This window comes from Camellia sinensis, chromosome 12 (genome assembly GCF_055761805.1).
Source record: "Camellia sinensis isolate YWXY chromosome 12, ASM5576180v1, whole genome shotgun sequence".
Taxonomy (NCBI): domain Eukaryota; kingdom Viridiplantae; phylum Streptophyta; class Magnoliopsida; order Ericales; family Theaceae; genus Camellia; species Camellia sinensis.
The window spans coordinates 135,576,811-135,648,899 of NC_138972.1; the positions used below are offsets into that span (position 1 = coordinate 135,576,811).

Sequence of the window (72,089 nt, forward strand, 5' to 3'; positions counted from 1 at the left end):
GAATCTGTTCTCTCAAGGTCGGCTGAACTATCAATTGACTACAATAAGTCCTATTACCAGGTGTAACAACCTCAAGCCTCAAACGTCTCATGTCTTCCACCAAACAACTCTCAATAGACAAAGCAGCTACTTCTCCAACTGCGACCTTCTTACTCAAGGCATCTGCAACCACATTTGCCTTCCTCGGATGATATAAAATATTCACATCATAATCTTTTAGTAACTCAAGCCATCTTCTTTGCCTCAAATTTAGTTCCTTCTGTGTGAAAATATACTTCAAACTCTTATGATCAGTGTAAATCTCACATGACTCTTCACACAAATAATGCCGCCAGATCTTAAGAGCAAAAATCACTACTGCTAAATCTAAGTCGTGCGTAGGATAGTTTCTCTCATGTGCTTTCAACTGTCGTGACGCATAAGCAATCACCTTCCCATGCTGCATGAGCACACATCCTAAACCCTGTCGTGAAGCATCACTATAAATCACAAAACCACCTCCATCTGTAGGTAAGGCAAGGAATGGAGCTGATGTCAATCTCTGTTTAAACTCTTGGAAACTACGCTCACAATCATCATTCCACTCAAACTTTACCCCTTTCCTAGTGAGATTTATAAATGGCAAAGCAATATAGTAGAATCCTTCCACAAACTGTCTATAATATCCAGCAAGCCCTAGAAAGCTATGTACCTCTGTCACGGAAGTAGGTCACAGCCAATCAATAATTGTTGTCACCTTTGTGCTATCCATAGATACCTCATCTTTACTCACTACATGACCCAAAAAGGATACACTGCACAACCAGAATTCACACTTCTTAAATTTTGTATACAGTCTCTTCTCCCTAAGAATCTAAAATACTACCCTCAAATACTGCTCATGCTCCTCTTTACTCCTCGAATAAATTAGGATGTCATCAATAAACACTACCACAAATTTATCCAATTGGGGTTTAAATACTCTATTCATTAAATCCATGAATGTAGCTGTTGCATTTGTAAGACCAAAAGGCATCACCAAGAACTCATTATGCTCAGAACAGATTCTAAAAGCTGTCTTAGGAACATCCTTATTCTTTACTTTCAACTAGTGATAGCCTGACCTCAAGTCCATCTTAGAGAACACCTAAGCTCCCTGCAATTGGTCAAATAGGTCATCAATACATGGCAAAGGATACATATTCTTCACTGTGACTTTGTTCGGTTCTCTATAATCAATACACAATCTCATAGACCCATCATTCTTCTTCACAAACAACACAGGTGCTCCCCAAGGTGAGACACTAGGCCTAATAAAACTTTTGTCTAGCAACTCCTGTAACTGAGTTTGTAACTCCCTCAACTCCAACGGTGCCATTCTATAGGGTGCTTTAGAGATAGGTGCTGTATTAGGGATCAAGTCAATAGAAAATTCGACCTCACGGTCTGGAGGAAGACCAGGTAGATCCTCCGGAAAAACATCAACAAATTCCCTTACTACAGGCAACTCCTCTAACCTCTTCTCTGGTTGTTCGGTACTCACCACACAAGCTAAATAACCATGACACCCTTTTCTCAACATTCAGTTAGCCCAAAGGGATGAAATAAAACAAATAGAGACCCTTTCTTATCTCCCTGGAAAAAAAAACTCGTGTTACCTTGGCATAGCAAAAACTAACCTCTTTCTAAACCAATCAACAGAGGTGTGATGCTTCGTCAACAAATCCATACTCAAAATCACGTCAAAATCCTTCATCTCTAAAGAAATCAAATCTACTAGAAAAATCCAACCATCCAAGTTTACCACAGAAGATCTACAGATATCTCCCAATACAACTGTTTCTCCTAATGGAGTAGACACGGTAATACAAACATCAAAGGCTCACAAAGAATAGACAATCTGTGTAAATATCAAAGTGCCAACTCTTAACCTTCAAAATGAAATCAAGAAGGATTCAACACAAGCTTAAACAAAACTAACTTAACCAAACACTACTAAGGACTATAGGGACTCGGAGCTCGTCTAAATGATAAAATGCAAGATATGTAACTCAATAAACCTATTGCTCTGATACCACAATTGTTACACCCCAAATCCGGGCATGACCGACCGTGGCCAACAGGGACTTAGCCCAAGGCACACGTAAGCCTAAACATGAATCCAAAACCATAAAGAATAAATGTGATGATAGCCCAGAAATAAATAAATCAAAACTCAATCCAGTGGCATGCCACAATTGAAAAACAAGTCATAACCAACTTCCTAAAAATATATATATACTAAATGGGATACAAACCGCCCACAAAATAAAATAATTCTAGATAAAACCCAACCACAATGTATGCACAAAACTCGACAAAACAACCTAAAACAAATTAAATAAATGCCCTAGAGGTCCATGCAATTGAGTCCCCGCTACATCATGAGTCCACTCTAAGTCCTTCTAACACCTGGAAATGGTAAACAACTAAGCCAGCTGATAGCTCAGTGAGTTGCAACATGGAAAGTAAATACAGTTTTGAAACAGGGTTCAATTCCAAAATAAGATATATATCATAGAAACTAGATTGGCATACAGTTTGGTAAATACAATCTGTTTAAAAAAGAAGGTTCCACAATTCAACACTTAAAATACTCATGTCTCGCAAGAACATGAAAAACGACATTTTTCACTTAAAACAGATTATAACATGAACACCAATAATTTTCTGGGTACCAAGAAAATCAAATAATATGCCACACAGTTCTCAAGACTATAAGCCCCGTTGGATCCAATACTGAACTAAGAGTCATCCTCAGGGTGGCACCTGGGCTTTTTCTCAAAGACGATCCGATTGAAGGTCACCTAGTTATTTTTAAAGGTTTTTTCCTTACAATCGTTAAGCACTAGAGTCATCATGGCCCAACCCGGATATGTTCCTTAGTGGCCAGAGTCACCACACACAGTGGAATAATTTCTCTGGACTAAAAACACACATGGTCCCAATAATCAATACACATCAGTTTCGCAAAACATGGTAGTTCATCATTATAAACATGAGACCAAAACAAATAGTTTAGAGTATGCCAAGTCCACACATATTTCAGAAATAATTTGATTCCATTGATAATATAATAATTTATCAAAACAGTTTAGTCTTGAAACAACAATTTAATTTTTCAACAGTTCAGGGTAGGGGAACATTTATAAAAATATGTAGCATGAAACTACTCACATGGAAACGAAATAATATAATCCTCGAATAGAGTATGAAAGTCCAACTAGTGCCCTGAACCAATATGAAAACTACACGTCACTACTAATTTAAAAATACTAAAGAATACGAACTAAGTAACCCCAAACTAAAGCACACTAACACGGCTCAACCCAACTCACCGTTACTCTTAAATATTACCTAATTTCATGTTCTTCAAGGTCCAAAATCACCCAAGACATAGGTTCCGATCGAAACTTAACTAAAAATAACTTTAAGATTAAACAGTGTTTTAAACAAGTTTCCCAATCTATTTGCTAACTTTGAAAATTACAAAACCCACTCCACTCTATTCGAAAAATTCTAAAACCCTCCAAATATCAACTAATATATCCTAAGTTTCAAACCCAATTGGTTTCACTTGATTTTCTTATCAACATAATTATCTACAATTTATTATATCCAAACAGGTTGTTTTCTGCATCACTTTAAAGAAATTGACGGTTCTCTTAATATACATGAGCAATCAATTCAAGGCCAAAAACGTACGAAACTAGACTCGTAACCGGTTCTAATGACACTAATTTGATAATTTTTGGATTTATACCCAAAGAGAACAACACTCCCGAATTTACTGTTTCGGACTGGTTTCCTGGACAGAATTGAATACCTCAATTTATATGGATTTTGACTCTCAAAAATTATGAAAAAATTCAGATATGCAATTCAATATGTAACTGATCTACTGTAAAAATGTCAGTTCAAAATTCATCCGTTTGATATGGTTTCTTGATTTTTAAAGTTCGTGATTATGCGCAGAATTTTTTAACTAAGAATAATACCCATTCTTTATACATGAATTTAACTCCTCAAATTTCTCAACAGTATATATATATACAAAATATATAAACCTACAACCTCCATGAATGAATAAAATAATAATGGAATAAGGATAAAAAACAAAACCAAAAGGAAGAAGAAAGATGAAGACCCACCACACCCAAAAATTCCTCCTTGTTTGCAACCCTTCTTTTCTCTTCTTCTTTTCTCTCAACCTTTCTCTCTCTCTCTCTCCCGTGGTGGCTCCTGCTGCTGTTATGAATAATATGAGGCAACCTAGGGTTACATATGTATCTACACAAAAAGGCCCTAAAATATTATCTTTATATTACTTTATTTTCTAACACATTAATTAAATAAAATATAACTATTATTATAACAAAATATACTCACTAACTTGCCCTCAATATTTTTTTATAAATAAATAAATAAATCTTGTCTCTAAATTAAATGCTTTCACCATAAATTTATTTTAGGTTTTAAAAGACCTTCAAATATTTAATTTGCACTTTAAGATTCACCACTAAAATATTTGAGATTATAATTTATTATTATTTAATTATTTACTTAATTTTTATATTCGGGAGGATTATCTTGCCAACTGGCCACTCTGGCATTGAATTGAATCCAATCAGGGGGATTACGGCGGGTGCCAAGTCTTTATCATCTAGTTTCAATTGTTTGAAGGTTTCGTAATACATTATCTCACATGAGCTCCCTTGGTCAATCAAAATTCGTTTGACGTCGAAATCCTTGATGCGGAGAGTGACAACTAGTGCATCGTTGTGAGGGCAATATATCCTTGCCAAGTCTCTGTCTGAAAAAGATATGACATTCGTGGCCTTTGTTCTCCCCTTTTTGATGGCAGGTTGTGCACTTAATACCTCCCTTAAGCGCTCTGCCTTCTTGATCATTCCCCTGAGCTCACATACTCGCTCAGGTTCGAATACCCTATGTATTACGTTGATCACGCCTTGAGGTGGGGTGTCGATTGGCATTCCGCTTGGGTTGTCGTGGTTCTAGGGGGCTGGCTGTGTCCCTCATTCTATGTACTTGTCTAGGTGCCCAGCTGCCACTAACTCCTCCAAGTGCTGTCTCAACGGCGTGCAATTTTCAGTGCGGTGCCCCTTTTCATCATGGAAGGTACACCAGGACCTTTCGTCATAATCCTTCTGTGCTTCTCCCAACTTAGCTGGCCATCTGACGAAAGGTTCATCGCGTATCTCACTGAGAATCCGGTAGATCAATTTTTAGAACATCGTTGTGATGGCAGTGCAGACTCTTAACCATCTTTTGTCTGAGTCCTCTTTGTTAGCCCGTCTGCCTCGCCCATTTCTACTGGGGCGTTCTACCGTATTGACTTTTGCCACAGTCTTTTTGTTTTGTATGGCTGCTGTGCCAGATTTTGTTTTAGCACGGGCGCCATCCTCCTCCACCCGAATATGCTAGTGCACTCGCTCCATCAAGGCCTCCATTATGATGGGCGGCGCCATAGTTATTGAATCCCTCAACTTGTTTCCGACTGGTAGCCCCCTCTTGTACTGCGCGATGGCAAGATTGGTGGGCAATTTCCTATCTGGTTGAAGGTCTCCCAGTAACGACTATTGTAGGATCTCAGCGTCTCCTTATCACCCATGTCAATGGAGAGTAGCTGATCGATCTCCATTGGCGTTTTGGTGTTCGTTCTGAACCTAGTCACGAACGCCTCGGCCAATTGCGCCCAGGAGGCGATGCTGCCTTCTGGTAGCCTTTCAAACTAGGTTAAGCCTAGGTCGCCAAGGCTAAATGGAATAAAATGCACATCAAAGCCTCGTTCCGCTGGTATACTGCCATAACTTGGCAAAAGTGGCTTAAGTGCATGTAGGGATCTGTCTTTCCTTCGTAAGTCGAAAACTTAGGCTGGAGGAAGCTGGAAGGTTATGACGCGTTTTCAATTGCCGGAACGAACGACGAGCTATGTAACCTTACTAATGCTTTGTCCGTTGGTTCGTAGGCAAGGCGCAGTATTTGCATTCCTATCTCGACGCTTCCGTGCGTTCGAGGAGCCAACCGCTGAATGGCTGAAACTCTGCACGGGTCGCGTGCTCTAACATCCACTTTCCACTGTGCCCTTTCTTCAAGCACAGTTCGCAAATCAGACGATCTGGGCAACTCCGTCAGCCTGGATGACGTCTGGTGTGTGCGCGAGGGCCGATAGGTGCTTCCTTCAGTATATGACGTCTCAGTTCTCGTTCTCTCAGACCTGGAGTAACACGTTCTGGACGTCCTTGTTTGAGTGTCGCCTGTTCTAAGGCTCCTACTCTCTACTTGTGATGGCGTGGTGTGTCTACCACGACTTTTCGAGTGGCGAGGGGGTGGACTGCCTTTGCCGCCCTCTCCTATCACCACCTCTTTTCCTTTTATCTGGCGCTTCATCAACTCCATGTCCGCCGCCATCCTTTGTATCAACTCATCCTGTTCCTTCACGCGATCCTCTAGAACCTGAGGGTCAATCCTCCGCCTCTACCTTTCGGGGCTTTGAGAGTGATGGAGGCTGTTACCCTGCATTTCCCTTGCATCCCTCTAGGGGTTCTGTCGTTGGGGCTCTAAATCCGCCATGGGTGAGATAGAAGGCAAACCTTTGTGCCTCTTATCTCCCTCTGGGGTTTGTCCGTCGATAGCGGACTGTGGTAAGTCTTCATTGTGCGCCATTAATCTCAACTAAAGAGGAAAACTTGATCAAGAGGTTTTGTTCTTTGTGGACTTCCCACAGATGGTGCCAATTGTACGAGCACGAAATAATTCCTCTCATATGATCCTGTTGATCAAGTTTGTGCTCCTCGAAACGTCGTCGCTTTGCCACCTGAAAACACAAACGTGAGCTAACCAGCGGGTGTGTGCCGGAAACCCCTCTGATGCCTAAGTCAGCACAATAGACAATAAACACAAAAGCTCTGTGAATTCAGGAATCAAAGTTGTGTTACCTCTCCATAGGTGATGTTATGAGCTTTTATAGGTTTCGCATGGCACAATCCTAGTAGGACTCCTATTCCCCCATATAGAGTCCTCATAGGAGTCACACTTTTGAAAGATAATACTTATCCTTCAACACCCCCCTCACTGCTTAAACCAAGTGAGATAGTTTTACCTTGGTAGTACGACAGAACGACCGAGCTATCATAGCCACGCTAAATTGGCTGAAATGACCGAGCTTTACCTAGCTCGGTTCTTCCCTGCATTGTGTGTACATCGGCTTCTCCTATTGAGACCGTGCTAACCATAATGAGTTTGGACCGAGCTAATTCGTAGTAAGGTCATGAGAAAAGCTCAAAGTACCTTGGCTCAGAAGGGTATGGTCGAGCTAACTGCTATCACTCTGACAGTGGTGACTGACCTAACTACAAGGCTCTTTTGGACCGGACTAACCTACAAGGCCCATTTACCCAGCCCTTCTTACTGTGGCCCATAGAACGGTCCATTACCCAACTCGACCCAATTTATTTATAAATTACCCTCTCAACATATATCAAGGATCTTTTTAAAATATATTAAGCACTTATTACAATATATTAAGCACTGACATATATCAATAATCTTTTTTTTTTTTTTTTAGAACGTGAGAAACAATATATTATATCAAGGATCCTTGATTAGCAAAATTTTAGGAAAAAACATGAGAAATAATGGATTTGGGTTGCCTGGTGTGCACTGCTGCTGTGCGGCTTTATGAACTTATTTCGAGATCTGTCTTAACAATTCAAATCATTTTCATTTTAGATTACATCAAGTAGAATATATTTGTAAAAAATTAAACCCTTCCATCCACTTATATTTGTATTCATTTTAATATTTTAAATCACAATTATTATTTATTTTTTAAGATAGAAATGTAGGTGGATGAAAGGATTAAGGATATCCGATTAATTTAATTTTTTACAGGCATGTTTTACTCGATGCATTTTAAAATGTGAACGGTTCGAATTATCAAAATGGGTCCCGAAATAAGCCCATAAAACTGCATAGCTGTTACACCCTAAATTCAGAAACAAAATATTAATAAAACAATATATTATATTAAGGATCCTTGATCAGCAAAATTTTAAAACTTTCCTAAAACAAGGCATGTATTACTTTACATAAATACATATCAAATTATTACATAAATACATATCAAATCATATCAAATTATTACCTTCCCAGTTCAAAAAAAAAAAACAAAAAAACAAAAACAAATTATTACCTAAAAAAATACGGTGTTACCTAAAAAAATAAATACATATAAAATCTCTTTCCAACAGCTTCACTTTCCTCCATCAACTTTCTCCAAACAACTCTCTCTTGCATGGTCAACATGAACACCACCAAGAAAACCACCCAAGGCCGCCAGAAGATCGAAATCAAGAAGATTGAGAGCGTAAGCAAGCGCCAAGTCACCTTCTCGAAACGCCGTGCCGGCCTCTTCAAGAAGGCCAGCGAGCTCTGCATCCTCAGCGGCGCTGAGATCGCCATTGTCGTCAAATCTCCCGGAAAGCGCACCTTCGCTTTCGGCCACCCCAGCGTCGACGCCGTCATTGATCGATACCTCACCGGAACCTCCGCCACCGCCGAGCAGAACAACTGCCCTTCGGTGCTCGATTTCAACGAGAAATACGCCCAAGTTTCGAAGGAATTGGAGGCGGAGAAGAGGCGGAGCGCGGTGATTGAGGAGACAAAGAAGGTGGCGAATGATGGCGGATTTTGGTGGGATGAGGCGGTTGATGATCTAGGATTAGAGGAGCTGGAGCAGTACGTGGCGGCGTTGGAGGAGTTGAAGAAGAATGTGAGTATGAAAGCTGATGAGTTGATGATAATGAAAGCGAATTCTTCAATGATGTTTGGTATGAATGAAAGTGCGAATCATGGTGGACTGGGTTTGATGAGTGATTGTGCTACTTCTATGGTTCCTCATGGGTTTGATTGTGCGAATTCTTCAATGATGTTTGGTATGAATGAAAGTGCGAATCATGGTGGACTGCGTTTGATGAGTGATTGTGCTACTTCTATGATTCCTCATGGGTTTGATTTTGGACGTGGCCAGTTCTGAGTTGGTGTTTGGTTAGTGAGAAAACGATTTTCTTAGTCATGGCGAATTTGGGTTTTACTTCCATATTTAGAATGTTATTGGATTGGAAAATCAAGTTAAATTAACAAATACAAGGTTGATTTGCATTGTTTTTTTGGGGAAGCTTGGAACAAATTACTTCAATATTTGTGGTAATTGTCATTGTGTTTCCTTAATGGAATCAATATCTTGTAATGCAAGGTTCTGTTGATCTTGAATTTATGGAAAAGAACATAACTTGCATCTTGGGTTCAATTCTCTCTAGGAGAGATGAATTAAGGGAGTTCAAGCATTTAGATGCTAAGGTAGGGAGATTTTCTCCTATAGGTGCTAATCTAACAACTAACATTTACCGATCAAAAAAAAAAAAAAAAAAAAAAAAAACTTGCATCTTGTGTCAATTTAGTTATTATAATTATCAATTTACTGTGAATTTGAAAATTTCAATTATGTTAATGTAATTCAATTAATAATGTTGTTTAAAGTTAAACAGCTACTTTCAAAAGCATTATTATAAATTAAATTAAAATTAAAGAATATAAATTCAATTGTAATGTAAGGTTTCCATTGCATGGTTTAAATCTTTTTTTATATGTGAGGTGCCTACCCAAATTTTTGAAGGTCAATAAGAGTCTCTTGATTGACATTTTCCATGTTTGGTTAAATAAATTGTCACATAATGTTTTTGTTATGCAAATTATCATACATGTCCTAAAAAATATAAGGTGTTTGGGATTTGCTTATTTTGTAATTTTTCTAAACTTATTTATGTCTTTAATGAATTTTTTAAATTAAAAAAAATTGAAAAAACATTTGACTTATAGATTTAGCTTGGCCAAACGAACATAAAAATGATAAAAAAAAGTTCAAAACATAAGCAAAAAATAGTAATTTTTTTTGTTTTTGGCTTATTTCTTCTTTTTTTTTTTTTGGATTTTTAAATTTTTTTTAACTTTTTAGATTCATCTACATAAAATAGATCAAAAAAGTAAATTTTTTTGACATAATTTAAATAAAAAAAAAGTCACTAGAGAGAAGAAAAAAAGTTTTGAAAGAAAAAAAAAATTGACAAAAAAATTACATTTTTTAGCCAATAGGCAAACTTTCCAATCACAAAGCAATTTCATCCATGCCCATTCAAATGACAAGAGAGTTGTTATTAGCACCTACCTAAATCATTTGGACCCTCTATTTCTTTGAGCTCCCACCCTAAATTCTAAATTTCAATTAGATTTCTTTTAACAATCCACTTAATATCAAATTTACTCTTATTCATAATATTATCACATCCAATACACACCCACCTAATTTTGCACACCCTCTCTCATTCTTCTTTTTGTGATCGTCCATCTCCCGTTGAAACATCATTGAAATTCCTGTCGACTCTCAACGAAAGAAGGGAACAATTAAATGGTGTCCAAAAAATACTGTCGAAAAACTCGTCGAAAATTCTTGTCCACCATTGCAGAAAACTTATCGAAAATTCCTCTCAGGTAAATACTAACTCCCTATCTTATTAACAGTATTGCCTCTCTTCTTCCTATTACATTTTTATTTTTTGGTTTATTTTGGTGTAAAATGGGATTTTAGATGAAAAAACCCTTACAAAAACACAATCTAGTGTTGAAGATACAAACATCAAATCGTTCGGCACACCAGTGCCAAAAATAAAGGTCATGTTTGGTTCAACTGTACCGACTATCCGCATTATTGTTCGAAACCTATATATTTAACTAAATGTTTGTGTTAAGTACTGTTATCGAACATAATATTAACAGTCGACAAACTAGTACGGAACAACTTGAATAAAACAACAACGATTGAAGATGACTGAGAATGTTAATGCAAGACAGATAAACTTACCAATGGAATGTCAGCCTCATCAGAATTGTTGTCATCGTCTTCCATTGCTCTGTAATGTTGTAGACACCCCATTTTGACCGCTCGCAAGACTTAGGTATTTGGTTCGATACACTCGATGATGAAAGTTGAATTGTGTGCTTTAAATTCACAGCGATTCAGATTCAGTCAGGCTTTCGAAATAACCTCAAGTCGTTACCATTTACCTTGTTTGAATCTCCAAGTCTCATTTTTGGACCTTTTGCCACCCTGAGCTAAGTTTGAACTAAAAAAAGCAAGAGAGCGCATAAATGCCTAGCCGTGCCTCAGTGAAGGCCGGCCGTGGCTATGAATGGTTGGTCGAGCCTTAGTGGCGAGAAACACTGTACTAGGCGAGAGCCCGCTAGCTAGCTATTTTTGAAGATATTTATCACCTTTTGAGCTTAAATTATATAAAAACGAGGTCTAGCCTCTGTTTTGGAGGTTGACAAAAATTCTAGAAAGCTTATATATACCTTGAGAGCTCCTCATTTCTCATTCTTCCATAACAAGCAACCTTTGAGTTAACCTACCTCCCTTGTGTTATCTCCATACGCTATACACAACTTTGTCTCACCATCTTAGAGACATAGTTGATCTTTGAGAAACCTAATTCAAGCTTGAGGGTGTGTTGATACTTAGTTTGGATCATAAGCAAAAGCTAACTTCTTTGAGAGGTATAAGCTTATTCTTCCCTCTTTCTTTCAACTCTTTCATTTGCTATCTAGTTCTTAACATTTTGTGTTGTTTTGATCCTATTTTAAGTGTTTAAGTTTGGGTTTGAAGAGCTATCAAAAGAGTAGAGAGAGTTTGCTCTTTCTACATCTTTACCTATAGCTTAAACCCTTACTTTTTCACTCTTTTCCTTCGTTTTCTACACTGATTTTCAAAGTTAAAAAATGGCTAAAATCATGTCTTTGGAGTTTCAAAAATGGAGGGATTAGCCATCCGTCCTTGTTCTTGTTTACTACCCTTGTTTCCTCTTTTGTTGATTAGCTTCTTTTAAGTTCCTTTTATGGGCTTTGAACCTTTTTTTTTTTTTTTTTTTTTTTTTTTTTTTTTTTTTTTGGTGTGAGCTTTAAGCCTCTATTTTTCATTTATTAAGGGTTGTTTTAGGGTTGTCTTAGCCTTTTAAATTGGTTCAAGTTTTGGTTAGTTCTCTTGTTGTCTCATGAATTGACATACATAACTTGTTACATGTTCTTTCAAGCTTTCTTTCACTTACTTTTCATATTAAGAGTCTCACTCTAGCAAATCATCTAACCATCTAACCATCTAACCATCTAACCATCTATCTCTTTCATTCTTGAGAATGATTTTGACCGATTAAGGTTACTCAAAACATGTAAGAGAGATTTCTACTTAATGGCTTAATCTTTTGAGAGATTCATTGTCAACGGTATAGTCTCTCTCTCTCTCTCTCACATGTTTTAGAAAAACCTCTCGTTTGACATTACTTTTTATTTAGCGGACTTTAACATCACCATGGACAAATGAACTAATGAATGTCAATGACTAAACAAATTGGTTTAAAATTGGATCAACGCACATAAAGAAAATGGCTTAAATTGCTTAAACTTGGCCGGATGATATGCCAAATTTATCGATTCAAGAGTGATCATGTGCTAATTCATGGTATTTTGATGATTCTTGAAGTGCCTCTACCACCCTCTTTGAGTTTACTCCATGATAAGAGGGAGGGGTGGTCATATTCATTGCATGTCATTGAATTTTGTCCAAAATTGTATCCGAAATCATCAAGCAATCAATTTGCTTATTGATGGCTTTGGAATCAATTTCAACCTTTTCTCGAGGCTTTCCCATAACAAAGAAGGAAGAAAGGGACAAACAGAGCTTGAACAACTCTATCTACCCTGTTTTCACTTCAGAACACAAAATAGAGTTTTGCAAAAAAACTGAGACATAGCCGGCCTTCTCTATGCCCAGTCGGGCTTCATTGAGGGCTGGCCGACCTCAAAGTTTGGTCAGCAGTGTATTTTTTTACAAAAGAACAGAGGGAAGCGGCTGAAGTGAAACAGGGCAGGCTTGGAGCAAACAGGGCTATTCTCAAACATTGTGTATGTGCATGTATGCAATTCTTGTACATCCTTGCTTGTATTATGATTTGTAATTAATTTAATGTTGTTCATTGTAATTAATCTCGTTAATTATTACGTGCTGTAATTATTCATTATTGTCTATTTGTAATTGTTTTGGTTATCCATTGTAATAGCATAGATAGCCTAATTAGCTAGTTAATTAGCTTAGCCTATTTTATTCATTCATTCGGTTTCGTAATAGTTAGTTTAATTCGGACTTTCGGACATTGTTTCGCACTATCCTGCTTAAGGGATCAAACGTTGTAATAATGTGTTTTTTTTTTTTTTTTTTTTCTATTTTCACGTCTTTCTCCCTTTTGTTTAATTGCTTACGATGGTTAGTATAGGGCATCGCATTTCATTAGCATTTTAATGTTTTGCATCCATTCGTTTTGCATGCATCCAAGGTTCGACTCATCGTGCTAACCTAATATCAATGTCCAAAATATATTTCTTAAATACGTGCCTTATCGCATATCTTGAATAAAATCATATGCCATGCTTATAGCCGAGCCTATAAAATACATAATGTGTGTGTTGCATTAGCCATAGTCACATAAGTTAGGAACATGCATGTTTTCTAATTATTTTGCTTTGTTTTGGCTTGGAGTATTAGATGAACTTTTATTACTTTAGTATCTTGCATCGAGTGTTTGTGTTGTCATGTCCAAAGCATGAATTCTATGAGGCTAATTGCTTAAATAATTAAATGCTTGAATGCTTGTAGATGAAGGTTAGTTGTTTGAATTTGGATAGTTTGATTAATGTCTATTTTAAAGCCTACCTTTTCAAGTGACATATTCACAAACTCCTTTTCTTTCAAAAAACAAACATTGAGATCAAGTTTTCCAATTCCTACAAACTAGTCTATACCTTGTGTGTGCGTCACATAGTAAGAATAATCTAATAATCAGAATAAGAGCATATAATGTAAATAAGAAACACATCATGATTAGTAGAGGCCGATCTTTAATCGGGCGAGAGAGGTGCTCAATTCATGGCCTTCCCCTCTCATATCTAAGTTCCCGAGTCGAGATACTTTGGTGATGACAGACTAATGACCTTTGGCATGAGTCTCGAGTTTCTTAAATTTCCTAAAAATATATAGGTGGCGACTCTGTAATCTGACAAAGCAATCCATTTTTGGCATTTGATTCAAACATTGATTTTCCAAAAAGAATTGCCGAATTTGGTCTCTTTTTTTGTTTTCATCATTTCACATTGCATTTGTGAAATCAGATTCAGAACCACAAGTGGGGTCCGAACTGTAGAGCTATTCACCTTCCGAAAGGAGCGCGGAAAATAGAGCTACAAATGTGAAATAACTAATGAAGAGTAATACGTTAGACTTTCTGGTTCAAAATTTTTGGTTCAAGAGGGTTTATGATGGTGATGAAGATGAGACATTTAGGGTTTAAAATAGTTATGAAGAGTTACAAGTTTACGGTTATGCTGGTTGGTTGTGAAAGGTAACATGTTTTGAGTTTAGAAAGGTAACAGATTAAAACCTTCAACATTATCAACTTGCCTACACTTTGTGCGAAGTTGAAATCGTATTCTCTAAGACATCAATCAATATTTCACACAAACATAGTTCTAAAGGATGAAACAAACCAGGAAAATCAAAATTTCACAACTAAACAAAACTACTATTCTGCTGCAGCATCTTCACTGTTGCTTCCTTCAGTTATAATTTCAGGCACAAGGATCAAGGTCATTGCGAACATCCTTCTCCAAGGAAATGGAAGAATCAGAAGAATCAATAGGATCATGCTGATCTTCATTTGCATTCTCAGTTTCGGCTGGTTCGTCTGAGCTTTCATCTGTTCCATTATCGGTGTCTGACTTCTCATTCAGTGTTGTATCGGTATTTTCCTCTGTGTTTTCAGTATTACTGGAAATCATTGAATTAGAGTCAGACTGATTGTTATTGGAAGCTGCGTAAGAATTGCTTTCTTGTCCCAGAGCAACATCTCCTACTGTAGCATTTTGAGCGTCAGTTAAATGCGGTTTGGTTTCTATTCCACCCTGCATGGATAAATTATTAGTTTCTAAATTCCCTTTTGTCGAGTCATTGCCTAGTTCGGGTTGATTGTTGGACTCTGTTGTCAATGTAGAATTCAAAACAGAGTTGTCCCCACCTCCTCACGCTCAACCTCCACCTCAGATTTCTCTTGATCATGCTCGTCTATCTCATCATCCCCACCTTCTCTCCCTTCATCTTCTTTCTCTTCGGTGGTGTTGTCTTCTGGTTCTTCCTCTTCATGCTGCTTGTCTTCTTCTCCTCCTCCTCCTCCAGTTTCTTCCTCTTCTGCTTCTACTTCATCACGCTTCTCATTTTTCATAGTAGTTTCATCCAATCGAGGAAGGAGACCTTTTCGTCCGAGTTTCAAAATTTCATCATCAACATGCGTTTTAACTGAGATCTTTGCATCACTTTCATCAAATGATGATCTTCTTATCATGGAAACGCTTAACTTGGTACACCAACCAAAAGCAAACAGCAAGCAGCACACAAATTTGCAGAACCTGCTTAGTCTTGACGCCTTTGGACCTGTGGTCTCTACTAGGAGATTGCCTGACCATGGTGGTTTTCCAGGAGTTGTCCAATCTTTATCTTTCTTGAAGCCACGAGCAAAAGCTCAAAGCAATCAAATCAACAGTCTGAAACAACGCTGTTCACCGTCTTAAGTTTCGACAATGTTGAACAAGTTGATTGTACTGCTACCGTGCATGGAAGTCAAATAGGTACAAATGAACTATAAGAGATTCAGATTAAAGGGGAGAAACAATCATAATAAAATCATGAAACCTGATTTTAAGCATTTGTAAAGTTAAATAAAATAAATTCACACAATGGTCAAGTCTACTGCAGTTCACCTCCTCTCAAATCCGATGCAGTTCAATTGAAGTTTGAAATCAAGAACTCCAAGCCCAAAAGCTGAAACTCTCAGTGATGGAAAGAAACCCACCCAAAGGACTCCTTTTCACAGTTAGATATTTCTAAATTTTCACTCTACTCAGCCTACACACAAGAAGGACGAATGCAATTGATTCAAGGTGTGTACAATATGTCCCACCATTTTCATCTAAGATTTGATGTTTTTCCTCTGCATCAGAATATTTGCTTGAAAATGTCAAATTCTAGGTGTGTACAGTGTGTGTGTGATGTTGGTTACAACTTGAAAAAAATTATAAATAGAAGTATGATCAACTCAAAGTGAGTCTAAGGTGGTTAGGTGGAATTTACAAGATAATGTTGGTTATGAGATAAAGCGATGATTTGGTTACAATTTGCAGATGACATTGGTTATGAACAAATAATTATAATCATCGGCTAAATTTAATTTTTAAATCAATGAAAATGCCGAATCGCTCTGTCGACTCAAATTCTCAACATTATTTTTGGTCGATATAAAATTATAGTCATGTTTGATTCACAAGACTAATCGTGGGGTATTAATAATATTATCAAATTAGTGTGGTATTCACCATCCAATTGAATTAATATGAAAAATTATCCATTAGATTAATAATCTTACCCCCACCCCATTATTAATAATCCTACAAATTTGTTGGATTAATTATCTATTGAATTAATAATCATAAACCAAATGTTAAAACAAATATAGGATAATTAGACTCACGAATTAATAATTACAATCTCATATTCTAATCCATTCAATCAAACATGCCTATGAGTTCTACGCTATACTCTACTCTACGTTCAAAAGTATTACTTAAAAATAAATTTGATTGTTTGTAAAAATCAGATATCTAATGTATAATACTTGTTGGACAAACCTTTTGCATATTACAGACAACTTCCAATATTGAAAATAAAAACTTCCCTTATTACAACACTGACATATATTAAGGAACCTTTGATCAGCAAAATTTTAGAACTTTCCTAAAACAAGGCATGCATTACTTTACATAAATACATCTCAAATCACCACTCTCTTTCCAACAGCTTTCCCCCATTAACTTTCTCTCCAAGCAAACAACTCTCTCTCTCTTGCATGGTCACCATGAACCCCACCAAGAAAACCACCCAAGGCCGCCAGAAGATCGAAATCAAGAAGATTGAGAGCGTAAGCAATCGCCAAGTCACCTTCTCGAAACGTCGTGCCGGCCTCTTCAAGAAGGCCAGCCAACTCTGCATCCTCAGCGGCGCTGAGATCGCCATTGTCGTCAAATCTCCCGGAAAGCGCACCTTCGCTTTCGGCCAACCCAGCGTCGACGCCGTCATCGATCGATACCTCACCGGAACCTCCGCCGCCGCCGAGCAGAAAAACCGCCCTTCGGTGCTCGATTTCAATGAGAAATACGCCCAAGTTTCGAAGGAATTGGAGGCGGACAAGAGGCGGAGAGCGGTGATTGAGGAGACAAAGAAGGCGGCGAATGACGGCGGATTTTGGTGGGATGAGGCGGTTGAGGAACTAGGGTTAGAGGAGCTGGAGCAGTACGTGGTGGCGTTGGAGGAGTTGAAGAAGAATGTGAGTATGAAAGCTGATGAGTTGATGATAATGAAAGCGAATTCTTCAATGATGTTTGGTATGAATGAAAGTGCGAATCATGGTGGACTGGGTTTGATGAGTGATTGTGCTACTTCTACGGTTCCTCATGGGTTTGATTGTGCGAATTCTTCAATGATGTTTGGTATGAATGAAAGTGCGAATCATGGTGGACTGGGTTTGATGTGTGATTGTGCTACTTCTATGATTCCTCATGGGTTTGATTTTGGACGTGGCCAGTTCTGAGTTGGTGTTTGGTTAGTGAGAAAACGATTTTCTTAGTCTTGGCGAATTTGGGTTTTACTTCCATATTTAGAATGTTATTGGATTGGAAAATCAAGTTAAATTAACAAATACAAGGTTGATTTGCAATTTTTTTTTTTTTTTGGGAAGCTTGGAACAAATTACTCCAATATTTGTGGTAATTGTCATTGGGTTTCCTTAATGGAATCAATATCTTGTAATGTAAGGTTCTGTTGATCTTGAATTTATGGAAAAGAAAAAAGAAATTATATTAGTTGTTCACATAACTTGCATCTTGTGTCAATTTATTTATTATAATTATCAATTTACTTTGAATTTGAAATTTTCAATTATGTTAATGTAATTCAATTAATAGTGTTGTTTACAGTTAAACAACTACTTTCAAAAGCATTATTCTAAATTAATTTAAAATTAAAGAACATAAATTCAATTGTAATTGAGAGGGTAATTTATAAATAAATTGGGCTAAACTGAGTAAATTGGGCCGAGCTGGATAAAGGGGCCGATCTGTGGGCCATAATAAGAGAGGCCGAGTAAAAAGGGCCTAGAAGTTATCCCGGTAAAGAAAGAGCCTTGTAGTTAGCTCAGTCACCACGGTCAGAGTAGGAGCAGTTAGCTCGGTCGTACCATATTAAGCCGAAGTATGTTGAGCTTTCCTCAGAACCGTGCTATGGGTTAGTTCGGTCTAAGCTCGGAATGGTTAGCACGATCTCAACAGCCTAGTTGGAATATGTCAAACCGAGGTATACGCAGTGAAAGGAAGAGCCGAGCTAGATGGAGCTCGGTCTAGTCTGCGGCTTTAGCATGGCCATGTTATCTCGATCGTATTAACATCCAGCCGTGGTAAAATCATCTCACTTGGTTTAAGCAGTGAGGGGGATGTTGAAGGATATGTATTATCTTTCAGGAATATAACTCCTAGGAGGACTCTACATGGAGAAGTAAGAGTCTTATTAGGATTGTGCCACGCGGAACCTATAAAAGCTCACAACATCACCTTTGGAGTGGTAACACAACTTTGATTCCCGAAGACACAGAGCTTTTTGTCTATTTATCTGTTTTGCTGACTTAGGCATCGGAGAGGTATCCGGCACACACCCGCCGGCTAGCTCACGTTTGTGTTTTCAGGGAGTAAAGCGACGACGTACGAGGGAGCACAGACTTGATCAACAGGATTATACGAGAAGAATATTTCTTGCTCGTACAATTTGCGCCGTCTGTAGGAAGATCAGACAAAGAACAAAACCTCTTGATCAAGTTTTCCTCGATAGTTAAAAGCAATGGCGCACAACGAAGATTTGCCGCAGTCCGCCATCGACGGACAAACCCCAGGGGGGGTGGGAGGCGCGAAGGTTTGCCTTCTATCCCTCCCATGACGGACTTAGAGCCCCAGCGACAGAACCCCCGGAGGGATGCAAGGGAGAGGCGGAACAACAGCCCCCGTCACTCTCGCTCACAAAGTCCTGAAAGACAAAGACGAAGAATCGACCCTCAAGCTCTGGAGGATCGCGTAAAAAAGCAGGATGAACTAATAAGAAAGATGGCGGCGGACATGGAGGCAATGAAGCGCCAGATCAAGGGAAAGGGGGTGGCGACAGGAGAGGGGCGCATAGGCAACACGCCACCTCGCCACTCGGAGGATCGTGGTAGGCATACCACACCATCACAAGCAGAGAGTAGAAGCCTCAGGATAGGCAATACTCAATGAAGGACCTCTAGGACTCGTTACTCCAGGTCTGAGAGAACGAGAACATTAAGGTCTTACACTGAGCGAAGCACCTATCGACCTTCATGCACGCACCAGACATCATCTAGGTAGACGGAGTTACCTAGATCGTCCGACTTACGAACTGTGCTAGAAGAAAAGACACGATGGAAAGAGGATACCAGGGCGCGCAACCCGCACAGAGTCTCAGCCCTTCAGCAGTTGGCTCCTCGGACGCATGGAAGCATCGAGGTAGGAATGCCAATAGCGCGCCCTGCTTACGAACCGACAGACAAAGCCTTAGCAAGACTGCAGACCTCGCCGTTCGTTCCGGCAACTGAGAATGCGCCCCTACCTTCCGGCTTCCTTCAGTCCAAATTTACTACGTATAAAGGGAAGACAGACCCTTACTCGCACCTAAGACACTTTCACCAAGTCATGGCAGTATACTGGCGAAACGAGGCTTTGATGTGCATCCTATTCCCATCAAGCCTTGGCAACCTACATTTAACCTAGTTCGAAAGGCTACCAAAAGGCAGCATAGCCTCCTGGGCACAATTGGTAGAAGTGTTCGTGGCAAGGTTCAGAACGAACACCAAGACCCCAGTGGAGATCGATCAGCTACTCTCTATTGACATGGGCGACAAGAAAACATTGAGATCCTACAACAGTCGCTACTAGGAGACGTTCAACCAAATAGGGGACTGCCCCACCAATCTCACCATCACACAATACAAAAGAGGACTTCCAGTCAGAAACAAGTTGAGAGATTCAATTACTATGACGTCACCCCTCACGATGGAAACCTTGATGGAGAGAGTGCACCAACTTATTCGGGTGGAGGAGGATGGCGCCCGTGCTAAGACAAAATCTGGTGCAACAACAACGCCAGATAAGAAGACTACGGCAAAAGTCAACACGGTAGAACGTCCAAGCAAGAATGGACGAGGCATGTGAGATAACGAAGAGGACCAAGATAAAAAATGGTTGAGAGTCCGCACTGCCATTACCACAGTGTTCAAAAAGCCGATCTATCGGATCCTCAGTCAGATACGTGATGAATCTTTCGTCTGATGGCCAGCTAAGTTGGGAGAAGCACAAAAAGACTATGACAAAAGATCCCGGTGCACCTTCCATAAGGAAAAGGGGCACTGCACTGAAAATTACACGCCATTGAGACAACATCTGGAGGAGTTAGTGGCAGCTGGTCACCTGGACCGGTACATAGAAGGTGGGACGCAGCCAGCCCCCCAGAACCACAATAACCTAGATGGAATGTCGATCGATGCCTCACCTCAAGGCGTGATTAACGTGGTATATGGAGTATTTGAACCTGAGCGCGTATGTGAGCTCAGGGGAACGATCAAGAAAGCTGAGCACTTAAGGGAAGTACTAAGTGCGCAACCTACCATCAAAAAGGAGAGAATAGAAGCCACAGACGTCATATCCTTCTCAGATAGAGACTTGGCAAGGATATATTGCCCTCACAATGATGCACTGTTCGTCACACTCTGCGTCATGGATTATGACATCAAACGGATTTTGATCGACCAAGGAAGCTCGTGCGAGATAATGTATTACGAAACCTTCAAACAGCTAAAATTGAAGGACAAAGACTTGACACCTGCCGTATCTCCCCTGATCGGGTTCAACTCAATGCCAGAGTGGCCAGTCGGTAAGATAATCCTGCCAGTCAGAGCAGGAAGCATGACTAAACAAGTGAAATTCTGGGTATTGAAAGTGCCCTTCACTTACAACATAATCTTGGGAAGAACATGGTTGCATGCCATGCGATCAGTAGCGTCAACCTACCATCAAGTAATGCGGCTCCCCAACGAAGCCAGAGAAATTGAAGAGGTCTATGGAGACCAAATTATGTCCAAGCAATGCTTCGTCACAGTAAATGGCAACTGAGCTGCTATGGGGTTTGTTCAGATGGTAGAAGAGCCCGAGAGCAATGAATTGTTTGCGAATGTTGGCAAAGCCGCTGAACAAAAGGTAGTGGAAGACTTGGTACAGGTAAGAATAGATGAAAAGAACCCGGATAAGTTCTTTTTGCTTGGCTCATCTATGTCTAGCACTGAGAGAGTAGAGGTCATGGAATTCTTGACCTCTAACATCGAAGTGTTTGCTTGGATGCCGTATGACATGTCTGGCATTCACCCAAGCTTCATTTGTCACCAATTAAATGTCCACCTAACTGCCAGACCAATTATATAGCGCACTCGCAGATCGGCACTCCACCACACCGAGATAGTGGCGGAAGAAGTAGAAAACCTACTAGAAGCAGGAGCTATCAGAGAGGTGCACTACCCCAGATAGATCTCCAATACAGTAGTGGTGCCAAACAAAAATGAAAAATGGCGTGTCTGCGTGGACTACAAAACGGTCAACAAGGCATGCCTAAAGGACAGCTTTCCTTTACCACGGATAGACCAACTGGTAGATCTGACGGCAGGACACAACCGTCTTAGCATTCTTGATGCGTACAGAGGTTACCATCAGATCGCTATGTATGAGCCAGACTAGGAGGTCACATTTTTTACGACGCCAAGAGGACTGTATTGTTACAAGGTCATGCCCTTTGGCCTTAAGAACGCAGGGACAACATTCCAACGGATGGTCACCAAGATGTTCGAGCCATTATTAGGCAAAAAAATGGAAGCCTACATCGACGACATGGTAGTCAAGAGCAAGGATAAGAATGACCATCTCAAGGACCTAGGTGAGATGTTTCAGATCCTGAAGAAGCACAAGCTACACTTTAATGCATCCAATTGTGCGTTCGGCGTAAGATCTGGCAAATTCCTAGGCTTCCTGGTGACCAACCGAGGTATAGAAGCAGACCCCTCTCAGATCAAAGCAATCCAAGATCTAGAGAGGCCCAACTCAGTAAAAAAAGTGTAGCATCTCACCGGCATGGCAACTGTGCTCAATCGGTTTATAAGTCGGTCATCAGACAGATGTCGACCATTTTTTCATACATTAAAGGCCAAGTTTGAGTGGGATGAAGAATGCGATCGCGCCCTAGAAAGTTTGAAAGAATACATGTCTTCTCCACCGTTGCTAGTGACCCCAATACCTAGAGAAGAACTAGTTTTGTACCTGGCAGTTTCACAGCACGCAATTAGCGCAGTGTTGGTCCGAGCGGAAGGGATCTAACATATGCCCATCTTTTATGTCAGCAAGACATTGCTGGGCGCAGAAACCAGGTACTTACCATTGGAAAAACTAGCCTTAGCCTTGATGATGGCATCAAGGAAGTTGTCACATTACTTCCACGCCCACACAATAATCGTCCTCACAGCTTTTCCGTTAAAAGCTTTGTTTGAGAGGGCGAACTTTTTTGGACGAGTCTTGAAGTGGGCAGCCGAGTTGGGACAGTTCGACATCAAGTTTCAATCTAGAACCACGATAACTGTCCAAGCTTTGGCAGACTTTGTGGCAGAATTCACTCCAGGGAGTCATCACATCTGCCCAGTGGACTTGATTGATACAACCAATGGGATGGGAATTGTCGCCGGAATAGCGCAACCCCCGGTACAAGATACCCAATCAGATCCCAAGGCAGACCAGAGTGAGCAAAGGGAGGAAGAAGCAAACCATGCTACACCAAGCAAAGACTCATCAACAAATAAAAACTTGGTACAATCAGATAATAAGAGGAAAACAACGAGCACAGATTTTGAAGAAAACACCAGTAACACTCATGACCCCAAGACATCATCTGATCCCTCCACTTGCTGGAAATTGTTCGTTGGAGAGATATGGAAGCTTTTCGTGGATGGAGCGTCCAACAGGCACGGAGCAGGACTGGGCATAGTCCTCATCTCACCAAATGGCCTAGTAGTAGAACAAGCAGTCAACCTTGGCTTCCCAGCATCAAACAATGAAGCGGAGTATGAAGCACTAGGGGTGAGCAGCGGATATACTGATCCGCCAAAACCGACCGAACCGAACCGATCCGCCGCATTTTCGACGGATGCGTGATGATGAGTGGACGGTTGCGGATTGATTTTCTCCAATCCGCCAATTTGGCGGATGGATGGCGGATTTGAGATTTTTTGGCCGCAACCGAACCGCCAAACCGCCAAATCGCGAGCACCTGTAGTAATTTATAAGACTTTGTATTTTCAATTTGTTTAAATATTATGTTTGTGTTTTCAATTGAAAAAGAGTTTAAATATTCTGTTGAAAAAAAGTTTTCAACTTGAATATATTTTTGAATTGAAAAAAATAAACATATTATTCATCTATATTTTTTAGTTTTTAAATCTAACTCTAAAAATAATAAATAAAAAATATGATATATGCTGGTTGGTTTTTGTTTTCAAAAACATATGTAGATGTAACAATATAGAGACATTCAATCTCTACTACTGCTCTGTTTATGGTTTTGGTGGTTTGAATTGTTATTATATTTTAAGAATCACAGATTGTAATACTTTATAGGGATGAATCATGCTGTAATTGTAATATGTGGATGAAGCATACAGTGATCGTGATATTCTAAAGTTTCAAACTTTCTTTCTTTGGATAAGGCATACAGTGATTGTAATACTTTTTTAAGTCATTGACTGTAATACTTTTTTTTTTCTTTTTTTTTTTAAGGAAGTGCACAAGTTGAATTATGTTGAAAATTTATAAAATTTTAAACCGCCAAACCGATTCGCATCCATCCGCCAAACCGCCAATCCGCTTAATCCACATCCGCCGGATTGGCGGACGGATGCGGATTGATTTTCTTCAATCCGCCAATCTGGCGGACGGATGGCGGATTGGAGGTTTCGTGGCCGCAACCGACCCGCGCCCACCCCTATGAAGCACTTTTAGCAGGACTGAAATCCGCATTCTACATAAAGGCAATCGAGCTAATGATTTACAGTGACTCCCAACTAGTTGTAATCCAATTTTCAAGCGACTACGAGGCAAAGGATGATAGGATGGCCAAGTACCAAGAGTTAGTCAGAAAGGAGATCATGAAGTTTGAAGTAGTGTGGATAGAGCAGATTGGGCGAGAAGAAAACAGCAGAGCAGACGAACTGGCAGGCTTTGCTTCAATGGCAAATACATCCGTCCCATATCCACTACTAATCGACTTCCTACCAAGACCAAGCATTGAAGAACTCGAAGTAGAAGAGGTATGTTGCGCCGAACTAGGACCTTCATGGATGGATCCTATCATAGTGTTCCTAAAAGACGGCATTTTACCTGAAGAGAAGAAGGAGGCCAACAAGATAAGAGCAAAGTCACAGCGATTTTGGCTCTCCCCATCAATGGCCTTGTACAAGAAATCCTTCACAGGACCTTACCTGAAGTGTGTCCATCCCAGCATGGTCGAAGCATTCCTGTTCGAGATTCACGAAGGCGTATGTGGCAGCCACCAAGGAGGAAGATCTTTGGCCTACAGAGCAATTTCACAAGGATATTGGTGGCCCTACATGTAAGCAGATTTAGAGAAGTATGTGAAGAAGTGCGAGAAATGTCAGAAGTTCGCACACCAAATACATTAGCCAGCTAGAGAATTGCTACCATTAACTAGCCCATGGCCCTTCGCAATGTGGGGCTTGGACATAGTAGGACCACTTCTAACAGCACCTGGCAACATGAAGTTCTTTCTTGTAGCAACAGACTACTTCACAAAGTGGGTAGAGGCGGTAGCACTCGCTTCAATAAAGGAGAAAGATGTGAAGAAGTTTGTCTGGCAGAATATCATCACTCGGTTCGGCATACCAAAAGCTCTAATATCAGATAACAACACTCAGTTCGACGGCAAAATTTTTAGAGGCTTTTGTGAAGAATACAAGATAGAATTCTACAACTCTACACCGGCATACCCCCAAGCAAATGGCCAAGCGGAAGCATCAAACAAAGTTGTCTTGGATGGGTTGAAGAAAAGGTTAGAGAACGCGACAGGAAAGTGGGCTGAAGAGCTCCCTCATGTTTTATGGGCTTACCGCACCACACCGCGGCGGTCTACTGGAGAAACGTCTTTTTCCTTGGCCTATGGCATGGAAGTAGTAATCCCACTGGAAGTTGGCCTCCCCACAATTAGAAGCAAAAATTTTGATCTAGACTTAAATGGAGAAGCCATCGCATTGGAGCTTGACCTTGCAGAAGAAAGAAGAGAAAGAGCACTGGTTCACATCGCCTCATACCAACAGAAGTTATCCAGAAAATACAACAAGACAATACATCCAAGACAATTCAAAGTTGGAGTTTGGGTACTGCGCAAAGTAATGGGAAACACCCTGGTACTTGGAGACGGCAAGTTAGGGCCCAATTGAGAAGGACTTTACAAAGTGGTTGGGTTAGCAGGAAAAAAGGCATACCACTTGGAAGACGAGGACAACAAAGCCATTCCCAGGCCATGGAACACTATCAATCTCAAACTATTCTATTTTTAGCTTTCTCTTTAGACATACTTGTAATTTTTCCTTTCCTCAATAAAACAAGTACTTTTTTTTTTCAGTATAATTGTTTTATTCTGTAAAAGTTGTTTTCGTGAGCTAGGGGCAACAAAAGCAGAGTTGGCCGAAATAACCAACTTTGCGCTCTCTTCAGCCAGAATTAGGATCTGGGCTGAAGAGGTTGGCTGGAAAAACCAACAAACACTTCTCTTAAGCCCGGGATAAGGATCCAGGCTATAGGACATTTGGCTGGAAAAACCAAACACTTTACTCTAGGTTGGCTAGAAAAACCAACTTAGAGGTTGGCTGGAATAACCAACACCCTTCCTAAGCCCAGGATAAGGATCCAGGCTGCAGGACGTTTGGCTGGAAAAACCAAACACTTTACTCTAGGTTGGCTGGAAAAACCAACTTAGAGGTTGGCTGGAATAACCAACACCCCTCCTAAGTCCAAGATAAAGATCCAGGCTGCAGGATATTTGGTCGGAATAACCAAACACTTTACTCTAGGTTGGCAGGAATAACCAACTTAGAGGTTGGCTGGAATAACCAACACCCCTCCTAAGCCCAGGATAAGGATCTAGGCTGCAAGACGTTTGGTCGGAATAACCAAACATTTTACTCTAGGTTGGCAGGAATAACCAACTTAGAGGTTGGCTGGAAAAACTAACACTTATTGGTCTTCAACCAAGATAAGGATCTAGGCTGAAGAGGTTGACTGGAAAAACCAACACTTCTTGGTCTTCAGCCGAGATAAAGATCTAGGCTAAAAAGGTTGACTGGAAAAACCAACACTTATTGTTCTTCAGCCGAGATAAGGATCTAGGCTTAAGAGGTTGGTTGGAAAAACCAACACTTCTTGGTCTTCAGCCGAGATAAAGATCTAGGCTGAAGAGGTTGGTTGGAAAAACCAACACTTATTGTTCTTCAGCCGAGATACGGATCTAGGATGAAGAGGTTAGCAGGTATGGCCAGTCAAAGTACAAAGTTAAGACTGGGATAAATATCTCGGCCAAAGAATTTACTTCATTTAGATTATATTAGGAAAGTAAATACAAGCATAGCAATAAACCAAACAGACAGTTGCAGAAAACAAAAGTTGATTTCATTAATAATGCAAAGTCAAAGTACAAAAGATGGGGCCATAGCCCGGTTACAAAAACTTCTAAAGTTATCACGCAAAGAAAAGAAAAATCAGGAAAATAGGTCATCCAAATCGGCATCCACAACAACTTGGTCTTCACCCAGAGGTAGCTCGGTTGTGGTAAGCACTTCCAGGTTAAGCTCGGTTGAAGGCACTTCACCAGACGCAGCAGGCAAAGGTGGGACGAAGACCACTAGAGTTGGGGAGATAGACTGGCGACCGGACTGGGTGTTGTCTTCTGGAGCAGCATCTTCATCCTCCTCCTCTTCAAGAAATTGCTGCTGGATGGCAGCGGCATATTCTGCCATCGAGCTCGGTATGAAATACGAAAGAGGGTTGAAGACCTCGGTCTCTGGGCCGTGACCGAGCTGCCCGATGGCCGCCTTCCATCCACATTTGAAGAATAGGTCTTTGGCCACCTCGCACTGCTTGATATAAGTGGCCTCCCCCTCCTTATAACCCCGGTCCTCTGCGTCTTTTGCCTCTTTCTTCAGCTCGGCGACCTCTGCGCTCTTCTTGTCATCAAGCTTGGCCAGCTCGCGCAGGTATTTATGTTTCATCATGGCTAGGGCCTTTTGTTTATCAACTTCAGTCGAGGTAACTAGTCCGGTGAGCCGAGCCACCTCGGTGTTTAGCTCAGCCATCTTTTGTTGGTACTCTTTTAGCTCGGTCGATTTTTCATTAGCCTTGGCCATGGCCTACTTGGTGGTCTTTCGTAGTTCCAACACTCGCTTGTGAGCGATGTGGTTTTTCTGTATGGTCTGCAAAAGGATGGTAAGAAACTTTTGAGTAAAACCGAGCAGAAAGTTGTAAAAATTTGAAAAATAAGCAAAGGAGCTACTTACAAGCACCATTGACTTTGTGGCCGAGCGAATGGCCTTCAGCTCGGTTAGGTGGTCGCGGTGCTCCATGTCGGCTGGAAGGCAAACACTTTTGGCAAGGTTGAATGCCATCAAGTGGTCTTTTTCTGAGACCACTGAGTCAGAATCCTTGATAGCTCGGCTCTGAAACGTGATCTTTGGTGCCCACTTCGAAGAGCTAGCTCAGTCTGAGCGCTCAGGTGGAGGGCTTGGTAGGGTGGTTTGAGGAACCACGGTCTCATCCTCGTCAACCAAGCGTGGCTCGGTTGTGGAAGTCCGAGCACGCTTGCTTGCACGAGAAGATGAAGGCTATTGAGTTGGCAGGGCTACCACGGCCTCTTGGGTCTGCGCGGCCGGTGGTACCTCGGCCGGGTTTGTTTCGGTCAGAAGGGCCCTTACTGTTCTTTTCTTGGCCATCTCTTACTCCGCTGTCAACGGGATCAAATTGACTTGAGGTAAGGTTGGTTCTGGGTCTGGGTCTGGGTCTGGCTCTGGTGAAGGCTCAAGGAGGAAATCGATCACCCTGGTTTTCCTACGGCTGTTGTATCTGTATGTCGGTTCAACATTCAATAGTTCGGCCCAACTTCTATTAGGATATCGTAGTGCAGCACGAAGTGTGTTTAAGTTGGAGTAGCTGTACTGGGACTTGAGAAAGTTCAAGTCTGCATGAAGAAGACAAGACAACAGTCAGTGCGGTTCAACGTAAGAAAACCGAGGTAAAAGAGAGCAGAAAACCTAGCCAAGGTAGTTATACTGGCGACTCATTTATTCCAATTTATTCTGTCGCTTGGGATCTGGGCTTGTTGGTCCTTAAAATTCCCAGATACCCAGAAGAAATCATCATCATTCACATCTTTATCCGAGGTATTTTTTATTATCTTTTCACGACGGCGTCTTATTCTTAAATAATAAACCCAGCCATCTTCATTTGAGCCTATAGAATATTGGTGAAAAAGCTCGGCTAAACCGAGATTAAGGCCAGCCTAGCAGTTTAGTTCGGCAATGCCATTTATTATGCGGTATGAATTTGTTGAAAGCTGGGTAGGGCAAAGGTTGGTTTGTCTAAGGAATTCACAGAGAAGGGGCTGTACGGGGAATCGTAGGCCGGTTTCTACAATAGAAAGAAGGGTGAAAGGAACGAAACCAGGGTTTCCCCAAGGTGTGACATCTAGCTCGGCTAAAGTAAGATGGACATCATCAAGGATATGGTAGTCCCTTCGGAACTCGGCCATGGCCCCTGGTGAGTTTACTAAAAACCTATATTTACCCATTTTCTGTTAAATTATGAATAAATTAGCTTTAGTATTAGCTCGGTCGGAAAACGACGCTGAGTAGCTCAGTTGAGCGTTCAAGTAAGTGCCTGGCCAACCTAAGTCTGCAATGCGAAAAAGAAAGCTGTTAAGTACAGATCGTGGACCGCGCTACAAGAAACATAGGGAAGATAAATGAAGTTCTAGCTCGGCTGCGGGGGGTGCTATCCAGTCTTAGCCCGGTTTGAGCAAGGGGCTTTAGCCCGATCAAGCCTTTGGAGGTAGCATTCTTAGTTCGGTTTGAACTAAGGGAGCTGGTTTAGCCCCAAATTTTAGCTCGGTCGGTGGTTGAGGCTTTCTAGCATGGTATTGTGCAAACCTAGTACAGTTCGATAGCTCGGTTAGAAGAAACAAAAGGTCCCTAACTTATGGAAACTATAAGTATGGCATGAAGTTTAGGCTCGATTGTTAGGTGTGGCTAGGCTTACACCTAATAAAAACAGTATCCTAGTTCGGTTGGGGTGTGATTTTGGATCAAATACAGTGTTTCATAGATTATTCGTGAAATACAAGTGGTTCTATTACATGGTTTTTCCCAGAAAAATGGAAGCAAACATGGGATGTATTTTGAAAAACATATGAATACTAAACTATGTATTGCAAAAACAGTGCGAAATAAATGAAAAAGAAACAGATGCGAACCACTTACTAGCTCAAGATGGAGGAACCGAAGAAGGGAGTGATGGCAGCAAGAGCGCAAGTTTTGCAGGCACTGTGTTTGAGAAAAGTGAAAGCTCAGAGAAGAGAGTGAGGAGAAGGTGAATAGTGCAAGTGAAATGATTCAAAAACAAAGGGTTTGGTTTTGTGAAAAGAGAGAAAGAAATGACGAGACTGTTCAAAAAACGCGAGGTACGAAGACAGCGTGACAGCTATACGTGGCCAATGAGAGTTTGCCACGTGTCCATGGAATAGAAATCGATTCAGTTACAGCAACTGAAGAAACGTTTTGACCGGACAGATGAAGCCCGGTGTGAATTTAGCTTAGTTGGAAAACTAAAGTTTCTAGCTCAGTTGGAAGGCTAAGGTTTTTAGCTCGGTTGAAAAGCTAAAGCTTTTAGCTTGGCTGGTAACAGGTAATCCCTATCATGCTGCGCAGATGGAATTAAGGGGCAATTGAGAGGGTAATTTATAAGTAAATTGGGCCGAGCTGGGTAAATGGGCCGATCTGTGGGCCATAATAAGAGAGGTCGAGTAAAAAGGGCCTAGAAGCTAGCCCGATACAGAAAGAGCCTTGTAGTTAGCTCGGTCACCACGGTCAGAGTAGGAGCAGTTAGCTCGGTTGTACCATATTAAGCCGAAGTATGTTGAGTTTTCCTCAGAACCGTGCTATAGGTTAGTTCGGTCCAAGCTCGGAGTGGTTAGCACGATCTCAACAGCCCAGTTGGAATATGTCAAACCGAGGTACACGCAATAAAAGGAAGAGCCGAGCTAGATGGTGCTCGGTCTAGTCTGCGGCTTTAGCATGGCCATGTTATCTCGGTCGTATTAACATCCAACCGTGGTAAAACCATCTCACTTGGTTTAAGCAGTGAGGGGGGTGTTGAAGGATAAGCATTATCTTTCAGGAATATAACTCCTAGGAGGACTCTACATGGAGAAGTAAGAGTCTTGCTAGGATTGTGCCACGCGGAACCTATAAAAGCTCACAACATCACCTTTGGAGAGGTAACACAACTTCGATTCCCGAAGACACAGAGCTTTTTGTCTATTTATCTGTTTTGCTGACTTAGGCATCGGAGATGTATCCGGCACACACCCGCCGGCTAGCTCACGTTTGTGTTTTCAGGGAGTAAAGCGACGATGTACGAGGGAGCGCAGACTTGATCAACAGGATTATACGAGAAGAATATTTCTTGCTTGTACAGTAATGTAAGGTTCTCATTGCATGGTTTAAATCTTTTTTTATATGTGAGGTGCCTACCCAAAATTTTGAAGGTCAATAAGAGTCTCTTGATTGACATTTTCCCCTTGATTTATATTCAATTTCCATGTTTGATTAAATAAATTATCACATAATGTTTTTGTTATGTAAAATTATCAAACATGTCCTAAAAAATATAAGGTTTGTTTATTTTGTGATTTTTCTAAACTTATTTTTGTTTTTAATGAATTTTTTTTTTAAATTAAAAAAACATTAGACTTATAGATTTAGCTTGCCCAGACAAACATGAAATTTTTAAAAAAAAGTTCAAAACATAGGCAAAAAATAGTAAATTTGTTTTGGATTTTTAAAATTTTTAAACTTTTTTGATTCATCTATATAAAATAGATGGAAAAACTAAAAATTTTTGACATAATTTAAATAACAAAAAAAAATGACAAAAAAGTTACATTTTTTAGCCAATAAGCAAACTTTCCAAACACAAAGCGATTTCATCCATGCCCAATCAAATGACAAGAGGACTGTTATTAGCATCTATCTAAATTCTTTTGACCTCCCATTTCTTTGAGCCCTCACCCTAAATTAGGGGTGGGCGCGGGTCGGTTACGGCCACAGAACCTCCAATCCGCCATCCGTCCGCCAGATTGGCGGATTGAAGAAAATCAATCCGCATCCGTCCGCCAATCCGGCGGATGTGGATTGAGCGGATTGGCGGTTTGGCGGATGGATGCGAATCGGTTTGGCGGTTTAAAATTTTATAAATTTTCAACATAATTCAACCTATGCACTTCCTCAAAAAAAAAAGAAAAAAAAAAAAAAGAGAAAGTATTACAGTCAATGACTTAAAAAAGTATTACAATCACTGTATGCCTTATATCCAAAGAAAGAAAGTTTAAAACTTTAGAATATCACGATCACTGCATGCCTCATCCACATATTACAATCACAGCATGATTCATCCCCATAAAGTATTACAATCTGTGATTCTTAAAATATAATAACAATTCAAACCACCAAAACTATGAACAGAGCAGTAGTAGAGATTGAATATCTCTGTATTGTTACATCTACATATGTTTTTGAAAACAAAAACCAATAAGCATATATTATATTTTCTATTTATTATTTTTAGAGTTAGATTTAAAAACTAAAAAATATAGATGAATAATACGTTTATTTTTTTTAATTCAAAAATATTCAAGTTAAAAACTTTTTTTCAACAGAATATTTAAACTCTTTTTCAATTGAAAATACAAACATAATATTTAAACAAATTGAAAATACGAAATCTTATAAATTACTAGGGGTGCTCGCAATTTGGCGGTTTGGCGGTTCGGTTGCGGCCAAAAAATCTCAAATCCGCCATCCGTCCGCCAAATTGGCGGATTGGAGAAAATCAATCCGCAACTGTCCGCCCGTCATCACGCATCCGTCCAAAATGCAGCGGATCGGTTCGGTTCGGTCGGTTTTGGCGGATCGATATATCCGCTGCTCACCCCTACCCTAAATCTTAAATTTCAATTAGATTTCTTTTAACACTCCACTTGATGCCAAATTTAGCCTTATTCATAATATTATCACATCCAATGCACACCCACTTAATTTTGCACACCCTCTATCCTTCTCCTTTTGGTGACCGTCCATGTCCTGTTGACACATCATTGAAATTCTTGTCAACTCTCAACGAAAGGAGGAAACAATTAAACGGTGTCCAAAAAAAACTGTCGAAAAACTTGTTGAAAATTTCTGTCCACCATTACAGAAAACTCGTCGAAAATTTCTCTTAGGTAAATATCGACTCCTTATCTTATCAACAGTATTGCCTCTCTTCTTTTTGTCACTTTTTTATTTTTTGGTTTATTTCAGTGTAAAAGGGGATTTTAGATGAAAAAACCCTCACGAAAACACAATCTAGTGTTGAAGATACAAAAATCGAATCGTTCAGCACACTAGTGCCGAAAATAAAGGTCATGTTCGGTTCAACAGTACCGACTATCTATATTACTATTCGGAATCTATATATTGAACTAAATGTTTATGTAAGTACTGTGTTATCGAACATAATCTTAACAGTCGGCAAACAAGTACCGAACAACTCGAACAAAACAAAAACGATTAAAAATGACTGAGAATATTAATGTAAGATAGATAAACTTACGAATGGAAGATCAGCCTCATCAGAATTGTTGTCATCGTCTTTCATTGCTCTACAATGTGAAATAACTGATGAAGAGAAAAATGTTGGACTTGAAAAGAGCTTTTTGGTTCAAGAGGATTTATGATGTTGATGAAGATGATACATTCAGAGTTTAAGATGGTTATGAAGAGTAATAGGTTTAGGATTTACTCTAGTTGGTTATGAAAAGTAACATGTTTTGCATTTAGAAAGGTGGAATACTTACAACTGGGAGTGAGACTGAAGGTTGATGTACAATATTGTATAGTGCTAATTATTATTTAGTAAGTGAATGTTCCATTAAATGATGTCTTTTAATATAATTTTATTTCATAGTATAATTGTAATAAAAGAAAAATTAAAAATTGGGACTCATGACAAAATTGATACAATTAAAACTTTATCAATTAATCTGATAGAAGAGATAAATTACAAGAACTGCAAGTACAATTTGCCCAAAGAAAAAAGAAAATAAATAAATTGACATCAATCACAGAATTAAACCATCAACATTATCAACTTGCCTACACTTTGTGCGAAGTTGAAATCGTATTCTCTAAGACATCAATCAATACACAATCAAGCAGAGCACTCTAGAACCAAACATAGTTCTAAAGGATGGAACAAACCAGGAAAATCAAAATTTCACAACTAAACAAAACTACTATTCTGCTGCAGCATCTTCACTGTTGCTTCCTTCAGTTATAATTTCAGGCAAAGTATCAAGATCGTTGCGAACATCCTTCTCCAAGGAGATGGAAGAATCAGAAGAATCAATAGGATCTTGCTGATCTTCATCTGCATTCTCAGTTTTGGCTGATTCGTCTGAGCTTTCATCTGTTCCATTATCGGTGTCTGACTTCTCATTCAGTGTAGTATCGGTATTTTCCTCTGTGTTTTCAGTATTACTGAAAGTCATTGAATTAGAGTCAGATTGATTGTTATTGGAAGCTGCGTCAGAATTACTTTCTTTTCCCAGAGAAACATCTCCTACTGTAGCATTTTGAGCTTCAATTGAATCCGGTTTGGTTTCTATTCCACCCTGCATGGATAAATTATTAGTTTCTAAATTCCCTTTTGTCGAGACATTGCCTAGTTCAGGTTGATTGTTGGACTCTGTTGTCATTGTAGAATTCAAAACAGAGTTGTCCTCTGATTTGGATGTAACAATATCATAACCCTTTTCTTCTTTCCCAGTTTCTAAACCTGTAGTGTTCTGATCGACAGTGATTTCCTCAGTGTGATTCACTTCATTTACCTCTTCATTTTCAGTGCCAATAGCTTCAGTCTCATGAGTTACTGCACTGGAAGCATCATCGGCCCTATAATTTTCCTCTCGTGCCTCATGAGCATTCCGACTACCTCCATCATGATCATGGTCCTCCAAAGAACTCTCATTCTCACTTTGACCTTCTTTTTCTTCAGCTTCTTTTTCATCACCTTCTTCTCTGTCCTTCTCTTCATCGATGAGATCCTCCTCACGCTCAACCTCCACCTCAGATTTCTCTTGATCATGCTCGTCTATCTCATCATCCCCACCTCCTCTCCCTTCATCTTCTTTCTCTTCGGTGGTGTTGTCTTCTGGTTCTTCCTCTTCATGCTTGTCGCCTTCAACTACCTCTTCCTCTTCATGCTTGTCTTCTTCTACCTCTTCCTCTTCATGCTGCTTGTCTTCTTCTTCTTCTTCTTCTCCTCCTCCAGTTTCTTCCTCTTCTGCTTCTACTTCATCATGCTTCTCATTTTTCATGGTAGTTTCATCCAATCGAGGAAGGAGACCTTTTCGTCCGAATTTCAAAATTTCATCATCAACATGCGTTTTAACTGAGATCGTTGCATCACTTTCATCAAATGCTTTCTTCTTATCATGGGAACGCTTAACTTGGTACACCAACCAAAAGCAAACAGCAAGCAGCACACAAATTTGCAGAACCTGCTTAGCCTTGACACCTTTGGACCTCTGGTTTCTACTAGGAGATTGCTTGACCATGGTGGTTTTCCAGGAATTGTCCAATCTTTATCTTTCTTGAAGCCACGAGTAAAAGCTCAAAGCAATCAAATCATCAATCTGAAACAACGCTGTTCACCGTCTTAAGTTTCGACGATGCTGAACAAGTTGATTGTACTGCTACCGTGCATGGAAGTCAAATAGGTACAAATGAACTATAAGAGATTCAGATTAAAGGGGAGAAACAATCATAATAAAATCATGAAACCTGATTTTAAGCATCTGTAAAGTTAAATAAAATAAATTCACACAATGGTCAATTCTACTGCAGCTCAACTCCTCTCAAATCCGATGCAGTTCAATTGAAGTTTGAAATCAAGAACTCCAGGCCCAAAAGCTGAAACTCTCAGTGATGGAAAGAAACCCACCCCAAGGACTCCTTTTCACAGTTAGATATTCCTAAATTTTCGGATCTAGTTTCCAATTTTTTTTTTCAGAAACTAGTTTGGTGAAAGAAAAAAAAAAATGTAAACTCTCAGTCTTTTTATATAGTTTTCTCAGGAAATAACTTTTAAAAATTAAAAAAGATCTCTTTTGATGTTAATTTTTGCCAAACTATATTCTAATTTTTCAAAACAAATTCAGAAAACAAGTTCTGAATTTTAGAAAGGTAAAGCCCCTAAATTTTAGAAACTGATCCTTAGTCAAAGCCCCCAATTTTCTTCCATGAACGAGACACCCCAAAAAATAAAAAAAATAAAAAAATAAACAGCACAAGCATTAAAACAAAGGGTAAAGCAATGAATCCATGGAAACCATAGTAAGAAACATCAAATCCCACAAATGTAATTAAAAACCCTAGAACCCCCTTAAGCAATTATAGCCAAGTAGTTAGTCAAATCCAAATTCCACAACCCCACAAAACTTGAACCAAAATTAAATAAACCCAAATCCCATCTTCAGTAACAGTTAAGTAACAGCAACAAATCAATTGAAACAAACATTCAGATCATAATTCCAAGACTAATCTTGTCTGTTATAGTATCTACACACGCATACACAAAGAGGGTAAACATTTTACTAAATTTAAAATGTTGAAAGATTATAAGATTCAATTAAAATCCTTATTTGTAGAAGAATATGAGAGGAAGAGACAATGGTTTCAAGAGTGAAAGAAACTGAGAAAGAACATACCTGGACAACCTAAGAAGCACAAGAAAAACTGTTTGGTAAGAGAGAAAATTGTCGCGATTTTGGTTTGATCTTCGAGTACCAGATGGATTTGCAGTCGAAAGAGTTCTCTTCACTAGTCGCTCTGGCCTCTCTCTCTCTCTCCCTCTCCCTCTCCCTCTCCCTCTCCCTCCCTGTGTCTGTCTGTCTCTGAAGTCTGGGTTGGATGTGAATGTGTAATTGTAATGCATAACATAGACGGGTATATTAAAAAAAAATATGGGTCGGGTTGAATCATGTTGGGCAACTCGACACCCATTTTATGAGAGGAGTTGGAGAGGGAAATTGGAATCGGGTTCGATTCGGGTTGGATTGGATGTCCGTGTTTTGTCTCTTTATTTGTCGGAATAAAATTCTCTTTGATGATATATTTATTCTTACAATAATCTTGTAATAATATATTATTACGATGATAATTACGTTTTAGTTTGAATTTTTATTTAAATCATTATCGGTTGTGTTTTTAAGTTTAAATTACTTTTATTTTTTAAAAATTCAAAAAAAGTCAACTCCACACATGTCATCGGAGGGTGATTGGATGGGCTAAATATGTCAACTTGTTGGCTAAAAAAATTTCTTATTTATGATTAGTTAAAAAGGCCAAAAGGTTTTTTTTTTTTTTTCGGGTAAATTATACTGACACCCTTTAAAATTTATGGGCCATGCTACAGACCCCCACTGGGGTGACTCCCACTGACAACCCCCAGTGAGGTGTCATGTGTCATCCCCTCATTGGCTGGAAAACAAAAAAAAAAAAAAAAAGGAAAGCAGTTTTTGACCAATGGGAGAAGACCCCCAGTGACCCCACTGGGGGTGTTAGGCATTTTTCAAAATTTATATTTGTTATAGTTTTTTCTTACTTTTTTAAAATTACATCTCTCCTTGAAGTTTAAAATTTCATTACAGCTTTTCCCTCAATAATTTAATTTTTTTAAATATCAATTTTGCCCTCACTGGCTAAATTACATTGACACCCCTCACATTTTAAAAATTACAATCTCCTCCCTAAAATTTAAAGTAGCATTACTAATTGTCTCATCGGTTAGTATTAGTTGAAAAAAAAAATTAATTGAAAAAAAAAATTTGTTAGTAAAATTTTTAAATTTTTGTTTAAAAACTAACATAAACTCATTTTTTGAATTTAGGTTTTTTGTTCAAATTTACAAACTGAGACAATAATTTATAAACCAAAAAAATTATTAAACAAATTTTTATGACAGTTTTTTAAATTTTTGTAAATATAAATTGAAAACTAAAAATAAAATAGTTAACAAACAAGTCTCAGATAGTAAAAATATCATAAAATTAACAAATAATTAAATAAGTTACCAATGTAAGAAATGACTTATCAAAAGATTCTTAGGCTATGTATGATTTGATTTTTAGAAATTTTTTTAAAAAATTAAAAATTAATTTGGTTAAGAAATAAAAAAAATAATTATTATTTAAGGATAAAAAATAATTATCATTTTTACTTTTGGGCAAGTTATATACATACGTATGACTATTTCAATTTAATTTGTAAAAAATTATTTCTAGCCACTTGAAAAATAAAAATTATATAAAAATAATATTTATTTTTTATTTTTTATTTCTTAACCAAATTAATTTTTAATTCTTAAAAAAAATTCTAAAAAACAAATCATGCATAGCCTAAGAATCTTTTAGTAAGTCATTTTTTACGTTGGTAACTTATTTAATTATTTGTTAATTTTATGACATTTTTACCATCTGAAACCTGTTTGGTAACCATTTCGTTTTCAGTTTTCAACTTATGTTTACAAAAATTTTAAAAACTCTCATAAAAACTTGTTTGATAATTTTTTTAGTTAATAAATTGTTGTCTTAGTTTGTAAATTTGAGGAAAAAAACGTAAATTCAAAAAATGAGTTTAGGTTGGTTTTTAAATAGAAATTTAAAAATTTCACTAACAAAATTATTTTTCAACTAATTTTTTTTTTCAATGAATTTTTTTTTCTAACTAATACTAACTCAGAGGACAATTGGTAATGCTACTTTAAACCTTAGGTAGGGGATTGTAATTTCTAAAATGTGAGGGGTGTCAATGTAATTTACCCAGTGAGAGCAAAATTGGTATTTAAAAAAATTAAATTGCTAAGGCGAGGAATCTGTAATGAAACTTTAAACCTTAGGGAGGGAGATTTAATTTTCGAAGGTGAGGGGAGAACTGCAATAAACATAAACCTCAAGTGGTGTCAATGTAATTTACCCCTTTTTTTAAAAAAAATTTTGAATCCAAAAAAAAAAAAAAAACACAGCAAAAGCCATGTTAACTTTTTTCCTTGAAAAAAAAAATATAATTTACAACTTTTCAAATATATCAGCTTTTTTTTGCTTATAAAAAGAATTAAAAAAAAGGAAAATGATTTTTCCCCCGAAATTTGTCCCCCCAAACAGTCCGAAATTTAGAAGAGAAAGAGAAAGAGAGAGAGAAAGAGAAGAGAGGGGAAGAGGAGATGGCAGCTCGTCGTCGCAGCCCTGCCCGCCGTCGCCTCCGCCCGATTGTCGCAGCCTCGCCTCCGCCTCTACCTCTGCCCACCGTCGCCTCCGCCTCTGCCCCCTGCCCCTGCCTCTGCCTCTGCCTCTGCCTCCGCTTTTTCTTCTTCTTCTTTCTTCTTCTCTTCTTTCTTTCTTCTTCTTTTAAAAAAAAAAAAAAATGAAAACGACGTCGTTTTGAATTCGGAGAATTTGGACGCCTCTCTTTCGAGCTACGTAGCACGATTCTTAAAAAAATTACTGAAAAAGGTCAATTCCAAACTATATTCAGTATGATGTTCCAAGTTTTCATTTTTTTTTATTTTTATTTTTCATGTTTTCAAAAATAAAAACAATTTTCACTTTTTGTGCTAACAGTTTGGTTGTACCCAAACTTGTCATTATTTTTGTTTCCAAGAATAAAAAAATAAAAATGAAAATGCGACTAAACAATCTATTATTCAACTTGACTCTACTGGTTCACAATCTAAATTTTAAGTTAATTATTGTACTATTATTATTATTATTATTATTATTATTATTATTTGTCTAAAAATATTATTTTTAAATGCATAGACTGAATTAAATTCCGAAGGATAACTCCAAAACCTTATCATTTTGTTTCCCAATAATCCCATGTCTCGTCTCTCCGTTATGACAACACCTATTTAAGCACGTATTACAATAATTTGACCAAATCAAACGTTAACGAATGCCTATTATTATTATTTTTAATTTGTGAACTTATACAACTGTCATCTCACATCAATAGGAAAATGCATGAGACCCCAGTGGGGATACTGGGGTCTCTTCCTATTGGCCCAAAAACTGTTTGTTTGTTTGTTTTTTTTTTTTTTTTTTTGATTTCAGCCATTACCAGCCCCCCACGTGGAGGTGGGGTTGCTGGGGTCTCCCCTGGTGGGGTCTCCAGCAGGCCCCACATCAATAGGTTAGCTTATGAGCATGCATTTTCCATGACTATTTTGCATGGTTAACTTTCCCAACCTTTGCTTGTAAAAGGAGCCATTTGAGAAGAAAAATAAAAGTTGCTTTTTACATCTTGCTAAAAAAAGTCAAAAGTTAACTTTTTTGGTATCAAAATTATTTGAAAATGATCTTTGACATCAAAACCATTTAGAAGTGTAACTTTTAACCATTTGAAAAGGTAGTTAAAAGTTACTTGTGAAATTACAGTTATACCTTCCATGTTTACATTTGTGGGCTAAGGCAAAATCTTTTGAGTGGGAGTATTTTGGTCATTTGAATATGATGTGACAGTAAAAACAAATATTACCAAAAAAAAAAATCAAAAATCAATTTTTTTATCAACTTCTCAAATGACTTTCTAAAGAAGTCAAAAAAACTTGATAAAGAAGTCAAAAATTAACTTTTAACTATCTTTTCAAAATACCCAAAAACCATAAAATTATATCCTCCCATAAGCACATAGATTGAATCAAAATGGCTCTCTCGAAGATTTCACAAGTCATTGTTTCATTCATGGCCTTGACCATGGCTCACCTTTCCCAAGCACAAACTCCCCCCAGGACTTCCTTGCTGCCCACAATGCCGCTCGAGCTCAAATCAGAATCAAGCCTCTTACATGAAATAACACCGTAGCTGCCTATGCCGAAAACTACGCCAAACTGAGGAGTGCTGACTGCAACTTGGAGCATTGAAATGGTCCATATGGTGAAAACATTGCAGAGAGTTCGGGCGAACTTACAGCTGTGCACGTGATGAAGATGTGGGTAGATGAGAAGCCAAAGTACAACTACGGTTCAAATGCATGTATTGGTGAAGCTGCTGGATGCCTGCATTACACTCAAGTTGTTTGGCGCGACACTACTCAAATCGGCTGTGCTAGAGTTCAATGCCAGAATTAATGGTGGTTTGTCACCTGCAACTATTATCCACCAGGAAATTATGTGGGTCAACGTCCTTACTAGGATGCTTTTTTAAACAGAAATATGACGTTTTAATATCAACTGCCTTATGTTACATAATCCTATACTGATGGATGAACATGAAATATGTATGTATATACATAACTAGTATCTTCCATGGAATGGAAATAATTGTTATTCTTTAACAAATATTTTTAAGTTTTTCATGCATTTTGGTTGAAAGAATTTGTTGATGTCATGTGTGATAGTATTGTGTAATATATACTGGTTCAATTCATTTCCTGCACCATTATGACAAAAAATTGACAAGAATTAATAGGGTTATCAATTATTGTGTTATATATATATATATTGATTTTCAATTGTTAAAACAATAAGTCAATAGTTAATCCAGGCCAGAGGCAGACCTATGTCAAGATAATCCTTTTTTGAAACACTTTAGATAGTGCTCCTGAATCAAAATTCAAATAATGAATCAGAGCACAAAAAGCCATCTCCTTATTTTTTCTGTCAAGAAAAAATATGGCAGACTAACAGACATAAATATCAGTAAATGAAAGAGCTCCATGCAAAAAAAAAAATGCATGTTGAGTCTTTGAAACAGTTCAAATCATTTTGATAATAATCAGTTTGATCTATTTTACCAAGAAGGTCCACAGTTCATCATCGTGTTGCTTGATTCAAGTCTCATTATTGCGAACCTGATCCCATCAAAATGGCTTGGAGGAACTCTGCTCCCCCAAAGTTCCAAGTTTTCGCATGGCAAGTTGTACGGGGAAGAAATAATTCTCCTCGTATAATCCTGTTGACCAAGTCCACGCTCCTCCGTACGACGTCGCTTTGTCACCTGAAAACACAAACGTGAGCTAGCCGGCGGGTGTGTGCCGGAAACCTCTCCGATGCCTAAGTCAGAAAACTTGACAAATAGACAAAGCTCTAAGTTCTCAAAAAGATTGTGTTTAATTACCTCCTCCAAGGTGATGCTTGTGAGCTTTTATAAGTTTCCCGTGGCACAATCCTAGTAGGACTTGCACTTCTCCATGCAGAGTCCTCCTAGGATTCATTCTCCTAAGGATAATGCTTATCCTTTTACACCCTCCCCCACTGCTCAAACCAAGTGGGATGGTTTTCTTTACGGCCGAACTTCCTTTTGACCGAAGTAAACTTGGCTATACCGAGCCACAGAAGGCCGAACTATCCTTAGCTCGGTCTTCTCCTCCAACTCTTTACTTCGGCTGCCCTGTTCGACCTTGATGCGCTTAGATCAAACTTCCAAGTAACAAGTTCGGACCGACCTAACCAATATAAGTCACGACCGGACTAATTCCGACACCGGCCTTCTTAGAACATACTGCGACCGGACTAACTCTGAGACCGGCCTAACTGTGAATTGCCTCCAGACCGGAGTAATTTTACTCTTCCTCGGGCTGAAGTAACGATCTCTCCTTGAGCCGGAGTAATTTCGTCTCCTTGGGCCGAAGTAGCTTTGTCTTCCCAAGGCCGGAGTAATTTTGCCCTTCTGGGCCGGAGTATTCTGTATGGCCTTTTTACCTAGTCCACTGCGTTTTGGGCCTCAAAACCAAACCCGAAGTTCGGCCCAATTTTCCCAAAAATTACCCTCTCAGTGTATTTGGGAAGGATAGCTACTAAAGATTTACCCAACTGTTGCTGATGTTAAATGTGTTTTTTGTGGAAATCGTGATGAATCAATGGATCATCTTCTATTTCTGTGTGATCTCTCTAGGGAAGTGTGGTGTGCCATTCTTGATTGGTGGGGGGATGAGATGGGTATGCCCTGGAAATTCGCAGGGCATGGTGCACTGGTGGTTTAGTAGTACGTAATTTCAAGAAATTTCATAAACTGATACAGCAAGCTGTGTTTTTCTTAGCACTAAGGTCCCTGTAGATGTCCAGAAATAAAAAAGATGTTTAAAGTCACTACAACAAATCAAGGTTTTAAAAACAAAATCACTTTTTAAGAATGAAATATCTTAGTATCTAAAATCGTCATTGTTGTACTTCTAACGACAAAATTGGCTTCAAGTGATGAATTACTATCATTTTAAAACCAAAATTTGTCTCAAAAAGTATTTTTTTTTTTTTTTGCATGAAATTGTCTGTCGCAAAAAGTGCATTTATTAGCAACATTTTGAAAATTTTGTTGCTAAAGTTCATATTTTTGACTTTTTGGGGCGATTTTTTAGTGACACTTTCTTGACGACAAAAAGTGGTCTCTTAATGTTTTTTTGTCTCAAACATTTTATTTTTAGGAATAAAAAAGTTTGATTCCTAAAACCTGTTTTTTTGTCTCAAACATTTTATTTTTAGGAATAAAAAAGTTTGATTCCTAAAACCTTTACATGTAGTAGTGAGTGAAGTTTTGGTATGGCATTATTTAATTGAATTGACCAGGATAAGGGCGGCTCTATGGTTAAAGCTAATACTGAAGAGGTCTTTGATTGCCAACAAAGTGGAGAGTAAGGTGGCTGGTAGTCTTTGATTTCCATCAAAGTTTAAAGTTTAGGTGTTTTGCTTCCTCATTAGACATTTTGTTTATGTTTATGATGTGTGGTTTTGGGGAGATGGATGTTTGGCTATGTTTTAGTTTGCACAGCATGCCTGCTTTTATACTAACCTTATTTAGTTTTGTATTTTAAGCTTCCATGCTTTGCTCTTTGCCTTTTATTGATGTTTTTGTCATACTGCTCATATTACTTTGATCATCAATAAAATTTTACTTTTGCTGATAATAAAAAAGAAAGCTTATTAATTTATATAATATTTTCTTAATATATTTCATATTTATATTCATCGATCACTACATACTCCGGTAAAAAAAAATTCTATCAAGGACATTGATGCATGCAATTCTTGGTGGATACTAATTGCAAGTGACAAACGACCATTGATCTCGGCACTAAACTCTAGCAAAACCAATTTGGGCAATGTCACACCACCAAACAAGTTGAGTATAATAATTGGAACTATATGTTGGAAAATTTGGTTTATAAAGCTTATTTTGGGCCGACTTTGAGCCCAAAATTGAGTGGGCCCCGAACGTCTTTTGGGGTGGGTCTGAAGAGGTAACGTGTTCCTTGCTGCGTGGCAAGTCACATGGTAAAGACGGTTCGTCAAAACCATTTATGAGTGAATGGAAACATGACGTTGTTTTCGGGTTCGTGGAATAGGAAATTTAAGGAAGTAAATGTGGGTTTCTTTGGAAGGGGTTGTCCCACATTGAAACTTTAAGAGAGTTTTGTTGAGTATATCAGCTCTAGCCTACAATACTTGGGTTGGGCCTCAAGGGACACCCCAAGTTTGTAGAAGGGAGGAGTTATGGACAAAGTGTACCTTAACCCAAACCACCACACGTGCGTCGTCGGGCGCGGGTATGGGTCGGGTCTTATATTAATTTTTTGGACAAAATTTCATGCTGGAAAAATTAATTTAAATTTTGTAATTCGAATCCAAAAGTTTTCTCCTTTTGTCCGAATTTCCTATAGTAACTGTCGAATAGTTTTAATCAATTTCAGATCTGTTAATATGTCCAAACAGATTCAAAAATCTGGACAGTTTCAACTGCAGTAGTTAAATCTGTTGAAAACAGTTTGCATATCTGTTTGTTTTCAAACAGCACCTATTGGATTCAAACCACACCTGTTCATTTGAATATTATACCTGTTCGGACAGCACTTGTTGTGCCTATAAATACCAACATTCCAGCAGTGTTATTACATCCGAAAATCAGTCTGCAACTTATATATTTGCTGTCCAATTTTCTCCATTGCATTATTAATTCTTCATTCTAGTTTTAGAGTAAATTTAAAAGAGAGTATAAGAACACAAGGTTCTAGTTCGCCGTACAAATTTGTGTGGAGCGTTACTACAAGTTTGTGAAGATCATTGTATCCTGGGAGATAGACGCCATTAGTCCGTAAGCACCGAAGCGGGGCGAATCTGTCTTAAGGACAGAGTGTCACACACTCGACTTGGTCTTTTATTTTTCCATTTGGTTCGACAAAATAAATTCTGTAAGTTTTATTTTATTTTGTTTGATTTAGTTTCAATTTATTTTATTTATACAGAAGATTGTTCCAACACTATAGTCATAGTTTGGCTTCTTCCCTACCCACATCTTCACCACGTCCTCAAATATCAAAAGCTATCGAACCTTCAACCGCCCGATTTCAATGATTTTTTTGCAGCCACTACATTCGATAACCTTCGCCACAAAATTTCACAATAAGGCTGACATTTTCTCCCCACCCTCTTTTTCCTAAAGATTTTTTCATAAGTGACTTCTGTATTAAGGCCTCGTTTGGGAAGTGGCTATTTTAGTAGGCTATTTGGCTTTTTGGCTATTTTAGTAGGCTATTTTAGTTTTTGTGTTTGGGAAGATGAGATGTATTTTATTTGAGTTGTTGTATTGAAAAATGTGTTGAAATGATGTTTGAAGTTAAAATGACAAATTTGTCCCTAAAATTATAATTTTTAAAATTGATGTGAAGGGGCAAAATTGTAATTTTCCATGTAATGTAGAAATTTGACACTTTGACAGTGTAGACACAGCCTACACTATCACGGTAGCTAAGGCTATTTTTTTTTTTAGTAAAAAGTGGTGAATAGTAAAGCTTTTTGGCTTATTTTTCATTTTAGGCTATAATAGCCTCCAACGGCTCTTCCCAAACAACGTCTAAGCGTGAAAGTTCACAAATTTTTATTGAATGATTTTGTATTTTAAAAATAAAAAGTATGAATATTTACAATTTTTATTGGATTTTTTTTATAATTTCAATATAAGAAAGCGTGAATGTGGATATTTTGTTGATTGATTTAAAGATTTCACAATGTTTTAATAAGTTTATTAGTCGAAAGTGCGAAATTTCACACCTACAGTTAATGTGTCACAACTTTAAGGTATTCACATTTACAATTTTCACACTTCCCATAATTTCACATTATTTTATTCATTGGAAGTGTGAATATTAACACTTATAACTTTCACATGTGCCCGAAATTCACACTTACAATAATTCACACTAATATATACATATATATATTTATCTACAGAGATAAAGTCTCTAAATGGATAAGTGCTCTATCATCACTTTCTAATAAAGTATAAATTTTGTCCAAGTAAAATAAGTACTTTAACTGACATGATTCACTTCTAAAATATAGATTTCATTGTAATTTTCCGCATTATATCTAAAAACTAGATTTTTGTTTTTTCATATAGCTACAAGACTTGTTGGATTTGTAGAATATTTTGGGACCAAATGTGATCCAAGTCAAGATTTATTGTTGTTTTTTGTTTTTGGATTTGGCTTTCTTCTTCTTGTTATTGTGTTTTTCTTTTAAGCATAATTAATATAAAAAAATAAAAAAATAAAAAATCTCATAGTAGAAGAGACAAACCCCAATAAATATACAAGTAAACTAAGACCCACAACATGTGAACCCCCTTATAGTTAAGACTTGTTAAAAACACCTAAAAATCGAAGGCAGTTATGGGTCAATGGTAGTTTGGTCAACTGATGATTAGGTGGGTCAATGGGCCTTAGAAGAAATTCAATGACGGGCCTATAGATCCACTATGTTTATAACCGGGCCTTGAATGAACACATGGCCCAAAGGCTGCCCCAAGAAAAAGATCAAAACACGAAAGGAATATGTATTGAAGAACATTTTAAAGAAGTGATGAGAAAGCAGATTCAAAGGGCCAAGTTTTATCATGGAAAAGCAAAGCACAACTGGAAGCAAATATCTTGTAAGATATTTACTTTCTCTAAACTTTTTGCCAAAAATAAATAAATAAATAAATAAATATACAAAACCATGAAGAAGAAAAAAGCAATTCAAATTAAAACCTATACCTAAAGCTAGGAATATAATGCCCTTTCCAGATCAACAAATGACAGCTTGGCTCAATGGCAGAATGGTCCGAGGATTCTATGCGACCAAAATTTCTGTCCATTTATCCCCAATACACTCCCAATCGTGTGATATGGTGGGAATAGGGCTGCAACCCAAATGCTTCAATCGGGCTAAGTATCTTTTCAAATCCTAAGCTCGGCTCGAGATGAACCTTTAACCTGAACTGACTTGTCTTAACTAGAGCAGGAATTCAGCTTACTCAAATTTAATACCAAAACATTATCTTGGTCCAAGTATTGTGTTTTCATAAACAAATGTATCGCACGTTTAGAAAAGAAAAAAGGGAAAAAAAAAATTATTCCAAAAAATTACAAACATGAAATATAATAAAACAATCAGTTTGAATTGTGTGTACTAAGCAATAAAATTGATAACGTTGCAATATGAATTAATCAAACACCGGAAGATAATCAATATTTTATATGTATATTTCATATTTAATAAATATTTCACATATATTAACATTTGATTTGGGTTGTGGGAGCTCAACTTAGGCCTCAGCCAAATTTAATTCAAGTTAACAAATTTTGAGCTAAGATATTTACCAAATTTTAGGTTGCTCAGGTTGTGGGAGCTCAACACAAGCTTTATCTAAATTTAATTTGAGTTGACATATTTTAGCTCAAATATTGACCAAATTTAAAATTATAATCCCAAGGTCTTAAAGTATACTTATTGGAGATGGTGTGGTTAAAAATGTATTGAAAATGTAAATTTCAAAGGCATAGAATCCAATGTCAGTAGAATTTAGTGAATTGATTTGAAATCAGTGACTAAAGTTTGTCATTTGGGCCACATGCTTAACTAGTTTGGCTGGCATTTAATCACTCCAAATAAAACCATAACAATCCCAAAAAAACCATGACAAACCTAGCATTCCTTTGCTTCCTCCTAAAGATATCCTCAAAACAAAAAACAAAACTCAGTACTCTTCACATTTGGTCCACCACCCCCACAATGTAATGCTTATATGTAGCTTCTGCAATTTCTTCTTGCAAAAATCCTCCATAGATGGCTTCACAAACAAAAACCATGATCAAGTATCTGCGACTCGTGACCTTCATTGGGGCAATTCTTATCGTGAATTCACTTCAAATTTCAGTAGCTTCTGTTGTTTCAACAGGAGATTTCAACAAGGATTTCTTCGTGCTGTGGTCTCCTACCCATGTAAACACTTCTGCAGATGGCAGTGAAAGAAGGTTGATACTTGACAAAGATTCAGGTACTCTCTTTAAAATAAAATAAAATAAATAATCAGAAATGCCAATTTCCTCATGCATCCCTGGCCCACCCTTTATGAGTTTTCCCCTCACAGATAAGAAAGTGGGGTTGGCCACAGGTTTCATTCCCTTCCCGTCCCTTTCAATCCCCTTCTCTAACTATATTTATTAAATTTCTTTGTGTATATATAATATATATAATTTAATTTTCTTAAATATAATAAGACTAAAAATAGCAAAATATTAGACTTAATACTCAACCTTACCATTGTTTTTTTTCTTTAAATCTCTCATCTTACATCATTTAACTTTCATCACTAATTAATCATTATCTGTAATATAGCATATGATCTCTAAATTTATTAGTACTGTTTCAAAGGTTGCAAAATTAATCCATCCTTGTTGATACCTCCTGATTTGCTCCGACCCGTTGCCATCCTAAACTAGGGTGCAAGTTTGATGGTCCAACCTAAATTTTTTAAGATTTGGACAACAAAATTTTTAATTCAGTACTAGCTTAAGCAAAAATTCGAAAGTCCAAAATAAATTTGGGCCGAATATGTGCAAAAGTACTGGACAATCCGAGCAACGCAAAAACTGAATTGTAAATAAAAATATTAAATATATGTAAACTGTTAGTTGTTGGATGATGGTAAATAATGTAGAATTTTAAATCATATTCACCATATATGTCATATTCACAAATAACACAATACAAAATTTGTCATGTCCCTTTCTCACTCAGAAATGGCAAAAATCATTGCAACATTTCCTCAATTCTCAACTCTTTCTTCTTTCCTTCTTTCTCATCTTATAAATTATTTGCTTTGATATTATTAATTATTTTATCATAAAAATCATAACAGGGTCTAATTTCAACAAATTAATTATCCTGCTTGTAAGAAAAGAATAAAAAAAATCAAATATGTGGGTAATTTGAGCATAGACTGAGTTTAATTTATTATGTACGGATTGGGCTTGAGCAGACAAATTCAGATTGGAGGTTGGGCTTGAAGAGGCTTAGGCAATTCTCAAAACTCACCTGAGTTACCCCTATCCTAGATGCAATGCGATGACATAAATTTCACTAGTCTTTTTTGGTGTTCATTTCTCTTATTCAATTTGTTGTTTGAAACCTCTCTAGGCTCTGGATTTGCCTCCAACGACATGTTCCTGTTTGGTCAGATTGACGTGCAAATTAAGCTGATACCAGGTGACTCGGCAGGCACAGTCGTGGCCTTTTACGTAAGAAATTTGATTCTTTTCTTCCAAATTTTCATTGTTGTTGCAATCTCTGATCAAAAAACTTGTGTTTGGTAATGCAGCTAACATCCGATCAGCCTAATCGCGATGAGATGGACTTTGAGTTCCTTGGCAACGTCAGTGGGCAGCCTTACATCGTTCAAACAAATGTTTTTGCTGATGGGTTCGACGACAGAGAAGAGAGAATCTATCTGTGGTTTGATCCAACAGAGGACTTCCACACCTATTCAATCCTTTGGAATCTTAATCAAATTGTGTAAGTTATTGATGATTACAAATGAAATTCTAACACGTTGCTTTTGCTAATTCTATTCATTTAAGCATATCACTTGATAATGCCCAAACTAAGTTAGAAGACAGTCAATGGAACAGTTCGTTACAAAAACATACATTTGAACAACCGTTATATTGAGATAAAAAATAAAAATAAAAAGCAATACCTAGGAATGCAGCTTAAGTTGCATAAGTTAAGGTACAACAACATTACAATAGGGCAAATTTCACTTTTATCTCTCATGTTTAGTCTACGTACTACTTTACCCTAACATTTAAGCACAATATTAATAATTTTATATAGTTTGTAAATTGAAATGCATCATTAAATATTCTATCAAAATTAACAATAAATGTGAAACATGTGTATGAAACATGAATGACTTTGTTAAAATACATTTTTCACCCAAAAAGACAATAAAAGTACATAATTTGCACAATGTTAAAATTACTTGTATGTTTATGGTTATTTTGATCGTTTTACTTAAGCCATTAATTAAATAGGCAATGCATTTTAATTCACGAACCATAAAAAATTATGTACTTATTTTTAAATATTAAAAAATTAACTCCATAAACCATGTGAGATAAAGTGAAATTTGTTTTTATTTTAGATCTTGATGTATGTGTAATTTTTTAAACCATGTGTAAATTTTTTTCTCTTCTCTTGAATTCGAGGGTGTATTTATTGTAGCTTCATGGTAGATTGGGTTCCAATTAGAACATACAGAAACCATGCAGACAAGGGAGTGGCATTTCCAAAGTGGCAGCCAATGAGCATCAAAATCAGCCTATGGAACGGTGACACTTGGGCGACACGTGGTGGCAAAGACAAGGTTGACTGGTCAAAGGGCCCCTTCATAGCCTCATTCGGGAACTACAAGATTGATGCATGCGTATGGAAAGGAAATGCAAGGTTTTGTAGGGCAGATAGCCCTACGAATTGGTGGAACCAGGACAGGTCCAGCTCTCTAACAAGAGCACAGAGGAGGCTTTTCAAATGGGTTAGGAAGTACTATCTCATATATGACTACTGCCAAGACGACAAGAGATTCCAAAACAACCTTCCCAAGGAGTGCTCTCTTCCCAAATACTGAATATCAATTAAAAAATTGTTAAATAAATAGAATTTTTATACAAAAAAAGTCATACAAAATGGTGTGATCATGACCGATTTATAATTATGAATCACATTAATGTACTTTTTGATTTTCAATGAATAGGTATAAATGAGTCACATTATTTTGTATACAAATTCTGTGTATAGCATTTATCACAAGAAAACTTTTTTCATTCTTTTCTCCTTGTTCTCATAATCAATTGTTATTCCCATGATTTAATTTGATAATTGTTGAAAAGTTTTGAAAAGCTCGTTTGGGTCAAGTATCTCTATCCTTGGAAGTTTCTCTATCCTTGGAAGCGAATCAATCTTTTAATCAATTAATGTATTTTCCAATCTATCTTTGAAAACTGCAAAGTAAGATTGTATTTGGGTTAAGCTTTGATATATATTTCTCAACCCATGATGTAGTTGGCTTTGAGATACATATGGTTCTCAATATAAGAGTAGATTTGTTATGAGTTACATGGTATCACACATACATTTATAAAAAAAGAGAAAAGAAAGAATAGAATAGCTTGTGTCTATAGAAAATATTGAAAAATCAGAAATGCTTTCTACACAGGCCGCTACGGTGTCGTTTCACGAACAACGTTGAGAGCATGGAAATCGTTGTTATAGTGTTTTGAGACAAGGCAACAGAAGTGACGGTGAAAGCCACCAAGTAGAATATGGCTAATGAAATGTCGTAGGACACCATTTTTGTTGTTTTGTAAGTGAGAATTGAATTAAGATTATTCAGTAATGAGCGAACAAATGTCATCCCCAAGAAAATTCAAGATTAATTGTACCTGGTGATGAGCTAAGAAATGTTATCCCTAAGAAATTAAATTCAATTAAGAAAGATTGGTGGTGTATAAACTAGGGGTGTGTTTGGACGAGTTGAGAGGTTGTCCAAACTTAATCCAAGTTGTGTTGAGAGTTGCCCAAGCCTCATTCAGGTTGTGCTGAAAGTTGGCCAAACCTGATTTGTAACTCAAAGTTCTTCGCCCAAGCCCGACCTAAGTTAGGCCCGAATTGACCTAGTTGCCTGAATTGCATATAAATTCGATATATATATATATATATATATATATATTGCAAATAGGTTGATCAATTTGTCAAAAGTAGGCACTATTAACAGTTTTTGGTAAAATCATTAATAATACCAAAACAAATAATTTATATACTGTGAAAGGGATGGAGAAAAGAGAGATAAAAATTGAAAACCGCTACAGTGGTTTTTGTAACTTTCAAGCTAGAAAATAAAATGATAAGGTTTTGCTTTCTGTTACTTATGTATAATATATATCGAATATGATTTAATAATTTAAATTATTTTAATATCATCTAATGGTTAATAATTAATATGTATATTTAAAATTTTATATATTTACATATATAATTCAAGTTGCTCAGCTTATTTGCTGACCATATTTAATTCGGATTTGTGAATTTTTTTCCAAGCTTGCACCGAACTCAAAAATATGTTATCCAAATCCTAAAAAAATTCGAACTAGATTCGAGTTGCTTGATTTGAGTCCACTCAAGTTGCACCTCTAACTAAAAATATTGTACTCCTAACGAAAAGAAAGCATTAATGATTCCCTCAAGGAGGTAATCAATGTGGATAATCTTAAGACCATGGCTAAAGTAATCTTATTAATGAAAACCATTCACTATTTGTGCAAATGGAATTCATGTTTTTAAGTAGCATTTGATTCATTGAAATAATGATGAAATGGATTGAAATGGTTATTACTTAACCTTTCTAGGAAATAATCATTGGATTAAAATGGTGAATGATTATTTTATTTTTAATATATTTTTTATTGTTTTTTTAATGAACCAAATGTAAGAATGAGTGTTTTAATAGAATAATAATTCATTTCCATATTCATTTCGAGTAAATCAAACACGAAATAAGTTTTTGTAAATATATACAGACAAGTGCTAGGGAATATTATCTTTATGAACATATTTGTTTGGGGGAAATGAAATATATATAGTACGAGATTATTTGGTTAAAGTGAAATAAAAGATGGGATAAGATTTTAAAGATTATTTTTTACCATTGAATGGCAAAGAGAAGATAATATGGAGGCAGGGACTATCTGTTCCAATAGGAGGTGAGATTTATAGTCTCCTGTATTTTGAATTAATGTTCCAAACTAGGTTGTAAGTCCAACCAAACAAATTTCAAATTGCAAGGATTAAAAAACAAAATTTAAATCCTTGGCTTCACATGTCCCCAAATTAATAAACTACGTGTCTATGTCATTTTAATCATTAAAATTTTATTTTTTTTCATAAACACTTATAAAAAAGACAGAGACGAAAGAGCAATAGATACCTAGGAATCATAAGTGAATTTTAGTCCCCAAATGAATTTGATAAAAACTAAATTTTCAAGACCAAAGAGCAACAGATACTTTAGGAACCCTAAGCAAATCTTCAAAATTATTCCATTAATTTAGACGGTCATTTAAAATTAGAACAATTTACTCAAATTGAAAACTTTCAACAATGAACTTCATAAGATTAAAATTTAGAGGACCAAATAAAAAAAAAAAAAAAAAGCAAATACAAGCAAAGAAATAAATTGGCACACCCACCAAAATCCTGCTATCAATTAAAAGAAAGCAAATACAAAATAAACTGGCACACCCACCAGTGCCTCTGCTATCAATTAAAAGTACACAAAGAAATTAGCACACCCATCGCTTGTAGTGTTCGGTCCGCCTCGGCTTCTTCGAGGCCGGAGGGCAACTTAGCATCGCCGGAATCTTGTGCTCTGGAGATGTCAACGTGCGGCATTCATCGTTGCTGCTATTGCTACCACTCTTCGGTGTTTGAATTGTGGGAATTTCGTGAGTGAAAAGTTTGATTTTGATGGTGGGTAGCCAGAGTTGGGGCAAGCCTTGTTGGAATTCTACATCTGTGCACATCTTCTAAATTAAGGTTGGTTTTTTTTTTGGTCTAGAGGGAGAGGAAGAGATTGAGGAGGAGGATAAGAAATGAAGAAGAGGTGTATGTATATATATAGAATTATAGAGAGAGAGAGAGAGAGTTTTGAAAATATCCCTGATTTTGAACAGTTTTGATACGAGGAATTAAAGTGGTTTTGAACAGTTTTGATACAAGGAATAAAAGAAATCTCCGCATTGATTAAGCTCTTCCATAGCTTCTTGTCACGACCTTGGTTGTTTCCAAGTTATTCGTGCAACACTTAGACAATCTCAAGCTTCACTTGATGATGCTAAGTTAGCCTAGCTCACAAATTTAGAAGAAAGACAAGTTAAGAAGACAATGAGAGTTTGAGAAAATGCCTTTTATATTGACTATGAGGAAGCTTTACAACTCTTGGATGGTTTGGTGCAAATGAGCTCCTCTCATATTTATAGGCTCCCTATGAGCATTAATTCTAGAACTCTCAAGAGAATGTCATGTAGAAACTTCCCTTGGAAGCCTTCTTTACAAGCTACAAGCATGTTCTAGAATGCCTTCTAGAACTATCTACACAAATATCTAATTATATGTACAAGTGTATAGGTTCTTGGATTCCCTAGGTCTTTCTAGAATTCTCCATAGTCTTCATATGTATTAAAGTTTGCTAGGAGTTCTAGATCCTTCCATTGACCTCTATGCTCCCAAGCTCTCATATTTTCTCAAGTCTTCTAGGAGTTTCTAGAATATTCTATTAGCCTCTCTTCTTTGAGATTTCCTCTTGGTAGGCAATTTTGTCTATGTAATTTGGCAGGACGTGACATTCTTTTGTATTAGAAGAAGAACACTTAGGCCCCGTTTGTTTTCAGATGTAGAATAGAGGGGATTGATAGTGAACGGATTAAGTAAAATTGTGTTTGTTTTGATGATAGTTATTAGTGTAGGGATTGTTAAATTATTTTTATATAAAATAATAAAACAAATAAAAAAAATTCAAAAACTTTAAACATTAATGTTTTAAAAAAAAATGTCCAACATGTAAAAAAATTTAAAAAAATAAAAATAAAATAAAAAAATTTCAGAAAAAATAAAATAAATAAAATAATGATTTTTACTTAACAAAAAATACAAAAAATTAAATATTAATGTTCAAAAAAAAATGTCTGACATGTAAAAAACAAAATAATAAATAAATAAAAATAAAAAATTTCTAGTTTGCCGGACTGTTTTTCTAATACCGAGTCCTGGAGGTTCATTCGAATCCCATCTGCAAGGTCTATCCTAAGCCCTTCGGCTTAGCAGTCCCTTCTTCAACTTTGTAAACAAACAGCACATTAAATAGGACCCTGTAGACACCCCATTTTTGACCGTCATCAAGACTTGGACGTCACCGTTTGAACACTCGGTGATTATCCATGTTTGTGTTCGTTTGGAGTTCCCGGAAGTCTCGGCTCGCGCGCCTTGCTTCAGGATCCCCGACTCGACCATTTAGTGTCTGGTTTTGCACCAAACACTTTTGTTTTGCCCTTGAGAGGCAGGGTAGGGCTTGTAGACCATCCCCACCCATCATCGGCAGTGGCTAGAGGCCACCGGCTGGTTTTTGCTGCTACCGCCGGCACTATTTGTTGCCGGTCAACACTATTTTGTGCCGGTCGGCACTCTTTTTGGCCAAGATGGAATTTTTGGCCGGCCGGTTACTGTGCAGTTGCTTTTTGAGATATTTTTAGGCAGCTGTATTGCAGTGACTTTCCCTCCATACACGTGTATGGAGGGATGGCCCTCTAGTTTTGCTTAACTTGTAAGTTTTGCAAGTTTGGTGAGGGAGATAGATAGAGGCTCTCTCTTGTGGCTAAGGTTAGAGACTTTAGACATTTTAGAGAGGAAAAAACACAGAGAGAAGCTCTGGTTTTAGGGTTTGAGTTGCATACACATCCTATCTCTATATTTACTCTTGTGTGTGTTTTAGTCCATACTATTGCACACAAGCACCTAGTGTTTCACCTTCCTCTTGAAACTAGGGTTCTAAGGGCTTGTTCTTGAGTTTCTTGACTGGTTTGGAGCCAAAGGAGGCCATTGGAGCATCATTTGTGAAGAAGGCTTCAAGGGTGAGAATCTAGTCCCATTTTCTCCCATTTTTGCATTGATTTTATACCTATCTTAGAGCTGTTTTTGTGCTTATTGTATAACATAAAAAAGTTCTGTTTTTAGGCCCTCTTTATTGTTTATTAAGAGTGTTTCTTGGTTTGAGGGTTGTTGATCCCCCTTAGGCCTTGAAAGGCCTCATTTTGGACCATTTTGTGCTAGCTCCGGGATTTTGGTGTTGGGGTCTCTTCACCACTGAAATCTTGAGGGATTTCAGTGGTGAAGATGATGCCTTGAAGTCCCAAGAAGGAGAGGGCCACCCCCCTCTCCTTGTTGTCCTTGAAAAGGGCATATTTTGGCCTCTTGAGAGAGCATTATGTTTGAGTGTGTGTTGAACATGTTTGGTCTGTTTTTCATGCTTATATATCCATAATATAACATGATTTTAAGTTGGTTTTGGAACTCCATGCATGCTTAGCATAGTTGCCATGTAATGCCTTGTTTATGCCTTAACATGTCTTAGGTTGTTAGCCTTAGTTGGAGCATGTTTTAGGCTTGGTCTTGTGAAGATTATGTGCTTATTTTGCCATGTTTTAGGTCTGTCCATAAGTGTTTGGGTCGATTTTGGCATGCTTGATATAGCTCCTTTGTATTTGGGCTTGTTGGCCTTGAGTATGTGCATGTGTAGCATGACATCTTTGCATTATTTTGATGATTTGGAATCATCCTACATGCCATTTCAGTCCCATTTCCATGCTTGTTGGATTGCCTTGCATGTCTCCTTAATGCTTCATAAGCTTGTGTAGCAATGCTCCATGTTTTGGTGCTTATTCATGCTTTTGTTTTGAGTCATTTGAATGCCATTTAAGTGATCCTTGAGGTTTGTTTTAGCATAATTTCAGAGCTTATGTTGCATACTTTTAGTCCATGAATGTCTCTTTCAAGTGTGCTTGAATGTTGCTTGCTTTGTGCCTAAGTGTTGGGCCTTAACATGTGTATGTGTGCATGTATGTTTAGCCTTCGTTTTTGGGCATTTTGGCTACTGTTTTTAGGCCTTATTAGAGCTGCCTAATTCATGTATAAGGCCATCTTTCCATCTATTTGCATTGCCATATGTATGCTTGCATGATTGCATAAGTTCATTGCCATGCCATGTTGCATCCTTAGCTTGTATGCCTAGGTTGCATTGCATCTTGCATGTATTCCTTGTCCCTTGACTTGGGTGATAGGGATTGGGAGTTTTGTTTGATTGGTTTGCATACATTTGAAATCAAAGTTGCATACTTGGTTCTTTGGGCCATCATGCATGGAAATGCGTGATTGGTGGTCCGAGAATCGAGGCACATGCCCCTTTGAGTCGCAAACATGATAAGGGACATGATTATTGCATACATGCCTTGAATTGTGCTGCCATGCTTTGCCTTGCCCTCTGTTGCTGTCAGTTGCAGGTTCTGCAGGAATACTCTGCCGACCGGCAGTGTAAAGTGCCGGCCGGCAACAATTTCTTTGCCGACAGCTTCAATTTTGTGCCGATGGCCATACCACACTGCCGGTGGCAATTTCATTCAGCCGGCGGTGATCCTCTCTGTCCAAGGGAGCAGTCCTGAGGTTTTGACAGCCTCCAGAGGAGTGAAGGAAGGAAAACAGAGGCAGCTTACGCATGGCGGCGCGCTTCTCGAGGCGTTTTACTATTTTTCTTAGTCTATTTAATTTGTTAATTAAATTAGGCAATTTGTAATATTAATTAGCTTGCGTAGTTAATTAATTTGTAATATTTATTCGGTCCCTCCGAGCGAGGGCAAATCTGTAATAAGTGTGTGTGGGTGGTGTGTATGTCTTCCAACCTCACTTCTTTCTTCCCTTTTATTTACCTGCTTATGATGGTAGATTAGGGCACATTTATTTTAGCATACCTTATGCTATGCATGTGTGCATCCATGCATTCGTATTGCATGCATTAGGCTCGGTACATCACGCTAACTGCATTTGTACTTCAATTCAAAAATTGAATATGTGATAGTTGATCGCATTTCATATGCCATGCTTAGATTAGCCGAGCCTATCTAATTGCATCCTGTATGTGTTGCATTAGGCAATTTAGCATGAACTAGGACACGCATGTTTTGCTAACTAGTTTACTGTTTTGGCACGAAGTACGATGTAAGTATTTATGCTTTAGCATCTCGCATGTGCGTGAATGTTAACATGACAGTATGCTTGCCATGCGGCTAAATGCTTATGTGTTAAACTGTTTGAATGCCTATGGGTGAAGGTTGGATTGTTTGAGTTGGAAAAACTCATTGAAATCCGTGTTTTAGCTTACTCGCGAGTAGCAAATTCCAAAGCATTTTCAAAACAAACGGATATGCAATGTTTCTTTCCAAATTAGGCAATCTAGTCTATACTTGTTTGCTGCGCGCATAACATAGTAATTCTAGGCTAATAAATGGAATAAGAACACATAACGTTTTCAAAATCGGATATCACGGTTAGTAGAGGCCGGTCTTCGGACCGGGCGAAAGGGGGTGCTCATAGCTGACCTTCCCCAATCGTACCCAAGCTCCCGAGCTGAGACAACTCCGGTGATGACGGACATGTGGCCGTCGGCACCGAGTCAAGGTTTCCTAAATTCTCCCATTTTAAAATATTTAGGTGGCGACTCTGTATCTGGCAAAGCAGTCCATGTTTGGCACTACTTTTTCAAAAATCTGTTTCTCAAAACGATTTGTCAGATTTGGACTCTTTGGTTCAAGATTAAGAACCGCGACACAAATCGAGTTCGAACTGTAGCGTGAGGCCCTCCGCAGGCTTGCTACAGACCCACAGCTATCCTAATCCCAATCTCAATCCCCCTCTCATATCCCAAAACAAACGGGGCCTTAAGGTGCACATTACACAGTGCTCTTCAAAGAAGTAGTGGTTTGGGCTCTATAAGTCCAAATCATCGGTTGCACTTTCCTGCGGCCTTATCCAAAACGACATCGTTGTATAAAAAACAACGTCGTTTTACTTAGCATTTTTTTTCCCTCCAAATTTTGAGTTTCTCCCTTTTTTTCAGTTTCATCTCTCCCATTTGTGTTTAGCCCTAGGATGTGTTTGTTTTGAAGGATTAGGGGATGAGATTGGATTATTAGTCCCACCAGACTAATAGTCCATTGTTTGTTGTTTTTTTTTTTTTTTGCTCCGGACTAATAGTCCGGTACGACTAATAGTCCATTGTTTGTTTTATTTTTTTTTTTGCTCCAGACTAATAGTCCCCCCGGACTATTAGTCCCACAAATATGGGACTATCCTATCCCATGGGGGAGCGTGGGATAGAAACCATGGGATTGATATCCCATGGGATTATTTTGTGAAATGTTCATTTTACCTTCCATGTTATTACTTACCAAATAATCAGAAAATGATAAAATAGTTTTTTGAACATTTATAAATTATTTTTTTAGTGTTGTTAATTTAAAATTATATATTAAATAAAAAATTTTAATTATAAATTATAAATTATAAATTAAATTAAATTATAAATAATAAATTATAAATTATGGCCTTATAAATTAAATTTTTTTAGTGTTGTTAAAAAATTAAATTTACATATTAAATTAAATTATTTTTTTAGTGTTGTTAATTTAAAATTATATATTAAATAAAAATATAAATTATAAATATAATTTAATTAAAAATAATAAATAATAAATTATGGCCTTATAAATTAAATTTTTTTTTGAAAATTTAATTTATATGTTAAATAAAATTATTTTTTATTGTCGTTAATTTAAAAGTACATATTAAATAAAAAAATATAAATTATAAATTATAAATTTAATTTAATTGAAAATAATAAATTAAAATAATTAAAATATTATGCAAAAAATAAAATAAAACAAATTTTTATTTAATCTAGTTAAAAATAATTAAAATATTAAAACTATGTTTAATATTACTATTACTTAGTAAATAATTAAAAATAATAAAATAATCATTTGAGCATTTATCATTCTTCATAATATCCCAAATAAATATTGGATAATTAAAAATAGTTCAATCCAGACATCTAAACCACCAAACAAACAATCAAATAATCTCTGGACAATATATCAAAAGATTAATAGTCTGATGGATTACAATCAGTCTTATCTAGTCCGTCCAACCAAACAGACCCTAACAGTTTCAAACTGAGAGATGCGAGACACAGAGAGAGAGAGAGAGAGAGAGAGACGGAGAGACGAACTGAGTAAGACGGAGAAACATGGCGGAGAGAGAAACGAACTGAGAAAGATGGCGGAGGGATGTGACGACGAAGGACAGAGCCAAACAGAGGGACGGGATGGCGAAGGACAGAAGATAGAGGGTGACACTGTGTCCGGCGACCATGCAACGACGGCCAGGCAAGATTGCAACCATAACAAGGTCCATTTAAGTCTCTGTTTTATTTCTTGCTATTATATACATATATACGTATATGTGATTTGTAACGCCCTCAAAATAATACATAAAACCCATCACTTTAAACATGCATTGATATAAAAGAAATCAATCATTTCTATTCATCAGAGTAATTCTTACACTATATTACATGTTAACAACAAAAGCAAACACCCTATGGGCTTACAACTTTCCAAGTCAACACCTGGTTACACAAAAGAAGAGTACTAACTCTTTACAAAATAAGCCCTTGGCTTGATATACATGTAATACAAACAAAATAAACAAAAAAGAGTCTTCAACTTTCATCATCATCCAAGCTATGTCCTTGAAGGTGGCATACTACCTGTACCTGAAAATAATGTCCCATAAAGAGTGAGCCAACGCCCAGTAGAGATATGCTAAACACAGTATGAGCAATGACTAAGACATTAGCAATTGATAAATGTTCAATTTCCATAAACCAATTCATAACCCATTTCCATTTCATGACCACTATGTTCATGTTTCATTTCAATTTCCATTTCTTATCAATTTCACAATTTACGTCAACGGCTCAGAACCTGGCCAACCACTTATATGAGACAGTGACTCATATTAAACATTTTCCATTTTTACAATAGATAAACATACTAGTTGTATCAACTTCTCAACAGATAAGCATACAAGTTGTATCCACATTTCAACAGATATGTATATTAGCTATATCAACACTTCCAAAGATAAGCATATGAGCTGTATCAACACTTCCAAAGATAAGCATACGAGCTATATCAACACATTATCTGACAAGCATATGAGCTGTATCAGTGGAGTCCATCCCCTATCTCTTCCCAAACAACATCCGGTTTAGATAAAGGTTCATCCCCTATCTTCCCCTAAACCGTGGAGTACATCCCCTATCTCATCCCATACACACAACGTATATACACAAAGGTCATATACACAATCAATCAATACATAACGTTAATGTATTCTATCAACCGTCATACCCTATGACATATCCAATTGATTAGTTTTAGTTTGCCTAATCATCATGCATTGTCTACAACAATCAAAACTACCCTCCACCGGTAGCCCAAGCAATTATTTCTAAACAGATAATAAAAGCTCCAACAGATAAAATATCAATGTTTTCAAAAGTGGGCGATTAATAAATCTAACTCCACTATTCAACCATATAATGAACCAATTTCATTATTTCCAACTCAATTCCATAAAGTCACAATTTTCCCAAAATTAGGGTTTTCCACCCGATTTCCAAATATTGACCCAATGGTCTAAATATCAACAACCAATAACGATATCATTATTTTGAACCCACAATACACATTTTAGACTCAAAATAACAAATCCTCTTTTAACATTTTGAAACCCTAAGTCCCAAAATTTATCCAACTTCAACACTTTATCAAAACAACCAAAAATCTATGTCAAAGACCATAAGAGTGAGTAGGAATCCCTACCTCAAATTCGGGGCTCAAGGAAAGAAGGTGAAGAAACTCAACGTGCTCCAAAACTCAATATTCTCGGATCAATGTGTAGCCCTCGACGATCAATCAAACTTTTACAAAGGCCGAAGGAAAAGAAAACACTCTAACTAGATCAAACCCTAGAGAGAAGGGAGTTTCTAGAGAGATGAACTCTCAAAATGGCTTTTTAGAAAGTAAGAGAGAGAGAGAGAATGTAAAAAGTGATTTTAAAATGCCCAGCTGCCAACTGATATACGGCATTTTTGCTCGAGCGAAAAACACAACGCTCGAGTGTCAAGAACAAAAACTGGGCACGCTCGAGCGCAAAAAGGCCCGCTCGAGCACCAAGACACAAGAATAAAGTACATCCGCTCGAGCGTGAAAACCAGTCCGCTCGAGTGTACATTTTCCCCTCCCAGAACTTACATCAAAAAATACTACCCGCTCGAGCGCCACCGCTCGAACGCAAAGAAACCCGCTCGAGCGTGAAAAACATGCTTGCAGAAGTTCTGCAGAGCACCAAAATACTGGGAGCATGCAATCTCCGCTCGAGCGCAAGAAGACCCGCTCGAGCGGACCTCCTAAAAACTGGGCAACAAAGAATTGAAACCAAGGCCTAACCAACCTGTAACAACTCTGCCCAATACATCCTAAAACCCGAACAAATGGAATTAAAGGATGACAACAAGATAGATACAACTACCAACTCCACAGAACTGAATCCGGAATACAACAGAACAGTAAAGGGACAACCGGGATCGCTATAACCTCCCCCCCTTAAAGAATTTCGTCCCCGAAATTAGATACAAGTTTTTCAAAAACAAGATTTTCTTAATTTCCAACATTATCACAACATAATATTAAACAACCGGACCCATTACCAGTCAATCCCATCTCTTTTCAAGAGGCATAACACATTATTCATAACAACCTGCATTATCAACATGCATTCCTTTCAAATTTACAGATTTCAACTCATTTTCCACAATTCCATAATACATGCAACATTATCATCATGCTTGCATTTCCACAATATACTTAACATACGCAATGTTAAAACAAACTTCCATTAATCAAAACATTCACAATGTTTTACAACTTAAGACATATGCAATGCCTTTAAAGTTCAACGATATTACAAAATTACCAATACATGGTTACACATCAACGAACAAGTCCGGATATTTCTTGCGGACTTCCAACTCACGTTCCCAAGTGGCTTCCTCCGCTCCGTGATGTTTCCACAAAACCTTTACTAAGGGAATGGTCTTGCCTCGCAAGACTTGATCCCGCCTATCCAAGACCCGAACCGGTCTCTCCTCATACGAGGCATCCTCATCTACCTCCAAGTCGGTCCAATCTAACACATGGGACTGATCCGGCTCATACTTTCGAAGCATAATCACATGAAACACGTTATGCACTCCGGACAACTGCGGCGGTAAAGCTAAACGATAAGCAACCTCGCCAATCCTCTCAATGATCTCAAAAGGACCAATAAACCGAGGGGATAACTTCCTACTCTTCCCGAACCTCATCAAACCTCGCCTAGGTGATATTTTCAAAAAGACATGATTACCTACCTCAAACGCCAAAGGCCTCCTCCTACGGTTGGCATAACTCTTTTGGTGACTCTGGGCTGTAACAAGCCTCCTACGGATAAGCTCAACTTTTCCTGTTGTCTCCCTAACCAACTCCGGACCCAACAAAGGTGCATCACCTACCTCGGCCCAACACACTAGAGACCTACACGGTCGGCCATACAAGGCCTCAAACGGTGCCATACCAATGCTAGACTAGAAACTGTTGTTGTAGGCAAACTCCACCAAGGGCAAGTGCCTCTCCCATGTCCCACTAAAGTCAAGGACACAACCTCGAAGCATATCCTCAAGGATCTGAATAGTACGCTCGGACTGCCCGTCAGTCTGAGGGTGATAAGCTGTACTAAAGGTCAACTTAGTGCCCAAGGCACTCTGCAAACTCTGCCATAATCTAGCAGTAAAACGAGGATCTCTATCTGAGACGATCGTCACTGGGACCCCGTGTAATCTCACTATGTCCTGAATATACAAGTCGGCGAGATGATCTACCGAATCTCTCACGCGCATAGGAATGAAGTGCGCCGACTTAGTCAACCGGTCCACAACCACCCAAATGGCATCACTACCCCGCTGAGTCCTCGGAAGACCTACAACGAAGTCCATAGTGACATGCTCCCACTTCCACTCGGCAATAGGCAAGGGTTGCAACAAACCCGCTGGCCTCTGATGCTCGGCCTTCACTTGCTGACAAGTAAGGCACTTAGACATGAAAACAGCCACATCTCTCTTCATACCCCGCCACCAAAACTGGCGACCCAAATCCCGATACATCTTAGTGCCTCCCAGATGCACCGCAAGACGTGAATGATGGAACTCTCGGAGTACTTCCTCTCGGCAAGACTCTGGCACAAACAAACAGTCTCAGTATCTCACACTCAGGTCAAGATACACCGTCAAACCCTTCTCAACTTTCCCATTTGAGATCTTTTCTCGGAAGAACTTTACCTCAAGGTCACCTCTCTGTGCCTCTAACACTCGTGTCACAAGTGTAGGCTGTGCAACAACAGAAAACAAGGCCGCAACCTCAACAGATTCGCCCAGAAGTAAATCAAACTCGCCAAGTGCACCCAACATCTCCCATTCCCAGATGGCTATACAAGCTACATCACTAATGGATTTCCTACTAAGGGCATCGGCCACAACATTGGCCTTTCCCGGGTGATAGTGCAACTCAAAATCATAGTCCTCAATGAACTCCATCCATCTCCTCTGCCTCAAATTCAAGTCTCTCTGTGTAAATAGGTACTTCAAACTCTTGTGGTCCGAGAACACCTTGAACCTCTCACCATAAAGGTAGTGCCTCCAAATCTTCAAGGCAAAGATCACTGCTGCTAACTCTAGGTCATGTGTAGGGTAATTCTTCTCGTGTATTTTCAACTAACGTAAGCCATAAGCTACCACTTTCCCCTCTTGCACCAATACACAACCCAAACTCTCTCGTGAGGCATCACAATAAACCGTATAACCCAACCCTCTCTCCGAAATAATCAAAATCGGAGCTGTGGTCAATCTAACCTTCAACTCTTGGAATGACTTTTCACAAGTCTCACTCCACACAAACTTGACCCTTTTTTGCGTCAATTTAGTCAACGGCGAAGCTAGCCTGGAGAAATCTTTCACAAACCGACGGTAATACCCAGCTAATTCCAGAAAACTGCGGATCTCAAAAACGCTCTTAGGTTGTGCCCAATCTTGCACTGCCTCTACCTTGGATGTATCAACAGACACCCCTTCTCCGGATACCACATGGCCTAAGAATTTGACCTCTCCTAGCCAGAACTCACACTTCCCAAACTTGGCATACAGCCTATGGGCTCTAAGTAATTCAAGCACCACTCTCAAGTGTTCCTCGTGCTCCTCCTCAGAAGGCCAATAGATAAGAATGTCGTCTACGAAAACGACTACAAACCAATCCAAAAATTCTCGGAAGATCCGGTTCATCAAGTCCATAAAGACTGTCGGTGCATTGGTAAGCCCGAATGGCATCACCAGAAACTCATAATGGCCATACCGCGTACAGAATGCCGTCTTAGGAATATTCTCATCCCTGACCCTCAACTGGTGGTAACCCGATCTCAAGTCTATCTTAGAGAAACAACGGGAACCCTTCAACTGGTCAAACAGATCATCTATACGGGGCATAGGGTACTTATTCTTGACTGTAGCCCTATTCAACTTCTGGTAGTCTATACACAATCTCAAGGCACCATCTTTCTTTTTAGCAAAGAGGGCCGGTGCTCCCCACGGCGAGACACTAGGTTGAACAAAACCCTTATCTAGCAACTCCTGGAGCTGAATCTTCAACTTACTCAACTCGGCTAGGGCAAAACGATAAGGTGCCATTGAAATCGACGCTGTGCCGGGCACTAAATCAATAGAGAACTCTATCTCTCGGTGAGGTGGCAAACTAACGAGATCCTCGGGAAAAACATCCGAATACTCACAAACCACCCTCGGCAATACAATCTGGGTCTCATCACACTCACCACTCAAAAAGCTAGCAAGTAGACCACTAAGCTCACTCCGCCCTCGCGGATCATACATCGATGGCAACACACTACCAACCCGATCCTCCAAGAAATGGAAACACTCCCCACTCAAGGAACAAACCGTGACCCTATGGCGGTAGTAATCAATAGCTGCCCGGTATGACGATAGCCAGTCCATACCCAAAATAATATCAAAACCCTTCATGGGCATGACAACAAAAGGAAAAGAAAGCCTATGGTCGGCGACCTCTATATCACAACCTCTAACACCCTGTTTCAAGATCAACTCACCACCAAAAGGCGATACTACACATATAGGAGATGCTAACTGTGCCAACTCCAATTCCAAAACAGATGCAAATGCAGCAGATACAAAAGAATGAGATGCACCTGTATCAATCAATACACTAGCAACCGAGTTGCAAAACAAGAAGGTACCTCTCAACACTGATGGAGCCAGTACTAGATCCTGCGCGGTAATAACATACACGCGCCCTGTAGGCCCCTGATCTACCTGCTCACCTCTAGGAGCAAAAGACTGCTGCACTGACTGAGATGATGAAGCCCCCGGATTGGCCCTCAAGGCCTGCACAGACTGAGCTGGTTGATAACTCTGCGTCTGCCTAGAACCAAACGCTCCTGAAGTGGCACTAAATTGTGTGCAAAACCTCTTCAGGTGCCCAGGCTGACCACACAGATAGCAAGACAAAGGCTGGCCCCTGCCCTGACTCTGGCCCTGAGGTCTAGCTGAAGAAGAAGCAGCTCGCTGACCCCCTCCCTTCTGCGGGCAAACCGAAGACTTGTAACCCAGTTGGCCACACGCAAAACAAGTCAAGCCTCCTTGACTACCTCTCCCAGAGCCCGCACTCGGCACTGGAAAGGTCGATCTAGCCAAACCACCCTGAGACTGCTGAGGGTTAGAACCCCTCTGTCTCCTGCCGTCACCCTGACCATCTTGGCTCCTCTTGGAGCCCCTCTGCCCCTCGTCTTCTTCCTGCATCATAACCTCCATATGAGCAGCAGCATCAACCAAACGTTTGTACTCTCGGATAAAGGACCCTCCAACCCTCAACTTGAGTCCACGCCTCAACTTCCGCTCAAACTCAAAACAACGGCGTTCCTCGGACGCCACTAGTTCAGGTGTAAACCTGGACAGACTAGTAAAAGTAGTCTCAAACTCGGCCACTAACAAGCCCTGCTGTCTAAGATGGCAAAACTGCTTTCTCAGCTTCTCCCTAGCAGCTGAAGATAAAAACTTCTCCTGGAACGCATTCACAAACGTCTACCATGCACCACCAACACTACCGTTCTCGTACTTCCACCATTGACCCGCATCTCCCTTCAGCTGGAAGGATGCCAAGGTCACCTTTAACGCCCCGTCCTCGATGCCAAGCATCTCGAACGTCTTCTCCATCTGTTCCAACCACTCGTCAGCCTTAAGTGGCTCCTTCGGATCCCCAACAAACTCGTCAGGATTGGACCGGAAGAATTCCCTCTTCAAGAAGGAAGGCCCTGCCTCAACAACCTGGACCTGAACTGGAGCCTGAACTGGATTCTCAGCTCGGAAAATACCCACAGACTCCCTCAAAGCATCGGCTATCGCTTGGGCTAAAGCGCCCATAGCCTCCTGACCTGTTGGCTCGGCCACATTGGCCTGGCCAACCCCCTCCTGCTGTGCCGGAATATCATCCGGTAAAGGCATCTCCTGCCTACCATGTTTGCCTCGTCTACCACGTCCTCGTCCTGACATCCTAATAAAGGTAACGAAGAATGTTAGCACATTCATAAATGTGCCAAAACTAAACACTCACGTCATAATACATGGACAACTATAATTCACTCCACGTAAGCACATAAACACATAAGCACTTACGAATTTCATTTCCGGATAATGATAGTCCCGGGGCGTTACTAGAGTTCCGGCTAGAAACAACATTGATCAAGTGCTTTTCCAACAAAACTCCCAGAAACCCAAGGATCCAATCAACATCCTAGAAACTACATTCCATACCCACATAGTCATATAAGCATTGTAATAACCCGACCCTCGTACATGATTTCTATTATATTCTTAGTCCTCGATTGGTACTTTTAAATGCTTACTATGTAGTTCTGTGGAAAAAATTATGATTAAGGAAGTGAAATGCGTGTCTCTGAGTGTCTATCTGTCTCACAAGGAAACCATCTGTGACCATTAACACGTTTGAATTAGAAATTGGAAGCCTTAACAGCTTAATTAGCTAAAATTGATTATATATTTGTGATCAGCATAATGTTTAAGTAATATTAAGCATGTTTGCGAAATTTTAATTTTGAAATGATTAAACGATTCATTTTTTTGTCTTATATGCCTTAGTTATGAATATATATACTTCTTAGACTTCAAGAGCCTTGGTCAAAAAAAAAACAAAAAAAACGTGAACACCATTTTAGGGGAGAAAAGAAGAGAAAGTGAAGAAGAGAAATTGGGAGAGAAGGGATTCAACAAGAAAGCTTGGCCAAATTGTTAGAGGTGTAGGATTGAATTCAAGGTAAGCTTAAGTCCTTATTATGGCCACTTGGAGTTGTAATTGATGTGTATGTTTGATTCATGTCTAATTCATGCTTGATTAATGAGGGTTTCTCTTAATTGGTTGCTTAGGCATCTAGATTGGGTGTGGTATGAAATTATACTTCAATCTACGGTTTTCTATCATCACTTCATGGAATTATGCATATATCATGTGTTATATTTTAAGAATATGAAGAACTTGAATCCAAGAATGGAATTAGAGAGAGAGATGGCTTGTTGAAGCTTCTAATCTTGGTTAATTTATTATACTCAAGGTAGAATCCATGTTATAGTGATGTTAGGTGGGAATATTGTAGTAACCTAACCTTGGGTTGCATGTAAAAATGGAGTGAATACCAGGTTGGGACCCGAATGGAGGTTCAGAATTTCAGAATCTGCTCGGTCTGCTCGAGCGGGAAAAACCACCTCTCAGCAGTTTTGTACATTTTACAGTCCGCTCGAGCGAACAAAGTGGCGCTCGAGTGGGAGACTCATTTTCAGGAAAAATTAAATGTTTGTTCGGTTTTGAGTGCTTGCCTCTCTGGTATTTTTAGAATATTTTACAGATGATTTTAAAGCGGTTATAAATGCATGCAAGGTGTAAGACTCAGAAAATGTTCTTGTTAAAAAAAAAGGAACTAATGTATTAATTGTGTGCAGGGCACATTCCAGAAGGGAGCAACACGCCACCTCAACACTGTGAGTAGTAGTACCTATGTAATGCTATGCAATCATGTCAATGTTTCAAGGCACGTAAGGCAATTATGTTAATGTCTCAAGCATGTAATGTACTTATGCATGTTTAGGATATGTTAATGTTAAAGCATGTAAAGAAAAGCATTTACAAGGGCTATATGCCAATTTCAAGGGCCTTGTGCCACAAGTTTCAAGTGTATTTCAAGGGCCTTGTGCCACAAGTTTCACGTGTATTTCAAGGGCCTTGTGCCACAAGTTTCAAGTGTATCGCGAGGGCCTCGTGCCATATGTTCAAGGGCTTCGTGCCATCATGTTTCAAGGGCTTATAGCCACATGCTCATGTCACAGGATTAGGCCTAGGGCCAGTATGAACTAAACGCAGAATCAGATAAACCAAGTGCATGCTGCATCTTTTTATGTATTGATGTATTTAAATTTCAAGTTAGACGTCGTTCATTATGTATTACTACTCATTGAGCCCGGCTCACTCTCTATTATGTCTGTTTCTGTAGGTCGTCAGTCAGGGGGTCTATCCTAACTTGACGCTGTCCCTTTTGTCAACCTTTGCATGTCCAGACACCATACCAGGCCTTTTGTTTTTATGAAGCTGCTAAGATATGGGTTTACTTTTGAGAGTCATCTACGGATGTTGTACATAACTTTCATATTCCTTTTGTTATGCCCAATTATCGGGCTAGGACTGTAAATGTATATGTTTGTACACGATATCCAGGGATATAGTTTTAAACTTTATCCGCTTTTGATGATATATGTAATGCATGCGATCCTGGCATATTAGAAATAGCTCAATGGAGTATACTTGTATTATGTTATATTAATATTTTATGCTTCCGATAAGGCCCCGTGCGGTATGTACATCAGTTTTTATGTCCGTTTTTACATAGGTCATGCCCGAACCTTTAGGGGCAGGTTGGTGGGCTGTGACAGTGGTATCAGAGCACGAGTTGCTATCTCACACACGGATCCATTGAGCTGTAGGGTGTCTAGAAAGGATTTAGGCCTCATGCACGACATCCTAAAAATATAAGATAAGTTCAATGGCAACATTAAGTGGAGTCAAGAGTCTCTCCTTGCAAGTCCGTACTTGCGTCCGTCCTTGCAGGCCTTTGGGTCTACTTTTAGGCTCAATTTTGATAATCCGAACTGTTCATATTTTATGATTTATTCAGTATATCATACCTGTAAAAAATCAAGTTGATCGGATATCAGAAAGTATGTGTTTGAAAAATTGAACTAAACATTATTTTTTAAATAATTTAATAAACAGTTTTCCGAACACATGCTTTCTGATATCCGATCAACTTGATTTTTTACAGGTATGATATACTGAATAAATCATAAAATATGAACGATTCGGATTATCAAAATTAGGCCTAAAAGTAGACCCGAAGGCCTGCAAGGACGGGCGCAAGGACGGAAGCCGCAAGGAGAGGATCCTCACTCACATTAAGTGCACTCTGATAATGCTAACCATGTCACACTATGTCAATAGTATTTAATTAATTGTTGTGTAGATCATGGTGAGAACAAGGATAGAAGATGTGGAGGATGCCACCTCAGCGCGACTGGATAGGATGGTGAGGATGCTTATGGAAATGGCAGAGACTTTACGGCAACAACAGCAACAGCCTCACCAACAACCGCCACCACTACCAGTACCCCCACCTGCAGTGCAAGATTTTCACGCTGAAGACCGAACTATCACTCTCACTAAGGAGTTTAAAAAGATGAAACCGCCAACTTTCAAAGGAGGAATAGAACCGATGAAAGCTGAGGCCTGAGTATTAGGCATAGAGAAGTTATTTGAAGTCTTTCCCTGCACCGAAGCTCAAAAAGGTACAACTAGCTGCCTTCACTCTTGAGGATGAGGCACGGAGGTGGTGGATGCTTACGAGGACAATCCATCCAGGGTTAACATGGGATAGATTTCTGGGGCTGTTTTATGATAAATATTTTCCCCAAAGCATGCGGGACAAAAAGGTGACTGAATTCGAAACTCTCAAACAAGGGAACAAGACTGTTGCTGAATATGAGGCCCAATTTGTAGAGTTAGCCCGGTTTGCACCGCATATGGTGGACACGGACTATAAGAAGGCACGAAAATTTGAAGGGGGCTTACGGAGTGCTATCTTGGATCGAGTCAATATGTTAAAGTTGCCTACCTACGTAGATGTGCTGGAGAGGGCTGTTATAGCTGAGGGAAACCTTGCTGCTCAGAACCGGATTGCCGAATGGAAAGGAAAAAGGCAAAATAATCAATGGTCAAAGGGAGCGGCTACTCCACCAAACAAGAAACAAAACTCAGGGACTTCGAATACTTTTGCCCCTAATCAGGGTACGATTCCTGTTTGTTCGGAATGTGGAAAGAGGCATCATGGGATATGCCAATGGAAGTCTGGAGCCTGTTATCAGTGCGGCAAAACGGGTCATTTGATAAAGGATTGCCCTCAGAGGAATCAACGAAATGGTAACAGGGCTGCTACTAGCTCAGTAGGGTCTACACCAACTGCTAACACCAAGGCACCGGTCAAACCTAACAACACTAAAGACATAGCGAGACAAGGCAGAGTGTTTGCATTGTGTAACAGCGCCCGCGTGGGACCTCGTGCTACAGTTCGGACTCGATTTGTGTCACGGTTCTTAATCTGAACCAAAGAGTCCAAATCTGGCAAATCGTTTTGAGAAACAGATTTTTGAGAAAGTAGTGCCAAACATGGACTGCTTTGCCAGATACAGAGTCGCCACCTAAATATTTTTAAAATGGGGAAATTTAGGAAACCCTGACTCGGTGCCGAAGGCCACATGTCCGTCATCACCGGAGTTGTCTCGGCTCGGGAGCTTGGGTACGATCGGGGAAGGTCAGCTATGAGCACCCCCTTTCGCCCGGTCCGAAGACCGGCCTCTACTAACCGTGATATCCAGTTTTGAAAACGTTATGTGTTCTTATTCCAATTATTAGCCTAGCATTACTATGTTATGCGCGCGGCAAACAAGTATAGACTGAATCGCCCAAATTGGAAATAAAACATTTTATGTTCGTTTTGAAAATGGTTTGCTACTCGTAAGTAGGCTAAAATGCAGGTTTTGCCACCTTCAAGTG

At 38.5% G+C, this 72,089-nt stretch overlaps 4 protein-coding genes and 1 pseudogene across 7 annotated transcripts; 4 read left to right on the forward strand and 1 right to left on the reverse strand.

The window, feature by feature from the left end:
• Positions 1–8,344: 8,344 nt before the first annotated feature.
• Positions 8,345–9,076, forward strand: LOC114265117 (agamous-like MADS-box protein AGL62). Its single transcript, XM_028205860.2, has one exon. The coding sequence runs from the start codon at positions 8,345–8,347 to the stop codon at positions 9,074–9,076; it is 732 nt and encodes a 243-aa protein (XP_028061661.1).
• Positions 9,077–17,102: 8,026 nt separating this feature from the next.
• Positions 17,103–18,083, forward strand: LOC114265101 (agamous-like MADS-box protein AGL29). Its single transcript, XM_028205843.2, has one exon. The coding sequence runs from the start codon at positions 17,103–17,105 to the stop codon at positions 17,832–17,834; it is 732 nt and encodes a 243-aa protein (XP_028061644.2). The 3' UTR covers positions 17,835–18,083.
• A 15,639-nt stretch (positions 18,084–33,722) lies between these two features.
• LOC114265099 (myb-like protein X) lies at positions 33,723–36,818 on the reverse strand. Of its 4 annotated transcripts, none has more exons than XM_028205842.2 (2): positions 36,479–36,818; positions 33,723–35,404 (listed from the first exon to the last, which is right to left on the reverse strand). In XM_028205842.2, exon 2 carries the CDS (start codon positions 35,324–35,326, stop codon positions 34,004–34,006), a length of 1,323 nt encoding a protein of 440 aa, XP_028061643.2. In that variant the 5' UTR covers positions 35,327–35,404; positions 36,479–36,818; the 3' UTR covers positions 33,723–34,003. The 4 variants fall into 4 exon arrangements, with proteins under 4 accessions (XP_028061643.2, XP_028061640.2, XP_028061642.2 ...); XM_028205839.2 differs by having other exon boundaries at positions 33,723–35,461; XM_028205841.2 differs by having other exon boundaries at positions 33,723–35,464.
• A 3,653-nt stretch (positions 36,819–40,471) lies between these two features.
• Positions 40,472–40,959, forward strand: LOC114265125 (basic form of pathogenesis-related protein 1-like; annotated as a pseudogene).
• Positions 40,960–47,689: 6,730 nt separating this feature from the next.
• On the forward strand, positions 47,690–50,906 carry XTH10 (xyloglucan endotransglucosylase/hydrolase 10). The gene is made up of 4 exons (XM_028205865.2): positions 47,690–48,076; positions 49,219–49,319; positions 49,400–49,593; positions 50,305–50,906. The coding sequence occupies exons 1-4, from the start codon at positions 47,866–47,868 to the stop codon at positions 50,705–50,707; spliced, it is 909 nt and encodes a 302-aa protein (XP_028061666.2). The 5' UTR covers positions 47,690–47,865; the 3' UTR covers positions 50,708–50,906.
• The last annotated feature ends 21,183 nt before the right edge of the window (positions 50,907–72,089 follow it).

Bases quoted from the DNA above. Each gene is read 5' to 3' on its own strand.
- LOC114265099 (XM_028205842.2), bottom strand. From the start codon at position 35,326: ATGGTCAAGCAATCTCCTAGTAGAAACCAGAGGTCCAAAGGTGTCAAG.
- LOC114265101 (XM_028205843.2), top strand. From the start codon at position 17,103: ATGAACCCCACCAAGAAAACCACCCAAGGCCGCCAGAAGATCGAAATC.
- XTH10 (XM_028205865.2), top strand. From the start codon at position 47,866: ATGGCTTCACAAACAAAAACCATGATCAAGTATCTGCGACTCGTGACC. The intron at 48,077-49,218 runs GTACTCTCTTTA...AAACCTCTCTAG, and splicing joins GATACTTGACAAAGATTCAG to GCTCTGGATTTGCCTCCAAC. The intron at 49,320-49,399 runs GTAAGAAATTTG...TTGGTAATGCAG, and splicing joins GCACAGTCGTGGCCTTTTAC to CTAACATCCGATCAGCCTAA.
- LOC114265117 (XM_028205860.2), top strand. From the start codon at position 8,345: ATGAACACCACCAAGAAAACCACCCAAGGCCGCCAGAAGATCGAAATC.